Source organism: Lathyrus oleraceus, chromosome 4 (genome assembly GCF_024323335.1).
Source record: "Lathyrus oleraceus cultivar Zhongwan6 chromosome 4, CAAS_Psat_ZW6_1.0, whole genome shotgun sequence".
Classification (NCBI taxonomy): Eukaryota; Viridiplantae; Streptophyta; class Magnoliopsida; order Fabales; family Fabaceae; genus Lathyrus; species Lathyrus oleraceus.
The window spans coordinates 428,020,338-428,092,426 of record NC_066582.1 but is presented as its reverse complement, the minus strand read 5'-3'; the positions used below and the strand labels follow the sequence as shown (position 1 = coordinate 428,092,426).

The window sequence follows — 72,089 nt, the reverse complement described above, 5'->3', positions numbered from 1 at the left end:
TTTGTGTCCCAATGCATCAACACAGTGGTGTGAGCAGAGGGACGACTCAACAGAATAGTGGGAGAAAGATTGCATATCTCTATGATCCACCAATTGCCTTAATCAAGGAGTTTACCTGCTTGGCACAAAGTTAAACAATCACAGACATCGCCTCTTAAGGAGGACTTCAGACAGCTGCCTGGCCAAGTAACAGGCCAGGTCTTCCAGACTACATGGAGAATAGAAGTCCTACCTCAATTGGTTTAAAAACCAAGCAACAGCAAGCAAGTTCTCAAGGAACTGTAAGCAACTAAATGTACCTGAAATCAATCAAGTATCATCAGTACTCAGACAAATCAACAGTAAACAACAAATGTTAATCAGTTAATCTGTACAAGCAACACAAGTTAGTGCACACAAGTGCAAGCTACAAGCTAAAGCTCAAGCTTCTACCCCTACAAAACAAAATCATGTTAGTGGACAACATCAAACAAATTCAATTTGCAACTTGTATTTATCTCCTTAAGCTTTTTGCCTTTCAACCTGAAAATCCACACCAACTGTGAGAAACAAGACCACTAGGCCAAGCCTAGGGTCCAAAAGGGATAAAAAATACTAAACAGCAAGTGTAAACCAACCAAAATCACATTTAAACAAATTAAAAGCAAATGCAATTGGTCTCATGCTTATATCAATCACCATTATCATTTCATGACCAAAACACCTCAAACTAGGTTAAATACAACACCAAATGACCAAACAGAACTATCTCACTCAAAAGCATATCAAATCAATTCAATTAATTCCACAAAAATTCATACCTAAACAGGACACATTCAATGTATAGCATGTCAATTTTCAGCTCAATTGGACAAAAGGAAGTAGGTCAATGAAAATCAAGAAGTCCAGACACATTTATACAAGCCAATTCAAGGCATCCAAACAAGCATCCACTTCAATAATTCATAAAACAGTGACAACATATTAGAAATGAATGGGATTAAAACCACAATGTCCTACAATGTGTCTAGAATGCTCATGTCAAATTTCATCTTCATCCAATACCATATGAGAATTTCACAAAAGAAATACAAACATGTATCACACAATGTCACCAAATGAACACACAGAGAAGAAAATTATCAATCAATTAGAAAATGCAACCAAAAATTCCAGCAAAAATCACATGTTATCTTGACATATCAATGATCAATCACACAAAATTTCAGCTCAAACCAACATCTCTAGGCATTTTTAATAAAATCATGAAGTTGACCTAGCTTGGTGTGACACAAATTGTCACACCTTAATTCAAAAATTCATATCTCCATCACCAAGTATCCAAAATTCACAAACTCTACATGAAAATCACCATCAACATGTCCAGAATAAGCTCAAAAATTTTCATCCATTTCTTTAAAGGTATGAGCATTTCATGATAGATTTGGCAAAACATACAAAAATGTGACACAATCAACAAACCCTAGGTCAACTATTTTTCTACACATGCAAAAAATTCACAAAAATCATCATAAAATTCTTCACATCATCATGAGCATTATGCAAAAAATCTCACAAAAATTGGATGCAAAATGAAGCCTCTAGGGATTTTTGAAGTTCATGTAGCAAATGAAAATAAAATGAAAAAAAACAAAATGAAATAATAATTAATTAAACACGGAAATGGCAATGTTGTAATATTAAAGTGCCAGACAAAAACGACGTCGCTTCGAATAGATTAGATGGCGCTCGCTGATTGGTTAAAAGAAGGCGGTAAACACATTTCAAAAGCCAGGCAAGGAAACTAAAGATCTACACGCGTTTTTCATTTGTTCTTGAGCATGAACTTTCAGATTTTTCCAGAAAATGAAGAACATCGAATCTTCACCAAAATCAACAAATTTATAACCATTGGAACCGCCTCAACATGCACATGATGAATATGTAACTGGCTTAACCTAATTCTAACCATGGCAGTGGGATCGAGCGAAATAAGATTACACATCAAATGTTCAAATCACAATTTCTCATTCAATAGTTAACCAATTCACAAACTAAACACATCATGCTACTCTACAATGAATGAACTACAGAAACCACATCACAATTTAGAGAATCATCGAGTTTGATTTCTGACCTTGTTGTGATGGCAGACGCGAATTTGTACTCCTCCAGGTGCAAAAGCCAAAAACAGATGGAGTTTGAGGTTATGTGAGTTGAATAGAACACGTGCCTTAGCTCAAGGATGCTTCAATTGCAAGATTGATGAAAACTCCATTGATAAGCAAGCTTTGTACAGTTGAGATTTAGCTATGGTTTTGCCTTGATTTGTCAAAACAGTCCATCAACAATGATTAGGAAGCATGAATCCACGAAGAAGCAACCAAAATGATGAAGAAATCATGAAGAATTGTTGAAAAATGTTGATGGAGTTTTGGAGAATTTTAGAGAAAATGGAGGGAAAGTTGGTTAGGTTCTTGAGAATTGTGATTGTCTCTTTGCAATTCAGTTATGATTAATGTTAAATACCAATGCCTTAATCCTCCTCTTAATCCAAATTAGCCAAAATGAGTTAATTAGTGTAATGCCATTTTCTTAATGCAAGGGCAAAAGTGACATTTCACATTAGGCTATGTGACAGCAAGGTGACAACTCAAACATCTTCTAAATATCATTTGGAATGTGTTGGCTTTGTCCTCATGTCAATTGGCCTTGTATTTCTCATTTTCACTATGCCATGCCAAAAATGCACTTTAAGTGAAAGTTCAAAAATAGCCTAGCCAAATATTGATCGTTGACAACTCATGACGGTTCAAACCACTTCTATTTGGCATTTGTGATGTGTTGCAAAAACCCCCATTCCAAAATTCCAATTATTTTGCAAGTTGGACCATTTTGCCCTTGGATTTAATTAGTACACTTGAAAATTGACCTTTTGCATTGACCATTTTTGATGAATTTTGATTATGCACCATGAAAGTACATGTCAAATGGAGTTTGCTCATAAAAAGATCACTCATTTTGGACACTCCATGTGAAAGTTATGCCACTTTGATTATGGGTCTTTTTTGAAATTGAATGGACCATAACTTATCAACCATACATGGGAATTTCAAGTTCTTGGACTTTTTGGAAAGGTGAGACCAAGATCTACAACTTTCATGTTGAACAAATTTTCATTTGAAGCCTTTTTGGACATGTAATTTTGTGGTGAAAAACTTTCCATTTTTGGAAACTTCCATTACAAGTCACTTTCTATTTTTGGCAATTTTTGTCCTGACTTTATTTTCTTCATTCTTGAGCTTTGAAATGTCAAATAACACTTGTTCCAACATGAATGAAGTGTATCCAACTCATCCTCACCTCCAAATCCATAAAATCAAGCACAGTTGACCACAGTTGACTTTTCAACTGATAGATGAATTTGGCAATGCACTGATCAATCTGAGCCCCAATTCTCTGATGAAATGGCTCAAGGATGAAACCCTAGCCTCAATAAGCTCCATACAATCATGGAATGATCCTCATATCCCTCATAGACCCCATCTCCTAGCCATGCCCTGATTGGCCCAATGCAACTGATTAGGGTTGACCAGTGGTCAAAACCCTAATCTCAAGGAATATGCTTCAACACTTGATGATGACAAACCATGATGATAATGATGAATCATTTCAATCAAGATGAAGACCAATCTCCTTGAGAACCACAAAACCCTAATTTGGACCTCCACATCCTCAGATGGCTAATGATCAGTCAATAAAACCCTAGCTTGCATATGACCTCTCCATCTTCTGACCAAGACTTGTGAGGATGACTTTGCACAACGTAACCACATGATATGCAATATGCAATGACTAATGACCTAAAATGATATGCAAATATGTTAAGCTAGTCCCAAGAGAGGAGGGCAAATTTTGAGGTGTTATAGTATCTAGCAACACGTCACTGCTACCCAAGTCACGAAAATGTCATGTGATCTGACAAAACCTCCTGTGATAATAATTATGTGTATAATTACCCCTTTGCCCTTATGTCTATATTGAACACAAGGTATAGACCGTGTCACCCTTGTCCAGTTCAATATTGGGCCCATAGACATTTATCCTGTTATGCAGGATTGACAAATTCCATCTAGGACACTCATGTCCCTTAGCATGCTTCGTGGAGTACCCATCAACTGTCTTTATGGTTATCCAGTTACGGACAACGTTGGATCAGCAATAAAGCACTCGACTCTACATCTAGGATCCATAGTGGTTTCAGGTCGAAGAGTGGTATACACTATTATCACCATGAGAATAACTTATGACACTTTGCATAACTTTCTATATAGTATTCTCATAGCGGGTCAATCCGGTAAAAATATTACTCCTAATATTCATACTTATGTTTAAGACTTGATAACTCTTTATCCATGATCCATGAGATGTGATCATCAGTCTACAAACATAATAGTCTTAATGCTTTAATGTTATCCCACTTCACATTAAAGCTCGACTACTGATACTTTAAGAACAATGCCCTTATGTTTAATGTGTTCTCATGATTAAGTCACACTCAATACATTAAACGGACTATCTATTCTAGGGACTTTATTAATCAACCATAATAAAGAAAATGCCTTTTATTATTAATAAATAATTCGATACAAGTACCAAAAGTATTGACCTCTAGGGCTTACACCAACACTCTCTACTAACTTGTTTCCACCGTTTAGGTTTGTCATTCAAAGAATTAATGTAAAACTCAGTGGTTAAAGGTTTTTCGGAGAACACAAGCTTTTGGTTTGAAGATAGAACAAAGATGAAAAAAATTGAGTTTGTTTGGTTTATGTTTGTGTTATGATGCGTGGTTGAGAGGAATGGTTTTTATCAATAATGATGGATGATGTTGGCATGGATAATGTCACGATTTGGATGAGTTCTATGGTGAGTGATTTTGTGTGTTGTTTGAACTTTGTGGAAGTTGTTCATGGCATGGTATTTTACTGATGGTGAGATGGTGGTGGTTTAGGAAGTTGGTGGAAGGTTGTAGTAAGAAGATGTGTTTATGGTTTTGTTTGTATTGATAGAGGAAATGAATATGGAGGTTGGAGTTTTTGTGCGTAAGAATAGAGAGAGATATTTTGAGGTTTTAGTTGGTGGTGGTGAATGAAGAGGAATGAATGGTGATTTTGTTAAAGGTTGTTTACATGGTTTCATGTATGTATCACATAGCAGGGGGAGTTTTTTCCTTTTGTGAAGATGGTGGTATTAGTTTAAGCTATAAATGAGAGGGTGATGATGAAAGTGATGAATGAGTATTTGTTGTTGGTGCCCTTTTGTATTGCTTTCTACTGTAAACATGAAGAAGACCCTCTTCACTTAGCCTCTTCAAAATGGAGAGAGAGTAATTCATGCCTTTGCTTTTTTATATAAAAAAATGCTAGTGAGAGAGGGTCAAGTGGATGGTTTCGTGTGAATCGCACCCTCCTTTATATTCCATACAATGCAACATATATATGATGTAACCTAGTGTTACACCAATTGACCATAGTGTCCTTTTTACCATTTTTATGAATAAAATCAAACTAATTATATCATTAATTCTATTCTTTTATGAATGCCTTGATAATAAAAGGACTTAATATGAATAAAAATTGGGCATAACAATGCTCGAAAAAATAAAATGAATGCACCAAAATGATCAACGCGAAATAAGCCTCTAGAAAACAGACAGATTTTGATCAAATTTCAAAGTAAAAAATGCCTAGATGAAAAGAATCAGGTTGATCAAAATACGATCGTAAAAAGAGTTGAAAAAGTAAAACAAGCACGTCAGATTAAACTACACGAACCATAGATTAATAAAATTGGCGTCTGCAAGCTCGGTTTTGAAATTCTTCATATCCTCTAGTTAAATATGTTGAAATAGGGTTCATTTAACCCGACCCTCTCTCAACAAGCAACTGACTTCTGCACACGAAACCATCCGCTTGACCCTCTCTCATCAATATTTTTTTGGAGAAATATCAAATACATGGATTCCTCTCTCTCCATTTGAAGAGGCCAAGTGAAGAGGGTCTTCTTCACTTTTACATTAAAAATCAATACAAAAGGGCACTAACAACAAATACTCATTCATCACTTTCATCACTCACTCTCTCATTCATAGCTTAAACTACTACCATTATCTTCACAAAAGGAAAAAAAATCCTTATGTTATGTGATACATACATGAAACAATGTAAACAACCTTAACAAAATCACCATTCATTCCTTTTCATCCATCACCACCAACTAAAATCTCACAATATCTCTTTCTTTCCTTACATACAAAATCTCCAACCTCCATATTAATTTCCTACATAAACACAAACAAAATCATAAACATGTCTTCTTACTACAACCTTCCACCATCTTCATAAACCACCTCCATATGCTCACCATCTCACAATCAATAAAATATCATGCCACGAACAACTTCCACAAAGTTCAAACAACACACAAAATCACTCACTATAGAACTCATCATAATCGTGACCTTATGTTCTCCAGAAAAAACTTTAACCTCGAAGTTTTATGTTTTTTCTTTGAATTCTAAACACAAAAGGTGGAAACAGTTTAGTAGAGATAAGTAACAATAATAATAACAAAGAGAAAATACATGAAGGAGAAGGGTGATCCAAAACGCAGCGGAAATTAAAAATTTCTCCTTTAGTGATCCTTACGAATGTGCATGATCAGTGATAGAATAGTTACCTTTTGTGATGATTGAAACCTTTGATGCAGATCTACGGAGCGATCACGAACATTGAACAATGACAACACCTCTACTCAGTCCACACGAATGGATTCCTTCAATCTCAGTGCTAGCTGCTATGAATGAAGGCTTTGAGAGAGAGAGAGAGAGAGAGAGAGAGAGAGAGAGAGAGAGAGAAAACGAAAAATGCAACCGCAATTAATGCTTCTGCACAAGGGTTCTATTTATATAACCACTTGTGTGGGCTTCAAGCTAAAATGCCCACTTAAGTGTATGTGACCCATATCTTATAATATGCCCAAAATCACTTAAGCGCGTGGTACCTTACCTTATTTCTTATTCTACTTAAGTACACCGTACTTTACGATGTTCTATAATTCACTTAAGTGCACCGTACCTTATGGTGTTCCTTAGTTACTCTATCTCTCATCAATGTGTCCTTTGTGTGTGACCCTGTAGGTTTTCGCGGCATTGGCAATTATATTAAATCACGTATTTAACATAATAAACAGTGAGCAGTATCTAGCAACACATCACTGCTACCCAAGACACGAAAATGTCATGTGATCTGACAATTCCTTCTATGATAATACTTATGCGTATAATTACCCTTTTACCATTATGTCTATATTGAACACAAGATATAGACCGTGTCATCCTTGTCCAGTTCAATTTTGGGGCCCATAGACATTTATCCTGTTACGCGGGATGGGCAAATTACATCTAGGTCACTCATGTCCCTCAGCATGTTTCGTGGAGTACCCATCAACTGTCTTTATGGTTATCCAGTTACGGACAACGTTTGATCAGTAATAAAGCACTCGACTCTACATATAGGGTCCATAGTGTTTTCAGATCGAAGGGTGGTATACACCATTATCACCATGAGAATAACTTATGACACTTTGCATAACTTTCTATATAGTATTCTCATAGCGGGTCAATCCAGTATAAACATTACTCTTAACATTCATACCTATGTTTAAGACTTGATAACTCCTTATCCATGATCCATGAGATGCGATCATCAGTCTATATACATAATAGTCTTAATGCTTTAATGTTATCCCACTTCACAATAAAGCTCGACTATGGATACTGTAAGAATAATGTCCTTATGTTTAATGTGATCTCATGATCAAGTCACACTTGATACATTAAACGGACTAGCTATTCTAGGGACTTTATTAAACAAACATAATAAAGAAAAAGCCTTTTATTATTAATAAATAATTTGATACAAGTACCAAAAGTATTGGCCTCTAGGGCTTACACCAACAATACACATATCAAATTTTGAAGTGTTTCTTCACTCAGAACCAGCGTCGTTTTACACGAACAACGACGATGGTCAAGGATGCATCGATGAGCCACCAAGAAAGCTCTGTGAATCATCCTCACAACGTACGCCGCTGCACCACCACCTTGCAGCCTCTCGCAGAAATCTCGCTATCACATTTCCTTTTTTTAAAATGCGTTGTTGTGTATTGTACCTTTCATTCCTACTATTTTTTATTTGATCCGTATTGGTTTTGTTAGATGTAGGAATGTGATTTTTAGATTGTTGATTTTATTTTACGTAATGAGATGAGGGAGTTTTTATGAGAAATAAGAATGGGTATTAAAGAGAGAAGGACATACAAGAGAGAGATTGACGAGTGAGAGAGAGATGGCTAAGGGTGGGGGCGCCGCCGCCACCCCTACTGGACGGTCGACCGCCCCCCTGTGATGAAGTAGAACCGATGAGAGAGGAAGAGATCGAGATGGGAGAGAGTTTGAATTTTTTTAGTCTTTAGTTTCTGCAAAATCAAGTAGCAGCATGAGAGAGAGAGGTAGTAGATAATTGGTTGTTTTTTCTTTTTTCTCTCAAAGCCACATGTCATAAGCTGGTTAGGCACTTTTTGAATTTGAAAAAATTCTCTCTTTTCTCTAAGTGTGCACCGCCCCCACCTCTCAATCTTACAATTTTTTTTATTTCTTTTTGTTTTATATTTATTATTATTATTATTATTATTATTTAATAATATTTTTAATATTAGTTAGGGTTTAATTTTGGTTGGGTTTTGGACTCTAGACACTCTTGTTTTGCACACCCTCATATTAATATTTGTGTTTTTTGTTTTTTTTGTTTTTTTAATAAATTAGTAATTAATTAGTTATTTAGAGTTTAAAAGATTAGTTGATTATTAGATTTAATTAATTGTTTGCTTTTTTATAATTAAATTTATTTGATTAGTTGATTTTCTTGTGCTTAGTTGGTTAATCAGGTAATCTTTATTTGTGTTCACATTGTGCATGTTGTCACGGCTAGAAAAATAACATAGTCGCCACCATCCTTTATTCGTTCCTAAGGAACGGGGAAATAATGATAAAACCTATAGACTAAGGGTGAGACGCTAGGTTCGAGAGTTGATTAAGTAAGGGGAAAGTGTTAGACACCCCTTACCTCCATTGTATTCAATGGGATCCTCCTTTAATTCTAGGGTTAGTGTATGTTTCTAAGGTATTTGCTTGGTTACAAATTATTTATTAATTATTTACTATATTTACCAAAATATTTTATTTGAATTAATGGGAGACCCAAAAAATATTATTTATAACCGTACTCGCTAGAGTTTATAACTATATGCCTAAGTACCTTCGTATTAGGCGAAGGATCAGAGTACCGTAGTTCTTCTAGAAAAAAGTTGTTTGTTGAATGTTTTTATTCCTTAAAAATTCTCACACATCAGGGACGGAAAAGTGATTGACTTTAGGAAAATGCCTCAATACACTAGGGTAGATGACTTATAGTTTGAAGTGTGTTTAATTTGATTTTATCCATTTATTATTTGTAAAGATAATATTTAACTTATTTAAGAAAATAAATTAGTGATTATACTAGAATATTAGACATAACCCCTTTATCCCGATTTTATCCCTGATTTAACCCTTAAACCTTAGAGTTTTATCCCATGATTTTCATCCCATAATTTTTATCCCTTATTCAATTTTTAAAATTTTAATTTGATTAAGAAAAAAAAAAGATGCAATTTAATATATCCCCTATCTCGATTTTTATCTCTAATTTTTTAGAAATTTTCCTAGAATTGTATTTCATAATTATCTCTAAATTATTCCATAGTTGTCTCATAAATTAACCCCAATTTCCCAGATTAATTAATACCATAATTAACCATATTTTCCCCTTATATTTGAATAATAGAAAATAAACAAATCAAACAATAAAAAAATATTTAAACATTGAAAAGCTTAATTATTAACTTCATTACACTAAACTAATGTTAATTAATTTATTAAATCAACCTTAATAATTAATTAAATAAAATTATATATTAATTGACTAAAATAAATAAAAAATAGGAAGAGAAAAATTTACCTGAAAAACTATCCCAATACACAATGGTAGAGAAATAGATATTTGAATGAGTTTGAATTGATTTTAATTGTATTTTGAATTTGTAAAAAATGTTAATTAGTTAATTGTTAAAAAAGGTTTTTATGTACAACATTGTAATTCTATTTACAAATGAATAGTTTTTTTTATTTATTTTGATTTTAATTAAAATAATAGGATTAATCTAATTAAAAAATTTGTTTTTACTTTTATTTAAAAAAAAGGAGAAAGAGACGATTTTTGTATGAAATAACAATGAAATATAATTTTTTTATTATGTTTTTATGTTTTAATAAATTGATAGGATTATCAAAGTAAAACTAAAATTAAAAAAGTCTAAAGTAACTAAACCCTAAAATAGATTAATCTGATATAGCAAAATGAATTAATTAAAAAATACTCAACTTGAAACTTTAATAGTTGTATTTTAATTTTTTTTTATTGTTTTTGATTATCCTAAAATCTAAGACTAAATAAAAACACAATTCTTTGAATCTAATTGATAGCCAATAACACACATATAATCCATAATATAAAATGAGAGTTTATAAAAAGCAAAATAAATTTAAAAGCTACTAAATACGTTTTTTTACAAAAATAACCCATTTTTTCAAGGAAATTCCCAAAATACCCCTGGTTTCAAAAAAAATCTCAAACTATCCCACTTTTAGGAGGGGTCTCCAATTGAATTGGCGAATCCTCTTAAAACTTGAATGGAGGCGCCAATTGGATTGGCTAGGGCAGGTGCCCTAGCCAATCCAATTGGCGCCCCTGTGTAGGTTTTAAGAGGAGTCGCCAATTCAATTGAAGACTCCTCCTAAAATGCAATTTTTGTGTTATAAATAGATGCGTTGTGTGAGTAAATGTTCCACATCTCACACAATCATTTGGCAATCATGTTTGATGTTCGTCGCCGATACGATAAGGTGATTTATGCGAGAGACGAACCTCAGATGCTGATGTTGTTCTGGAACATCACTACGTTCGATCAACTGAAGCAGGAGTTGGTTCGTTGGTTGGATGGGAAAATACCAGAAGGGGAAAAAATTAGAAGTATTGAGAGACTTGACAGTATCTTTGGTTGGGTGCGAATGAAGACTGATAAGGATGTTAGGGAAATGATGTTCGGTCGAGACGACATCAATTTGATTGTTGTAATCAGTTAGAAATATTTATGTTTTCAGATAGCTTATTTTGTACTGATGTTTGTTGTGAACCTCGTTGTAACAAAAACTTAATGATATATAATGATTGAAGGTTACAGAAATACAATGTTACAAAAAGCTTAAGACCTAGATGATGCTCCTCGATTGGGACAATTGTTCTTGTTGTGTCCTGGTTGACGACAGATACTATATAATCTTATCATTTTATCTGTGGAATCCATCTCTGTTCTGATACGTGTGTTGTTTGGCCTTCCTTTCTTCTTTCTACGCATCTCGTCATTGTGCCAAACAATATCACCTTCATATAGAGGCCAGGAATCCTCCATTGGTAGTACTGAGAAGGTTTGATTATATACATTCATGATGGTGTTGGCCTTATACACATCAGATAAATGGTTGTAAGCATCTTGACGAGTATAAGCGCATGCTACAATGACGTGGGAGCAAGGTATGCGGAAGGCCTGGAATTTTCCACAATCGAACCAACTTCTGTTTAGTCTAACAACGTAGGCTAAATTTGGTCTCCCCTCGTTGTGGTCCATTGTTTCCTGGACGCTGAAATTTTGCCTATGGCGGTCAAAGACTGTTACAGCGTGTGTGCTAGCTTTGATGCTCTCCTCTTTCATGACCTTCATGCAACACTCACTGAATACTTTCCCGAACATTAACACCGCACTTCATTTTTCACCTCTGGTTGCGAACATAGAAGTCAACCTATAATAGGTTGATCTTACCAAGGCGGTTATCAGCAGATTTCGAATTCCTTTGAATACCCCGTTCATGCATTCCACAATGTTTGTTGTCATGTGGCCCTTGTCCACTGCTCTACTGGTATATTATTTAGTCATCTCCCTGTGTCTTTATTAGACAGTCTAATTTCATCACGATAATATTGAAATGACGACTGAGTTAGAGCATACCCAGCATTCACCACCTTCTTGCGAAGATTCTTATCTTTTATAGCACGCATGAAGTTTTGTGCAATGTGTCTGATACAGTAGACATGGGTAGAAGGAGGATCATGCCATCCGTTGTCATGGTTGTTGTAGGCAATCTTAATGGCAGCATGTCTATCAAAAATCAAACAGAGATTGGCTTGTGGAGCCACATGCGTTCTGAGATGTCGAAGGAAGAAACCACATCCACCAGCTGTTTCACCTTCAACAAGAGCAAAGGAAATGGGAAAGACATTGTTGTTTCCGTCTTGTGCAACCGCCATGAGCAAAGTACCCTTGTATTTTCTGTATAACCAAGTGCCATCAATTTGAATAATAGGTTTGCAGAATGTGAAACCTTTGATGCACGGGTCAAATGCCCAAAAGAGACGGTGAAAGATTCTATTACCTGTAACACAGGTTCCGTCTGGCATCATCGCTGGAAATGTCTCCATAATTACCACAGTTCTTGGGACATATGTTTTTAGCGCCCATAAAAACCGTGACAATTCCTTGTATGAATCCTCCCAATTGCCAAAAACTTGTTCAACAGCCTTTGTCCTTGCAATACATGCTTTCTTGTAAGATGGAGTATAATTATATGTTGATCTGATATGGGATGTAATTATACTCACCTTCACTGATGGGTCTTTACTAACCAACGGCAGAATGTCTTGACATATCAACGCTGCTGTCATACCCCAAAATTTGCCCATTAATATTTCAAGACATTTTTTCAGGGCACTCCGACTCATTTTTATGACACTGATCTTAAAGGAACGAAGGCCCAGCTCACGAATGACCCAAACTGGCCTGTTCGCTACACGCTCGCCTAGTGATAACATGAAATTATATCATATTTTAGGACTTAATTCAATTAAATTTTATCATTATTTATTTCAGTTCACTTTATATTGTTACGCGGTATTTTCTTCCTATTTGTCTCAGGTGGCTTATTTGGAAGCACAAGTAAAAATGGAGGAAAAGAGGTGCAAAAAGGAGAGAAAACGAACCAAATAGCAAAGCCCAGCCCAAAGTACAAGAACACAGGTGTTGCACCTGTGACGAGCGTCACAGAGGCTGTGACGAGCGTCACGCCTTGCACACCCCTGTGACGGACGTCACACATGGTGTGACGAACGTCACACCATTCCCCTACATTTTTGGCGCAAGGAACGCCTCAGAGACGTTGAGCGTTGAGGGAGTGTTGAGCCCTATATCCACGCCATGCTTTTATGCACGTTGAAGACCTTTTTGGCAGCGGAAGCGGTTACTGAAGCATATATAAATAGCTACTTGCAAAACCAAAAGGGCCCCCCGAAGCTTTTCCACATTTTTTCCTTTGCCGTTTTCGCTTTTGCATATTTTCTTTTCCAGCAGCTTAGGCATTGTTTTTCCTACGAGTTCTACACTATTTCCCTTGCAATTTCCTATTTCCTTTTTAGCATTTAGTTAATTCTTTTCGCACAATAGTTTCTACAACGGAAACTATTGTGTACCTTTTTACCGGATCTAACCTTACGTTAGGATCTAGTTTATTTCCTTCGTTTTAATTTGTTGTTTAGTTGAAGAATCCAAGAACAAATCCTACCGGCTTGTGGTGGAGTGTTCAGGACTACTGTTTAACTTATTTCGAGTAACCCTAAAGGAAACCCTGAAGGAAAAGCCGGCGGCACCGCTCAATTCGATCCGATCGGCCAATTCAAGGTTGCAATTCAATTGCAAACAGGTTTGCGTTACTATCGCCGCTTTATGTTCCGAATTCACATGTGATACCATAATTGAATTCATAAATATATTTGAGGTTTTGCATGTGGACTTAAGTATGCCTGGATACCTTGAATTGTTGTAATGGATGCCGCTGTTTTTCGCTCTGTTTTGATCTTTGCCCATCTGACCTGTTTTATTATAACCATGCTTTGTTTACCTGATACTATTACTGCTTTGGTGCAACTCTTGATTGCACCCCATTTGGTATTCTGACCTGTTTGCGGAATTTTGTAAGGGCTCACATACTCCCGAAGAAGGTGGCTTGCTAGGTATTCCACTTTATTTGAGGGATACCCTTATGGAGATGGATTCCGAACTAATTAATTTTAATGGGGAGATTCATCCTAATTGCCTAATTAATTTTAATGTGGAAATTCATCTTAAATACTTAATTGTAAAACATGGCCTTTGAATATGTGACCTTGGACCTCTCTTTGTTGCCTTACGGTATTACGGTATTACGGTCATGTCCCGCGAACGTGGGGATACACTTAGCAAAGACCCTTCGATTAAATCATCATAACATAAATCATAGTCCCTCGGATGTTTCCCTCGAATGATTTTGTCCCTCGATGACCCTTCGGTGTAGCCTACGGTTAAATGATGATCGTCCCTCTGAATGCTAAGGTATCCTTACAAATGTTGCCTTCAATGACCAAGCGATGACCCTACGATGTCCCTTTATATCCAAAGGATAAAATTACTTACTTCTCAATAGTAAGGACAGTTTTACCCTCCTCAGGATAGGAAATGCCCACAAAGACCTCGGATAGGTATAACTCTTAATTGCTGACTCACAACCTAAAACATTTTTCACACGTCACACTTGGTATACATTCACACTAGAATCATTACCAAGTTATACCTTTTCTAAACCGCTTTCAAAATCAAACGAGATAAACACTTTGTATACATTCATACGAGAATCATTACAAAGTTAAACTCTCTTTCAAACATTTTTTAAGCAATTCACCAACACTTTTCAGACAAAAATGTAAGTGATCCAGCAATTAAGAGCCCATGGATAACCATGGATACAAAGGGTGCTAACACCTTCCCTTTGTATAATGTACCTCCCGAACCTAAAATCTATTGAGGTCTTTCCTGTTCTTTTCCACCTTTCCTTATTGGATAAAAGAAAAGTCGGTGGCGACTCTTGCTATCCGCGACATTGCGATAAAAAGCAAAACACCCCAAGTCAGTTCACCGAATGACAGAACTGGCGACTCTGCTGGGGACACTAAAAAGAGAGGTTACCTTAAAAACAAGATCACTTATTCCAAATTGTCTGATTTACTTTTAAGGGATTGCTTGGGTATTTTTGAGTGAAAGATCCTACACCCGGATCTAGTGTACCTTAGGTAAGTAGCAATAGATCATCGCGACTATCCGGCGTATACTGGAATGGTTAAAATGATGGCTACGGTTAATGTGACACTTTGGATGTCCTGATGCTCCTCATGTTTACTTGGGGAGAAATTTGGCTTCCGCGTGGTGTCATCAAAGCATTAACCAAACCTTTAGAACCCTAATTGACTCATCCTGGCCATTAGAAAGTAGTGAGATAACTGACTTCGGTTCCGACTGGGGTTGGTTGAGACTCGATACTACACTCTTTGAGATTGGACTTTAGGGAAGCTTCGGTCAACCACTTGGTGTTGCACTGAAGTGGACTTGAAGGAAGGTCAATGATTGGAGATCCTTTTAGAACCCGGTTACTATTCTAGGACAGGTTGAACCAACTAAACTTCAGTGGGGAGGGTACTTACCTATGGAACTCATGCAAGCCTTAAAACCTAGGAATGATGGTTGTGTGACTTGTTTGCGCTTGTTATTTATTTAACCTCATAACATCATAACATCATGACATCATAACATTGTACTAACCATTTCAAGGACTTAGGGATTTAACTTTGCTCTGTTTTGTAAGGCTATGGCTCCCAGGAAGACCATCCGGATCAATTTTGTAGCAATCTCTCCTCAACTCAAGAACTTAGTGTCAGAACTTTCCGATCATGCCCAGTTCATCAAGAAACACGGTTCTCTCCTCAATTTGGTTACCACTGGTTTCAAAGAAGATATGATGAGAGTTTTATTCCAGTTCTTCGACCCTAAACATCATTGCTTCACATTCCCAGATTATCAGTTGGTACCTACATTGGAAGAATTCTCCAGACTGCTTGGGATACCTATCCTTGATCAACTACCGTTCAGTGGTTTAGAAAAGGTTCCGAAGTCTGAAGAAGTTGCCGCAGCTTTACACATGACGAAGTCCGACATTGAAGCTAATTGGGTAACAAGGAGTGGAGTTAAGGGTTTACTTGCCAAATTCCTGACAAATAAGGCCCGAGAATTCTTAAAAGTTATGAATGTCCATGCTTTCGAAGACATCCTGGCATTGCTAATCTATGGCTTGGTGTTATTCCCTAATCCAGACCAATTCATAGACATGAATGCTATTAAGATATTTCTCACTCATAACCCTGTACCTACCTTGCTGGGAGACATTTTGCATTCCCTCCACACTCGTACCATGAAGAAGCAAGGGACTCTCATGTGCTGCATACCTTTGTTGTCTAGGTGGTTTATTTCGCACCTTCCTCAATCAGTCTTGAAGAACGAGCAGAATTTGAAATGGTCTCAAAGGATAATGTCGCTCTCCCACCCAGACATCTGTTGGTGTCCTTAGTTCAAGGAAAATGTTACCATCATTGACCGTTGTGGCGAGTTCCCTAATGTACCACTCCTAGGAATAAGAGGAGGTATTACTTATAATCTTGCTTTAGCTCTGCGACAGTTTGGTTATGCTCGAAGAGATAGTCCACATGAAATGATCATCGAAGGCATTGTGTTCGACTATGACAACGATTCCCAAGGCCTCCGTCAAAGATTTGTACGAGCTTGGGGCATGGTGAAGAGAGGTACGTTAGGACAGAAAAATTCTATTCCTATGGAACCTTATCTCAGATGGGTACGCGCCAGAGCTCGTGAACTTGTCATGCCATATCTTGCAATCGAACCTCAGATTGTCGAACCTGAAGCTGAAGGAGGTGCTCCTCAGATCATTCCTTATCCAGATATGCCTACCAATGTTGAGGAACTAAAGAGATCCTGGATCCAGTTGAGAGAAGAAAGGGATACCTTCGAGACTCAGTTCGTCGCAGAAAGGAAGAAAGTGTTAGAACTTACCAGTCAGCTTAATGAGGAACGAAGACTCAATGCGTATCTTCGCCCAAAAAGAAGCCGCCCCTGGGAGACTTGAGCTTTCATTGTATTTTTATTATTATTCCTTTTGTAATGAACATTGATCAAAGAAATTAGCAATAAACATTTCTCTCTCGTTGGTGATTTACGCAAAGTTAAATTCCAAAAGTCCTTGAAAACATTTCATACATTGCATAGCATAACATAACACTGCATAACAGGTATTCTACAAGTTCAATGTTCTCACGGTCTTCATTGCAAACAGAAAAATGGATCTCGAACAAACTGTCAAGGATCTCCAGACTCAGAATGCTCAATTCCAGGAGATGATGCTAAGCTTATCCAAGGGGCAGGAGGAACTGAAGGCTCTTTTGCTTGAAAAGAAGAAAGACAAGAAAGCTGTGAGTTTCATTAACCCGGGAAGAAGGCGTAAAGGACAGGCCGCAACAGTCAAGTTTGGAATCCCGAATGGTCCAGAAGAGGGGGCGGAGAATGATTCAGAGGAAGAGAATGCTGATTTCTCCAACCCTGAGGATGACGATGAAGATTATGAAAATGAACAGTACTCTCCAAGAGATGATAAGTACAAGTTGCTGGAAGAACGTATGCTAGCTATGGAGGGTCAGAAGGCGCCCGGTCTGGATTTCGAAAGTTTGGGTCTGGTCTCCGATGTGACCATTCCTCGCAAATTCAAAATCCCCACTTTCACTAAGTACGATGGTGCGTCTTGTCCTCAGATGCATCTGAGAGCTTATGTGAGAAAGATTCAGCCGCATACCACTGACAGGAAGCTATGGATCCATTTCTTCCAAGAGAGCCTATCTGGCACACAGTTGGAATGGTATTATCAGCTCGAGAGCTCTGACATCCGCACCTGGACTGATTTAGCAACAACTTTCTATAAACAGTACCAGTATAACTCTGAACTAGCACCTACCCGGCTACAGTTGCAGAATATGACTATGGGATCTAAAGAAAGCTTTAAAGAATATGCTCAAAAGTGGAGAGATTTGGCTGGCAGAGTCAAACCCCCTATGACTGACAGAGAATTGGTGGACATGTTCATGGGTACACTGACTGGCCCATTCTACAGCCATCTATTGGGAAGTTCCTCATCGGGTTTCACTGAACTTATATTAACAGGTGAACGTGTTGAAAGCGGCATCCGAAGTGGAAAGATACAGGCGGCTACCTCTGCAAGCACCAAAAGGTCCTATAAGGGGAGGAACGAATCAAATGCTGTGTACGGTCAAAAGGGTCGTAACAAGAAAAACCGTGACCACGACATCGGAGCAGTTACGATTGCAGCACCACCATCTCAAAACTTCCAGCCCAAACAAGACAGGCCAAGAAGGCAGTTCACCAGGATCAATATGACCTTGGCACAGGCACTGCAGGGGATGCTAAAGGCAAATTTGATCACCCTTAGAGATCCTCCTACAAATCCCAACACTACCTCTTCTCGTTATAATCCCAATGCCAGGTGTGCATATCACTCCGATAGCCCCGGGCATGATACAAACGATTGCTGGTCATTGAAGAATAAGATTCAGGATATGATCGAAGCTGGAGAAATTGAGTTTGAGCCTCCGGAGACTCCTAATGTCATCACTGCTCCTATGCCTAACCATGACAAGACTGTTAATGCTATGGATGACGATTCTCACATTTCCAATGTGGCGGACTTAACATCTCCTCTCCCGATCATAAAGAGGAATTTATTGCAAGCTGGTTTATTTCCAGGTTGTGCTGAAGGTTGCAATCTCTGCATACTCCGGCCCGAGGACTGTTTGAAATTGAAGAATGGTATTCAACGGCTGATGGATGATCGTACAATTCTCTTCGAAAGGATTCCTAAGGCGGAAAACCCTCTTGAAGAAATATCTGTGATTGCTAGGTCCAAAGTTCCAGTGAAGATTACCGCTACCAGGGCGCCTGTGAAGATTACTGCTGAGTCCAGGGTTGCTCCCCTAATCATCACTGCACCTGGCCCGATCCCGTATTCCTCAAGCAAAGCTATTCCGTGGAATTATGGCGGTGAGGTTTACGTCCATGGCGTGACGCAAGTGGATAATGCTGCTAATACTAGTGGCATTGTTGGGACTAGTAAAATTACTCGAAGCGGAAGGATCTTCTCTCCAGAAATCTCACCTCCTGTCCTTGAAACTCGAGGAAAGGAACCAGTCAATCCTTCTCAGTCAGAGACACCGGTCGAAGTTACTCCCGAAGATGTTGCCAAACAAGAAATGGAAGAAGTGCTGAAAATCATTCGCAAGAGTGATTTTGATGTGGTAGAACAGTTGGGGCATACCCTGTCTAAGATCTCGATGTTATCCTTGCTGTTATCTTCTGAATCTCATGCCAATGCATTGATAAAATTCTTGAAGACTGCTCATGTGCCTCAGGAGACATCTGTCGATCAATTCGAACATTATGTTGCTCACTTGGCTGTTGACAATGGCCTAGGCTTTTCCGACGCTGATCTGACACCAGCAGGAAAGAATCACAATAAAGCCCTACATATCTCCATTGAGTGTAGGGGAATCACTTTGTCTCATGTGTTGATCGATAATGGCTCTTCCTTGAATGTGCTGCCGACAGCTGTGCTGGATAAGCTGGATTGTAAAAGCATTGAACTGAAACCTAGTGACATTGTGGTACGTGCTTACGATGGTGCGAAGAGTGTTGTCCATGGCGAAGTAGTCCTTCCTATCAAGATAGGACCTCAAGTCTTCAACACTACCTTCCATGTAATGAACATTCTACCTGCCTATTCCTGCTTACTGGGACGCCCTTGGATTCATGGGGCAGGCGCTGTAGCCTCATCTCTCCATCAAAAGTTGAGGTATCCCACAAAGGGCAAAATTGTCACCGTGTGTGGAGAAGAAGAGTACATTGTCAGTAGTGTGCATACCTTCAGATACGTCGAGATGGATGGTGAATTCATTGAGACTCCTTGTCAGTCATTTGAAGTAGTTCCTCCGACCAATCCTGTCCTTAAGCCAACTTCCTGTGTACCCAAGGTTATTCGTGCTCCTCCTGCTATGATTTCTCTGAAGGACGCTCAAGCCGTGGTTGAAGATGGTGGTCGTACTGGCTGGGGTCAATTGATCGACGTACCGTACAAGTCTGACAAATTTGGCCTGGGGTTCAGCTCTGACAAGAGTCAAATTAATGCTGTAGAAGATGCTGACAGCGATTGCGACCTGGATAGCTGGATTTTCCCAACAATTGGTGACAGACTCAATAATTGGAAGGCTGAAGACACTATCCCGATTTCCTTTAGTCAGGAGTAATTGTTATTGTCTATTTTAGTGTTGCAAATTTTTGTTTTTTACAATTGAACTTCTCCAAGCGTTGTGTCTATGCCCGGGGCACAATAGCTAATTTGTTAAGGGTTTTGTCATCTTCATAAGCATATTCATATTCAATAAATCAATGGACTTTTTGCATTCAAATATTGCGCTCTTTATCTTTTCTGTCATCTTCCAAACAAGCTATGGTTTCTTACACACACTCACGTAACAAATTGCAGATCCATACCCACTCTGGATCCTGTTGACAATAGTTCTACTACTGTTCATTATGACTTTGAAAATCCGATCTACCAAGCCGAGGATGGAAGTGTGGAAGATTGTGAAGTACCTGGAGAACTTGCCAGACTGTTACTGCAGGAAGAGAGGACTATACAGCCGCACGAGGAGTCAGTTGAGATTGTAAATCTGGGTACCGAAGTAGACAAGAAAGAAGTCAAAATAGGAGCAGGCTTGGAAAACAGTGTCAAAAGAAGGTTGATTCAGATGTTACATGACTATGTAGAGATTTTTGCTTGGTCTTATGACGACATGCCAGGACTGGATACTGATATAGTAGTACATCGGCTGCCAACGAGGGAAGATTGTCGTCCTGTTAAGCAAAAGGTTCGTCGCATGCGTCCTGAAATGTCTGAGAAAATCAAAGCCGAGGTTATGAAACAATTTGATGCAGGTTTTCTGGCTGTTACTTCTTATCCTCAATGGGTTGCTAATGTGGTACCAGTGCCGAAGAAGGATGGCAAGGTGCGAATGTGTGTAGACTACAGAGATTTGAATAAAGCGAGTCCCAAAGACGACTTTCCACTTCCGCACATTGATGTTCTGGTAGACAATACCGCTCAACACAAAGTATTCTCCTTCATGGATGGATTCTCGGGTTACAACCAGATTAAGATGGCACCTGAAGACATGGAGAAAACTACGTTTGTGACGCAATGGGGCACTTTCTGTTACAAAGTAATGCCATTCGGTTTAAAGAACGCCGGGGCAACGTACCAGCGTGCTATGGTGGTTCTGTTCCATGACATGATTCATCATGAAATAGAAGTATATGTGGATGACATGATAGCCCGATCTAATACTGAAGAAGAACATCTCGATCATTTGTACAAATTGTTTGAGAGGTTGAAGAAATACAAGCTGAGATTGAACCCGAACAAATGCACCTTTGGAGTAAGATCCGGTAAACTCTTGGGATTTATTGTCAGTGATAAAGGAATTGAGGTTGACCCAACCAAGGTGAGAGCTATTCAAGAAATGCCAGTTCCCAGTACAGATAAAGAAGTCAGAGGTTTCTTGGGACGCTTGAATTACATTGCCCGATTTATCTCCCATTTGACCGCCACCTGCAAACCCCTCTTCAAGCTACTGAGGAAAAATCAAAAGATGATATGGAATGAGGAATGTCAAGAAGCTTTTGACAAAATCAAGAAGTATCTCCAGGAACCTCCGATCCTGATGCCACCGGTTGAAGGAAGACCTCTAATCATGTATTTGACCGTGTTAGAAAATTCAATGGGGTGTGTGTTGGGGCAACATGACGAGTCTGGTCGAAAAGAGCATGCAGTATACTACCTTAGCAAAAAGTTTACCGACTGTGAAACAAGATACTCACCGCTCGAGAGAACTTGCTGTGCTTTGGCCTGGGCTGCTCGCCGACTAAGACAATACATGTTGAATCATACCACTTTATTGATTTCTAAGATGGATCCTATCAAATACATATTTGAGAAACCCGCTCTCTCCGGAAGAATAGCAAGATGGCAGATGATTCTAACAGAGTACGACATCCAGTATACTACCCAGAAAGCAATCAAAGGAAGCGTGCTAGCCGATCATTTGGCTCATCAAGCAGTGGATGATTACCAATCTATGAATTTTGAGTTCCCAGATGAGGATGTCATGCTTGTTACTGATTATGAAGAACCTGGACCGGATGAAGGACCCGAACTAGGATCCCGATGGACTATGGTTTTCGATGGGTCTTCTAATGCATTGGGCAATGGTGTTGGTGTGGTAATCATTTCTCCCGAGGGTTACCATACGCCTTTCACTGCTAGACTATGTTTTCATTGTACCAATAATATGGCTGAGTATGAAGCATGTATTTTGGGACTCAAGGCTGCTATAGACCGGCGGGTCAAGTTTTTGAGTGTGTACGGAGACTCAGCATTAGTAATCAGTCAGATCAAAGGAGAATGGGACACTAAGCATCCGAATCTCATCCCTTACCGAGAACGGGTGATGACATTAATCCCATACTTTGAAGAGATTACATTCGAACATATCCCACGAGAAGAGAATCAGTTGGCAGACGCATTAGCTACCATGTCATCTATGCTCAGAGTCAGATGGGACAATGAAGCTCCCAGGATCACCATTGAGCGGCTAGATGAACCGGCATACTGTTATGAACTTAACACCGAGGGAGTACGGGAAAAACCTTGGTTCCACGAAGTAAAAAGATATTTAGAAACTCAGGAGTACCCTGAGGGGGCATCTATCAATGATAGAAAATTCCTGAGGAAGTTCTCTGCTAAATTCTTTTTGAGTAATGGAGTATTATACAAACGTAATCATGACTCAACTTTGCTTCGCTGTGTGGATAAAAAGGAAGCAGAAGAGATTATGGGAGATATGCACGACGGTATTTTCGGGACTCATTCTAGTGGACATACGATGGCCAAGAAGATTCTGAGATCAGGGTATTATTGGTCTACCATGGAAGCTGATTGCCATCATCACTCCAGAACCTGTCACAAGTGCCAGATCTATGCGGACAAAGTACATGTGCCTCCTGCTCCACTAAACGTGTTGACAGCCCCTTGGCCTTTTGCGATGTGGGGCATTGACATGATTGGAGAGATTAAACCTACTGCTTCTAATGGACATCGCTTCATCCTTGTCGCTATTGATTACTTTACAACGTGGGTAGAGGCCGCCTCATTTGCTTCTGTCACCAAGAATGTGGTGGCACGATTCGTCAAGAATAATCTCATTTGCCGATACGGCATTCCTGAAAGAATTATTACTGACAATGGTACTAATTTGAACAACAAGATGATTACTGAACTCTGCACGCAGTTCAAGATACGACACCATAACTCTTCTCCGTACCGGCCAAAGATGAATGGCGCTGTAGAAGCTGCTAATAAGAATATCAAGAAGATCATACAAAAGATGACGGTGACGTACAAAGACTGGCATGAGATGTTATCGTTTGCTCTTCACGGTTATCGCACTTCAGTACGCACTTCGACAGGAGCAACTCCTTTCTCTTTAGTCTACGGAATGGAAGCCGTTTTACCAGTGGAAGTTCAGATTCCCTCTCTACGAATCATGAAAGAGGCGGGCTTAGATGAAGATGAATGGATTCAGACTCGACTCGACCAGATAAACTTGATCGATGAGAAGAGACTTGCGGCTGTGTGTCATGGACAGATATATCAGAAGCGCATGACCCAGGCATTTAACAAAAGAGTCAAGAGACAGGTATATCGAATTGGCGATTTGGTAATAAAGCGTATCATTCTACCACAGGGTGATCCCAGAGGCAAATGGATTCCCACGTACGAAGGGCCGTTTGTAGTTAAGAAGGTATTCTCTGGTGGAGCCATGATACTAGCTACAATGGACGGCGAAGACTTCCCGCATCCCGTGAACGCAGACATAGTTAAAAAATACTACGCATAAAAGAGACCCGCTAGGTCGACGTACCTAGGCAAAAGTAAGGGCATCCCGGCGAACCAAAAAGGTTCAGGCAAAAATTAGGGATAAACATAAAAAAATGTGCACCCGGCAAGTCGAAAACCTGAAAAGGCGGCTTGGGCAAAAAGGGGTATCCTGGTGGATTGAAAACCTGAAAAGGCGGTCCAGGCAAAAATTAGGGATTAAAGCGTATGACTACGTCCCGTTCTCAGACAGCTTCATCCAAGTTCAAAGGACTGAACAAGCTAATCACTTCTATCCGACAGCAGGAGATGAGAGGCTTGAAGACATAATGGCAGTAGTGGAATTAAAGTCAATAGGACTTTGTCTGCATAGCTTTCTCTTTATTTTCTTGACAATTTCCTCTTACTAGGATTGCTGTCTCCTTGTACACAAATTGCCTGTTTATGGGCCCTCTTTCGAAATCAATATAATTTTAGTTTCAAAAAAAATGCTTTTGTTTTACTTTCTCTGTTTTATTTGCATAAGCGTCCATTGATTTAATTCGAATTAATATATGCATTTGGATATGATCGATGTTTACCAAAAATGCGTGCATAAAATAGAAATAGCGATTACTACTAGACTTCAGGATCGAGGAGAAGGTCTAATCATGCTTTCCAATGAATCCATTGCTAATCCTATCCCCCAGCAAAGCCAGTCATTCCCAGAAGAGAGTGGCATTACTAGACAAATGGGTCATCTCTTCCACCCCCAGCCAGGCTTCTGTTGAACATTTTTACCATCAGACAAAAATCAAGCATCCCCGGCTAAGAAAGGGTCATCGATACCAGTATCTCCCAACCAGAAGATTAAGATTTATTTTCCCCAGTAGAGTCCTCTGGAAGAACTTTTCAGATGCATAATTCATTCATTACATCATTTCACAGCATACGCATGCATACATCGTTCGCAGTTATTTTCGAAAGCATAAAACATCTCATGCATCATGACATGGCATGAAGCTAACTTTATTTTTCAGGTTAATTATCTTCCTGATACAGTCAAAATAGAGAGCCATTCAGACGGACATCTTCATCGATTACGTTCAGGGTTCAATTGCATCTTTCAGATATACTCCATGTCAACATTCATTCTGACATCCTCCTAACGATGGCATCTATAAGTCCATCCCAGACATTTATTGCAAATACAACAAATACTATCAGATATAGCCTAGCATACGGTTCATTCTGATTCAGCTCAACATATGACTCTTTCAACTTAGATGCGATCTAACGTACGATCCATTCCGACCTTCAACAACTCCAATACGGTCTAGCATACGACCCATTTGGACCTTCAAGGCCTTAGATGCTACCTAGCGTACGGTACATTCTGAAGTGTAGTTTGGCGTATGACTACCCCTTTATTATCAGATGCAGCCTAACGGACGGCTCGTCCTGCTACTCAGAGACGGTCTAGCTTACGACCCGCTTGGATGTTCATCCCCTCAAATGCTACCTAGCGTACGGTACATTCTGAAGTGTAGTCTGGCGTATGACTACCCGCCCCCCCTTCATCATCAGGTACAGCCTAACGGACGGCTCAGTCTACAACTCAGATACGATCTAGCATACGATCCATTCTGATCCTTCACCCCCAGTAACGATACAGCCTAACGGACGGCTCGTTCCGCAACTCAGATACGATCTAGCGTACGATCCATTCTGATCCTTTATCCCCAGCGGCGTATGACCCATTCTAAATCCCCAGGGAAGTCGACGGCCTAATGAATGACCCACTATACGGTCTAGCGTATGACCCAGTGACACCAGTGACTTCAGATATCTTCTAACGTACGACGCACTCTGAAGCTCTCATCATCAAACTTCCTAGATGGCATCTTTAAGCCCATCTCCATCAAGACTAACTAATTGACAAGTGCAAATTTTTGGGGCGTTCTAAGTGTTCAATAATCTTCCACCTCCAGACCACGAATGGCGTATATACCATTCTGACTCTCTCGGTTCAAGAATATTGAACAGGGGCAGCTGTCATACCCCAAAATTTGCCCATTAATATTTCAAGACATTTTTTCAGGGCACTCAGACTCATTTTTATGACACTGATCTTAAAGGAACGAAGGCCCAGCTCACGAATGACCCAAACTGGCCTGTTCGCTACACGCTCGCCTAGTGATAACATGAAATTATATCATATTTTAGGACTTAATTCAATTAAATTTTATCATTATTTATTTCAGTTCACTTTATATTGTTACGCGGTATTTTCTTCCTATTTGTCTCAGGTGGCTTATTTGGAAGCACAAGTAAAAATGGAGGAAAAGAGGTGCAAAAAGGAGAGAAAACGAACCAAATAGCAAAGCCCAGCCCAAAGTACAAGAACACAGGTGTTGCACCTGCGACGAGCGTCACAGAGGCTGTGACGAGCGTCACGCCTTGCACACCCCTGTGACGGACGTCACACATGGTGTGACGAACGTCACACCATTCCCCTACATTTTTGGCGCAAGGAACGCCTCAGAGATGTTGAGCGTTGAGGGAGTGTTGAGCCCTATATCCACGCCATGCTTTTATGCACGTTGAAGACCTTTTTGGCAGCGGAAGCGGTTACTGAAGCATATATAAATAGCTACTTGCAAAACCAAAAGGGGCCCCCGAAGCTTTTCCACATTTTTTCCTTTGCCGTTTTCGCTTTTGCATATTTTCTTTTCCAGCAGCTTAGGCATTGTTTTTCCTACGAGTTCTACACTATTTCCCTTGCAATTTCCTATTTCCTTTTTAGCATTTAGTTAATTCTTTTCGCACAATAGTTTCTACAACGGAAACTATTGTGTACCTTTTTACCGGATCTAACCTTACGTTAGGATCTAGTTTATTTCCTTCGTTTTAATTTGTTGTTTAGTTGAAGAATCCAAGAACAAATCCTACCGGCTTGTGGTGGAGTGTTCAGGACTACTGTTTAACTTATTCCGAGTAACCCTAAAGGAAAACCTGAAGGAAAAGCCGGCGGCACCGCTCAATTCGATCCGATCGGCCAATTCAAGGTTGCAATTCAATTGCAAACAGGTTTGCGTTACTATCGCCGCTTTATGTTCCGAATTCACATGTGATACCATAATTGAATTCATAAATATATTTGAGGTTTTGCATGTGGACTTAAGTATGCCTGGATACCTTGAATTGTTGTAATGGATGCCGCTGTTTTTCGCTCTGTTTTGATCTTTGCCCATCTGACCTGTTTTATTATAACCATGCTTTGTTTACCTGATACTATTACTGCTTTGGTGCAACTCTTGATTGCACCCCATTTGGTATTCTGACCTGTTTGCGGAATTTTGTAAGGGCTCACATACTCCCGAAGAAGGTGGCTTGCTAGGTATTCCACTTTATTTGAGGGATACCCTTATGGAGATGGATTCCGAACTAATTAATTTTAATGGGGAGATTCATCCTAATTGCCTAATTAATTTTAATGTGGAAATTCATCTTAAATACTTAATTGTAAAACATGGCCTTTGAATATGTGACCTTGGACCTCTCTTTGTTGCCTTACGGTATTACGGTATTACGGTCATGTCCCGCGAACGTGGGGATACACTTAGCAAAGACCCTTCGATTAAATCATCATAACATAAATCATAGTCCCTCGGATGTTGCCCTCGAATGATTTTGTCCCTCGATGACCCTTCGGTGTAGCCTACGGTTAAATGATGATCGTCCCTCTGAATGCTAAGGTATCCTTACAAATGTTGCCTTCAATGACCAAGCGATGACCCTACGATGTCCCTTTATATCCAAAGGATAAAATTACTTACTTCTCAATAGTAAGGACAGTTTTACCCTCCTCAGGATAGGAAATGCCCACAAAGACCTCGGATAGGTATAACTCTTAATTGCTGACTCACAACCTAAAACATTTTTCACACGTCACACTTGGTATACATTCACACTAGAATCATTACCAAGTTATACCTTTTCTAAACCGCTTTCAAAATCAAACGAGATAAACACTTTGTATACATTCATACGAGAATCATTACAAAGTTAAACTCTCTTTCAAACATTTTTTAAGCAATTCACCAACACTTTTCAGACAAAAATGTAAGTGATCCAGCAATTAAGAGCCCATGGATAACCATGGATACAAAGGGTGCTAACACCTTCCCTTTGTATAATGTACCTCCCGAACCTAAAATCTATTGAGGTCTTTCCTGTTCTTTTCCACCTTTCCTTATTGGATAAAAGAAAAGTCGGTGGCGACTCTTGCTATCCGCGACATTGCGATAAAAAGCAAAACACCCCAAGTCAGTTCACCGAATAACAGCTGCGCTTAGTTTACGGTGATCTTGTTCAACGTTAGTTGCAATGCAACTGTGAGGTGGGTCTATTGAACCGATCTCCCAAGAGTCGTTTTTCTTCTTGTAAGATGCAACCAAACGAAACTTACAAAGCATGTTACGATATTCGATAACATACCTTCTAGAATCAGTGCGTTTCACTGTAAAGTCAGCAGAGTTGTTCATGTGGAATTTTTTGATAGCCAGAACACATTCTTCTTTGGTACGAAACATGTCTCCCACCTTTAATTCGCCTTCCGATCTCGGATACGGATTATAGAAAACACTGTTGGATGTTTTATCGTCTTGAAGATCCATATTTTTCATATGTTGAGGCGGATTGTAGACATGAGTAGGAGGTATTGGTAGTGGTTAATCATCATCTTCATCGTCGTTGTTCAGCATGTGATCAACCTGTATCTCGGTCTCCTCTTCTTCTTCATCAACGACGTCCACTTCTGTTTCTGCTTCTGGGTTGACGTCGTCTGACCATTGTGGATCATCTTCACCAGATTCATCCTGACCGGTTAGTTGAGGCTGTTGAGATGGTATACATGGTTCAAGAGTAATGTATAACTCAATACAGTTGCAGCCTGAATGTTCATGACTAGCAAACATGTATTCAACATCTTCATCGTCTTGTACCTTAAGGGGGAAATACTTGCATTGACTATTCTAAAAAAATATTGGATTTTGATATGTGATATTTGACACAATACCCGATCCTATACAAGATTGTATTCTTTTTTTCAAATGCAAGAAGGTTGTGTTTCTCTTGATCGTGAGTCTAATGGTATCGGTGTTTCGAAAACAAAATCCATATAGCTCAGACTCGTATGTTTCACTGTTGCAGTGAACGTTCACATTGTATAATGATGAAGATGACATTGTGCAGATGAAAAATATTTTCTTACTATAGATGAATGTGAGTGAAGTATCTTGGATGTTGATAGTAAGACACTTAAATAGAGGAGTGAAGTGTCTCACATGCTAGCTAGTTCGAAGTGACGTGTCGCACATGCAAGCTACTCCGAAATGATGTGTCAACCATGCAAGCTACTAAGAAGTGACATGTTCAGCATGCAAGAGACAAGACAGCCACGTGTCAGACATGCAGACACACACTCCAAATGAATTGGCGCCCCCATTCATTCCTTGCACATGGGCGCCAATTCAAGTGGAGACACCATGCATTCAGACCTCGAAACCAAGCAATCAGACCTAGATCTTGCATGCATGTCCCTATGGAGGCGTCAATTTGAATGGCGACCCCTCTTAAAGGTTGTACATGGTCGCCAATTCAAGTGGAGACACCATGCAAGCACAAATTTTCATGCTCTCATCCATTTGCCTATAAATACATCCACTCCATCAACACTTCTTCCACACCATCACTCTCACTACTTCCTCTATAAAACTTCTTCTACAATTTCATCTTCAACAACTTCTTGTAGTTTTATCTACACCAACCCCCCGACAAAATGTCTATCCTCACAATGGGCGAAGCACATAGAGGAACGGTTGCAAACATCGCAACATATGTAAGTTTTTTCTTTTGTTAACTTTTTATCTTTCATCTTCACCAACCCCCTTTTATTTTAGCATACCAACTTAGTCAAGTTTTTTATTCTTTCTTTTATAAGATATATCAAGGTTCCGAACTCGGATCCACGAATATGTCCATATGGACCCGATGATTCAACCTTATCTTGAACTCGCCGGTTTTGGTCATATAAGCAAGATTTTGTCTTGGTCCATAGATAACAAATTCATTCTAGCTTTATGCGAAAGATGAAGACCAGAGACACACACATTTTGGTTCTCAACCAGTGAGTGTATCGTGACGTTAGAAGACGTTTACATGCTTTTGGGACTACCCATTGAAGGTAAGGTTGTTGATGGTAAAACCAACTATGCCAATTCAATTTGCATGGAGCTCTTAGAGACTGATTTATTAGATGATAATGCAAGAGGTCAAGGTATACTACTCTCACACCTTAAGTCGTACTATAATAGTTTATACTTAGATGAGCATTCTACCAAAGATGCTCGAATAATAAAAACTAGGTGTTACATTATGCTGTTAATTGGCTCGTTTTTATTTCCCGAAGGTAGTGGTTCTAACATGCATATTATGTACTTACCTCTACTTAGACATGTAGATAGAATAGGAAGTTACAATTGGGGATCTGCTTGTCTAGCCTATCTCTATAGCTCCTTGTGCAAAAACTCACACAAAGACACATCTACATTTTCTGGATGTGTTGTTTTGCTACAAGCATGGGGTTGGTCAAGACTACCGTCTCTAGCACCCGTCAATAACAACCCTTTCACATTTCCGTATGCATAAAAGTAAGTTGTTTAAATTGCTATATCTTTACTTACTTCTTTAAAGATTATTACCTCTAACTAATATTTTTTGAATTTTTGGTGTAGATGGTCTGCACGTGGTATGAGTTACAACAGATGTCCAAGACATTGTATTACTCAGTATCGCAACCTGTTGGATCACCTTCGACCGACAAACGTAAGGAAAATAACTTAATTATTTCGTTATATTTTGTTAACTTTTTCTACATTGATTATAATCCTATCTTCTTTCACATTTCAGTTCATTTGGCGTCCATACCTTAATTTGGATCATGACCATGAGGTCAACGCTGAAGACGCAGCCGTATGGACTGCATGCACACCGATAATACAGTTCACAACTATGGAGATGCACAACAGTGATCGTGTGAAGCTGCAGTTCGTTATGCTCCAAAATATCCCAGACCCCCCAGCTAGCCTAGGAGAATGGCATCTGCGTAAAGTTAACGACCAATGGAACTTCAATCCATAGCAAAGCTTCGCAAGATCGGAGTGTCGCAAATGGAAGCACCGTCATGACCATGTGTTAACTGACGCAGTCATGCCAACTGAAGAAAAACAAAGTCGTACTTATATGGCTTGGTACAGATCGGTTGGTTTTCAGTTCATCGCCAATGATATGTACTTGTACGACCCACGTCAGATGACTTACACACCTGACACCTCAACATCAAACCCCCAACAACAGTGTCAGACCGGATACACACAACCCTCTGCCCGTCAAACGTTCCGTTCAACCAACACACAAACATACAACCAAAACATGTCATACACCCAACCCCAATACCAAGAGCATACCCCATACCACCACCAACAAATTGACCATCAACCTGAGACCCAACATCATTTCGCACCCACCCCATCACCCTACCAAAGTCGCCTTAGCCAGAACACCCAACGATCATTCAACACCAACCGCCCCTTCTCCTACCGTAGCCAAGAAGGCCAAACATCACAAAACCAAAACATCCAACAACCCTATCTCTACTAAACACCGGTGCAGAATCGTCAACGTGGGTTAGGGCCAAGGGTTAGGGTAGCTAGAGGATGTGGGACCGGATGTCGGTTAGGTGATCCCGGTCATCACCATTAGGTTTCTTTGTGTAAACGCCAAATTTTATTAATATCAAGCGGTCTTATATCAAATTTATCTATCACGTATACCATATAACAAATAAATTGCATTTTAGGAGGAGTCTCCAATTGAATTGGCGACTCCTCTTAAAACCTACATAGGGACGCCAATTGGATTGGCTAGGGCACCTGCCCTAGCCAATCCAATTGGCGCCTCCATTCAAGTTTTAAGAGAATTCAATTGGCGACTTATCCTAAAAGTGGGGTACTTTGGGGATTTTTTTGAAACCGGGGATATTTTGAGATTTTCCTTGAAAAAGTGGATTATTTTTGTAAAAAAACCACTAAATACATAATAAAATAAAATAATAAAAATACAAAAAAAAACTTAGAAGGTTTCAACGCCTCTCCCTGATATTTATCTCCTCATACTGTTATTTCTCTTCTTTTTTTTAATTAAAAAAAAACATGGCCAATTATAAGGAGACACATGGCAAATAAGGGGAAAAAAAGCAAGATAACGTAAATGTTTGTAGCAGTAAAATATGACTTCTCCCTGATATTTATCTCCTCATACTGTTATTTCTCTTTTTTTTTAATTTAAAAAAAACATGACCAATTATAAAGAGACACATGGCAAATAAGGAAAAAAAAAGCAAGATAACGTAAATGTTTGTAGCAGTAAAATATGACTTCTCCCTCTCTCATTTATACTCACAAGGAAAGAGAAGTAAAAAACATTAGAATTTGAAGCACTACTACATCAGTAAGTGAGTCTCTCTCTTAAAATCTCAATTCTTCTCAAACTCCTTTTTAAAAACAACAAAGAAAAATAATCCCATTTTCTTCCTCAGGAACAACCCACATCAATTTCAGCATCATACAAATCCAATATCATGATCACAATCACCAAGAAACAACAAAATTAAAGGTCATAAAAGATATGATATCAAAACAGCAACCAATAAGAATCGAAAAACAAAAGGAGAAGATACCGAAATCAAGAAGCGGTGCAACACAGTGGTGATGTCGTCGGCGTGGTCTTGGTCGACGCGACTTCAAATCTTCGTTTGCAGCTCCACAACGATGATGCAGGGTGCTTGCGAATCTGAATGAGGATTTTGTGGTGGTTGACGGCGAGTCTGCGACGGAGCGATGTGGTTCATGGTCGACGGTCTATCTTGCTTCGATTTTGAATGGTAGCGGTTGTTGTGCGTCAGAACTGTTGACACGATGTTGCGGATTTCGTGGTACGCGTAGTCAGATTCACGTGGTTGTGAGAGGTAGTCAGTTTCTGGATTTCACGGCGGCGGTGGTTTCCGCGATTTGATTTTCCGGTGGCTTCCAAATTGTTCTTCCCGACTATTTTATTTGTTTCAGTTTTGAATTTAGGTGTTCTTAATGTTGCAGTCTATGGTTGAGATTTATGAAGCTATTTTTCTTGTAGTGTTGTGACTGTACGTGTGATGGATTGAAGTGTAGTCTCCGAGTGAGAGTTAGGATTAGTTGGATTAATTGGATTTAACATGTTATAGTTTTTTTCCAAATTAATTTAGGAAATGATTTAAAAATATTTGATTTGGAAAAATTTATTTTTGAATGAGATTGACGATGATGAATAATGTTTCCTTGTTTCACTTTGATTCGTTATTTGATTTTTTTGAGATATTTTGGATCCTAATAATTTATTTAACAATAAAACAATCATAATATCTATTTTCTCTACTAACTATAATTTAATAAAATAATTAATACAAGAAGATTGTTTTTTTTAATGATATTAATAATAGTAAAAACTAAAATTAAACTAATCCAAAAGAAAATCAAAAGGGAGAGAGAAAAAAACCAAAATAAGGGAGATAGGATTTGAACTCATGCACTATCACTTTTAAGTTTTAGATTTGCTCCGCTATCAAATGTGCCATAATGTCCATAAAATTGAACCCAAATAGTAATATGCTAATTAAACTTTATTTTCAATTTTGATCCTTCTTAATTTTTTAGATTAAAAATATATTATATTCGAATATTAAAATAAAAAATGCAAATTTGATTTAAAAATATATTTAAAATTAAATTAAAATTTAAAAATACAGATTTGATTGCAATTGAAGTTAAAACATAAAAAAAAAGAAAATTCTAAAAGTGGGGGAGAGTGAGATTTGAACTCAAGACCTCTTTTCTCTTGTAACTCCTTACATATACTCTTCTACCAATTATACAATTTCATTTATTCAAAATAAAGTGACGATAGAAAACATATGAAGGATGAGCAAAATTTGAGGTACGACACATGTAATTTTACCGTTTTCATTTCAGTTGCTTTGTTATCCTAGTTACTTGCTAACTCAAGATTAAAATCAACCATTTTCAAAAAAAGAACAAAAATAACACTTGATCCAACGTTGAGCAATTTTCATAAATCAAAGACTTTTTACCACGTGAGTGCTTGATCCAACGTAAAGTACCTCTCCCGCTTCATCCAACCTCTTTTCATAACCAACTTCATACACTTGATCCAACGTTAAGTCGTTCATTTTCAAAATGATTTTCATGATAAACTGAAAAGAAAAAGAAGGTGATTGAGTTTAGACCTTTCCCCTTCCTGAATACTCGAATACTGCTGTAGAACTCACTATTTGGGTATCTGTCTTCTTAATAAAACACAATAAGATAAACGAATCTTGATTCGTCACACATTTTCTTAATAACCTTTTTGGATGAAAAATAATGTGATTCAGTTTTAAACCTCTTCCTTTCTGGATATTTGAATACTGTTGTAGAGCTCTCTGTTCAAATGGCTGTCTCCACTTAAAAGAAACTTAACCAATCAAACTTGTTTTCTGCCCTTGCACGACTTCGAAAATATTGAACAAACCTGCTAAAGCTAAGGGAAATGGTCATCGCAACAACAAGTAATTAAATAAATACAACAACAAGTAAGCCTTATCTTAATAAGTGAGGCCGACTACATGGATCAAATTTTGTCAAAATGTTATATTCATAACCATGTTTCTATCTAAATCGTTAATCTTGAGGTTTATCTTAATAACATCTCTTATATTGTTCTAGGAGTTACTTTATCTCTATCTTTTCGACTCATCTTCATTTGATTTACTCTACTTACCACAAAATCTACAAGTCTTCTCTTTATATGCTCAAACCACAAACTGCTTTAAGCCAACACGGGTCTTTTCAGCATGTTTTGACCTCACTCACATGCTTTCTATGAAGTTCTTATCTGTTAGGCTACCGAAAAGAAGATGCACTTTGTTGGTATATGTAGTACCAATTAATCCTTATAAGCCTTCATTCAACCATGCAGTCTCATACCTGCATAGCCTCAGGATCCCTCTCATTCCGGTGTGAATTCGTTTTTTTCCCTAGAAACTGCTAGGAGTGTCTCATTGTCATGCCTCATGCATCGACAACCACTCCTATCGCATTCGGATGTTACATGTAACCACTCTTCGGCCTCTCCGACCTCGGATGTTACATATTCCGATAAATTTTTCCTTTAATCTTAAAGGCACCTTTGTGTCACATAAAATCCCTGAATTCTTTCTCTATTTCATCCATCCAGTTTGAATTTTATTATTTACATCTCCTTCTATTTCACCACCGTTTTGTATTATGAACCAGTGTAGTTGTTAACAACTATGTATAAAGTACCGAGTGTGTGCATTATGTACAGTGAGTGTGCATAACCATTTGCTTAACCGTTTTGTAAGAGTAACGACAGTTTGTTATTCTCTTTCTTCTCTCTCTTCTTCCATCTTCATCTTCTTCACCTTGTACACCAACAAAACTCTCCTCCATTTGAGTCACCCAACTTAAATTCCATACTTTACATCCCTTCTATTTCTTTTAAAAAATTATTCCATTAGTCTCACAATAAGGGCTTGTTTGATTGCCTTTTTAAAAACGGTTTTCTCTTCTCTAAAACTTAAAAATGAGAAAACTGGTTTGGTTTATATTTTTTAAAAATTATTTTCCAAAACTGTTTTAAATTTCCCTGTTTTCAAAACAGAAAAACTAAAACAGCTCAATAGTGTTTTGCTTTCCAATTCTAATATTTGATCTATTACTATGATTCAAAAAATATGAAAAACATCAACAATTTTCATTAATGGCATTATTGTAACGAGTTAAGTTGAATTATTACATGTATAATTAAATTCTATAATAATATTAAATTAACTACAATAACATCACTTAAAATTTTCATTTAATTTTCAAACATTTATCAATTACAACGTTACAACATTTTTTTTGGCTTTAATAATAATTACTCTATTTTTAACTAAATATAAAGCACCATTTAAAAAACTAAATATAAATACTATTTTAACTTATTATATTGAAATATTAAAATATACTCTTCCTAAACCTAATATTGACTACATAATTGGATTTCAGTACATATTATTCATTTATAAATATTCAATTCATTCTAACGAGCATTTTTTTAATTAATTCATTAATAACTCTATATTATACATTAATAATTTTATGTTATTACAATTTTATATTTTACTATTAAAAAAAGGATGGATTATGTAGTAAAAGTGTGTCAACAATCACTTCCCTTAATAAGTAATTTTTTAAACCATTTCAAAAGTATTGATACCAAGTCTTATAATACTAATTTATGATTAATGTAATATTATATAAATGATTATTTTTAAATATAAATTCCATAAATTTAATCTTAATTAACTAATCAATGAATGAAATTAAATCTAATTATTGTAATTTGACTATTAATTGGCTAATCAAAGTATTTAATTAAGAAAAAATGTACTCTAGGTTCTTGTCATTTTTTTAAAACTTTTTATCTATACTAAAAAAAACTAATCATTATTGTTACTTTTCAAATAATAATTCTTCTTTTACCTATAATATCCTTAATTATTTATTATATCCATTTTACTTTTTCTCTCTATATATAATAATTATCTAGAGTTAATTTTGACAAAAATGCGGTTAAAACTTCCTTAAACTTTACAAGTGACAATTAAAAAGGAACAATTTTTTTTTAATAGAAATGAAATTTTTGATAAGAATATAAAGATAATTAATATAAAATAGAGTAAATTTGATATTAATATGATTATTTGAATATCCACTCCACATATATTAAAAAAACATTCTAAAAATATATCATAAATTTTACATTTAAATTTAATATGATAAATATTATACTATAAATATTTCGAACTATATCTAGATTAAAATAAAATATATTGAAAAATCATTATAAAATTAAAATACAAATAATATAAATTTCATTTTTAAAATATATTTTAAAAATACATCTATCAAACAAGTTTTTTCATTTTCTCATCTCTAAAACAGTTTTTAAAAATAAGATTGTCAAATAGATTTTATTTTATTTTATTCTTTAAAACAATTTTTTAAAATTGATTTCAAAAATAATTTTTAAAAACTAAAAACAAAAAGCCATTCAAACAAGCCTTAGGGCCTGTTTCCTATTTTAAAAATTAATTATCTCTTTAGAATACCAATGTCCTCTTTCCTATTTTTATCTCTCTCAAATTAATTATCTCTTTAAAATACCAATGTGATATTTATTATTTCTTTTTATTTATTTATCCTATTTTATTATATTTTAAATCATGTAATTACTCAACTAGTTATTATTAATAAAATTATTTGAATAAATAATATTCGTTTTATCATTGAAATTAACATAACTAAGTATTATCTTAAAAAATATAAAAATCTAAAAAAATATATATTTTATTGAGAGAGAAGGGGGGAGTAATAAATATTTTTTATATTCTATAGATCTATTAATTATGAAATTTTGTAATGGTTAGAACTCACTGTTAAAAGGTCCAATTAAATGAAAACTCTACACATTTACACATAGGTAATTTAACACCTTTAATTTAGATTAAACATCTCAAATCACTCCTTCCCAAAATTAATTTAGATCAAATAATCAAAATCCACAATGAAATCACACAATTACTACATGAATCTCTTTTCCTATGCATAAGTTGATTTTTTCTTAGTTCAAAAAAAAAAGTTCATATTTTCTTAATTGCACAGTCTCAAAAGCCATCACCGAATCATAACCGTCCATTCTTTAAGATATCAATCACCTCTCATCGAAACGGTGCATGAGCTATAGAACCTTGCACAGATCAACGGTTAGAAACAGATCCTCGTTAGGTTTCATTCTGTCGGTTCCGTGTTTTTCTGATTGAAACCCATCTTCAATTCACGCATCTTGTTCAACTGGATCGATTCCAGAACCTTCCGAGTTTGAATTCGAGAGTGATTTTGTTTCTTAGTCTATGATTTTGTTGTTTTTGTAGTTTTTGAAGCTATGGAGGCTTATAAGAGATGGGTGAGACAGAACAAAGAGTACGTGCACTCTTTAGAATCTTTGGCCAATGTAAGTTTGTGTTTTGGATTAACAGTTTTACGGTATTGTAGTCAATTGTTTAGAATGGTCATGATTTTGTGCTGTTATCCATTACAATGACATGTAGATAGATACATGTAGTAATTTGAGAAAATAGAAGTGATTGAATGTATCCACATGTTTCGGCGTCGAATCGGTATCCGATGCAGCTTTAATATGAAGTGTTGGTGCTATATAGGTAGTTTATACTTGTTGCAATATCTATGACTGGTGAAGGGTAACCCGAATATTAGAGGAGAATGGTGATTCTGATATGGATTTTGTTGTTTGTTAGTTTTGGCTATGCTATGATTCTTTTGATGATAATTGTAATATTGCGATTTCCTTCATAAAATCGTACAAATTGGTGTTTTGCAGTAAACATATATTCATAAGATAGCACTGAAAAATGCAATCTTAAAACAAATTTAACAACCATTTTTGTGATTGTGATTGTCATCTCTGTAACACGGCAGTTTTATTCGAAGTCATCTCAGGTGTCTCTTAGACTGACTTGACATCTACATATATGATTACCTACATTATGTATTATTTGGGGTGGTTAAGAATCAACACGAGAATAAACTAAGTGTAATAAAGATGAGGATATTGCGTTGGATGTGTGGTAAGATTAGACAAAATATGATTAGAAATGAAAATATTAGAGTGTCAGGGTAGCATTTATAGTAGAGAAGATCGTGGAAAATAGACTTAGGTGATTTGGACATGTAGAGAGAAGACCTGTAGATTTTCTGATAAGGAAAGTAGATAAGATGGAGAGAAGTCAAACAATTAGAGGAAGAGGAAGACTTAGAAAGACTATAGGAGAAATTATTAAGAAAGATCTTGAGATTAACAATTTGGATAGAAGCATGGTCCTTGATAGAACATTATGGTAGAAGTTGATCCATGTAGCCGACTCCAATTAATGCGATAAGGCTTGGGTGTTGTTGTTGTCTCAAATTATTATCGTGTCGGTATGTCAGAATCTGTGTAGTGACCGCGCTAGATTGTTATTGTCTTGCTCAAACAAATATATGAAGGACATTGTTGAATCATTGTTGTATATGAGCATTTTTACACCACTTGTTATCTTATTTGTTGATTGAATATGTGGACAGGGGTTGACATGGCTTCTTCCTGAACGGTTTTCTGAATCAGAGATTGGACCAGAAGCAGGTTTTGTGAATTTTTGGTAACTTTTGGCTACTTCTTTTGATTTATAAAGTAGAATAACTTGTAAGACTCTTTCTGTTGGTGACACAATGGGAAGGAAAAAATTCTCAGACTGAGCTGACAAGAAATTGAAGCTTCTGTCAACAATTAAATTTTAATGTTAATCTTCAGAACACCAACTAGGAAAAACAAATGACTTATTGAGCGGGCCTTGTGCTTTCATAGATTCTTGTTGTGAATTTCCAAATCATATTACATTTTCCTTATTAGTAGTTTAACGACACTTTCTTTAAAAATAATGGAGTTGTGGCTGTCTTATAGTATATTTTAAAATTATTTTTCTGTTATTATAGACACATATACCTTACTGAAAAGATATGATTTCATGTAGTGACAACCGGTCTGGGAATCATCACAGCTATCAATGAACATATAATTGATAGTGCTCCTAACCAAAATATTACAGGCTCTGTTGAGCCTAATTCATTCCCTTATCCATTATGCTTATCTGCATTAAAGGATTTGGAAACATTAGTTGAAGTCGTGGCACAACATTACTATGGTGATGATAAGAAATGGAATTTCCTTGCTGTTACCGAAGCAACCAAGTAAGCAGCAAAACGCAATTAATTTGGCATATTGATCTGAGAATGTCATTTTATATATGTAATTATCCATCTCTTTTTTCTTATTATCTTGAGTCACTCTTACTCAGGGTGCTGGTTCGGTTATCTTTGTTCCGAAAGAGTGGATATAAAATGGTGTTACATGGAGGGGAGACATCTAATGATGATTCTACTTCACAACATCAAATGGCCGAAAACCCAAAAGGGCGTTACAATCCTGGAACAAACCCGTGGAATCTGGAAGGAAGAGCACTGTCTGCTTTAAGTCAATTTGGAGAAAAAGCGAGGATGGTGTCAGATCCAGTGTTTCGTAGGGTTCAACATCAACAAGCAATTGTGGAACCCGCTGGTAGTCCATTCTAAAGATATTTTTATGCACTGTTAGTGTTAATTTTTTTTACACGGGCATTTAAATAAATTACACCAATATTTGTAGAGATATTTTAAGAAAAAATATAACAAAGAGACATCATGGTGTAATTTTATTGGATACATGTGTAAAATTCTTTTACATTGAGTGCATTGAAATTAATCTCTTATTATAATACATCGGAAATTCCACTAATACGTGTTTTCCACTGTATTGTTACAGCTTCAAGGGTAGTGAAACCTACACTTTCCACCATATTATCGAAAAAAGGGTTTCGTGGAGCTTTGTTTTTGATTGGAGAAGTCCTATTTATTATTAGACCACTTATCTATGTTTTATTTATTCGAAAATACGGCACTCGGTCATGGACCCCTTGGTTCCTTTCACTGGCTATTGATAGCATATCAAACAGTATTCTCTCACTTGTTACAACGACAGTGGCGGGTGAAAATCAGAAAATGATTCATGTTTCTGCCCCAGAAAAGGATGAGGTTTGTGTTTCATTTAACTTATGTTTTATTTTGATCGACTTATTTGAACTTATTAACTAACACAAGCAATTTGTAAGACTGTTTGAGAGAGCTTTTGAAAACAACTTATCACTTGTCTATAAATTGTTTTTAGCTTATTTTCATAATCTTTTCAAAATAACTTGCAGCTTATTCTATGAAAACAGTTTAACTGTATTTTATCTGTTGTTATAGAAATAACTTGTGTATAAACACATAACTACGATAAATGTTTATGCTATAAGCATTTAAGTAAGCGTTTTAGCCAAACAGTGCCTAGAAAGATACGACATAAGATGCTCTTGGTGTAGGACTAACCTTATCTTCCCAATAAAGAGCTACTGCTGAAATAGTTTTGCCGCAGGTTAAACGACGGAAGCTGTTATTTGTACTCTACCTAATGAGAGATCCATTTTTCAGCAAATATACTAGGTACCAATGATGTCAAATTCTACTCATTGTTTTTTTCTTTTTTAACTTCCTTTCACTTTTTTACTCACCACATTTTGCAATATGATCCCTGCCTAATTTTTTTAGACGAAAACTTGAAAGCACCGAGAAAGTTTTGGAACCTGTACCCATCATAGGATTTCTTACAGGTGCGCTTGATATTTATCTATATATCTGCCTGAGTTTCTTGTCATCATCATTTTATCTTGAACATCTGATATGTTTTTTCTTAATAAATGTGTTGCAGCAAAAATTGTCGAGCTTATGATTGGAGCTCAAACACGATACACTTACATGTCAGGATCATGATATACAAAATCCAAAAGAAAGACCTCATTGCTTTCCAAATTGAGGGAAGATATTCTCACCATCCTGCCACACTTAGTTTTGTTTCTGTTTTTTCAAATGATGAAGAGATATCACATTTGATACTATTATATGATAGAAAAGCAAGAAACAAACAAGTGTGGGACAATTTTTTTGCAAGGGTAGTTCAACTATCAACCACTGGACATAAATTTGGAGATTTTGTTTCACTCCTAAACATTAGAGTTTGGTGGGATTACACTTATGGTTCTGAACACCAATTGGAAAGTTACACTGTTTATTAAACTTAGAAAATTAAGCTTATCATCCTTTGAATTCTTGTGTGCAAAAATGTTTGTTAAATATTGCTATTTGCACCAAAAGAAGGTGAATGAATAAAAAACCATCTAAAGCCTAGATGTCTTTATGTTTCAAGTGATGTTGCAAAGATTTCAAACATTTCTGTCAATATCTGTGTACCAAAATTATGTTAGCTTTTAGTTTATATAAAGTATTCACCGTCTTTGTCCGTTTTACAGTTGTTTGGTGAAAGACATTTTTTGATTTATCCATTAACTGATTAATACTTGCATATATTCCTTGGATGCTTGAACAATATGTCTATGTTTTGTACACAGTGAAATGTTATCTATCACTTGTCTGTTATTGCCATTTGCCAGTTAAGAGATATGATAATTTTTTACAGCCCGTCGCAGCCTCTATCAAAAGAAACCTTCAAAAGCAATGACACCATGCGAAAGACCAATCACCTGAACAAGCTGCTGAACTGAAAAAAGAACAGACAGAAAACTCCAGACTCAACAAACTCACGCCTCTGTCCAACAAGCTTTCGACCTGCTTTATGTATTGCTACCTATCGTTTTGCAGAGTTGTGGCTACACCGAGCCATTGACATTGACATATGGAACTCCACATATCTGTAAAAGTTAAACAATAACGGTTAGAAAGGCTTTGCATATCCACCAGTAAATCTCTCTCACAAAATACTCATTGTATGTGTCCCATTACTCAAGTCTAAATGACAAATTTCCTTCCACCAAGTTGAACTTTTGCTACTTCTCAAATTTAAAACCTCGTTGATCATCCCATATTGCTACCAACACCCTATACAAAATACTCATCCTTTCTATTTTAGCTTTCAAATCCCATTTTCCTAACAATGCAACGTTGAACGACCTCAAATTTCTAATCCATAACACCCTTCTTCGATCTACTTGCATACCTTCTCTCATTTAACCCAACTAACTTTTTTCTCTTCCTCACACCCCTTCTATAAATTATTTTTTGAGAATAGATTCTAATTTAGAAATGATATATGTTAGAGCCTTGAACACTAGTGGATGGCAGTTTGGACATTTTAGCCGCACCTTATAAATATAAGTTTGGAGAGAAATATGTATTTTTCACTCTTCTCTCTCTTTAGCAAAACTCAACCCTTCTCCTCTCTCTCATTCTTAATAAGGAACCTATCAATTGCAGAAAACCTTATTCTTGAGTAGAAAAAGAGGCACAAGAAATTGGAACAGAAGGAGAAGTTGATGGTGAAGAAATGAAGACCAAGAAGCAAGGTGGAATTCTTGCATAGGCTTCAATTTTGAGTAATGTAGATTAGAGTCTTGCATGTGTTAGTGAATGTAGGAGATGCATGTGTAAATCAACATGATGGATAAGTTATGACCATGTCCTCTGTGTATTTTGCATCAATATCCATGTCTTGAATGTTAGAAAATACAAAGTTTAAGTGAGGTGTGAGAGTTGTGAACTGGCTGCGTAGAAAATGAAATGAAGGATTTTGGGGGTGCCCTCGGCCTGCTACGCCTGTAGTACCCTTGTATCTGACCCTTTAAAGGGATTGTGATTACGATTTTACTTTTACTATATATTATCGATTTTTTTAAAAAGTTTTGATAAATTTTGGATTTTTCATTTAATTATCGGATATTTAGTAAAGTTTTCTGTTTAGATGTAGAATTATTAGATTTATTTCGTAAAATCATCGGATATTTTATAGAAGAATGTAGAAATGCGAGACATTTCTAAAATTGTCGATAAAATTTAAATTTATTTGAAAAAAAAATCGAAGAATTACTGAATTTTTTTGAAAATCCAGACCAAATATTTGGAAAAAATCTGGAAACAAATTAAACCTACCATATTTTTTGAAAATTTTGATATGCACCAAAGTTTTTGAAAATTTGAAAAGCCCCGTTGTATTAAGATATTTTAAAAACATTTTTATTTTATTTTTATAACAAAGTTAAGTAGATAAAACATATTAATATAATACAAAAATGTTATAATATATTACAAAATAAATTATATCGACTTTCTAACTACTTCTTTTCAGTGTTTAATACGTTCCGCATATGCTGATTCCCGTGCTCTTAAGACTTCACTACAGTTTGGAGGCAAATGACAATTGTGTTTCAACTTATGGAGCTATCACTAATGAGAATAATGTGATGTTAAGATTCATGGGCAACGAGACCAATATAAAACTGTATCTATAAGCAATAGGGTAACCCATATCAGGAATCGTCATTCACTTTTTACTACCTTGCACACCAAAGTCATCAACCCGTAATTCACTTCTAACTTTCGGCACCGTGTCATAGAATAAATTGGAATACAGTTAATGGTGTTGATAAACTTCAGTATCTAACCACGTCTGAATCAAAAGTCAAGACTCCTCGCCCCATCCAAGTAAAGCTGCAATAGTTCAAAAACTACAGTTTTAATTGTCAACATCATTAGTAATGTCATCAATGTACTGATGTAAGAAAACGAGAAATTGAGACAAATATTTTAGTTCTGAATACACGTTACACGATTGAATTTCAGTTGATTTTGTAGATGATCTCTTTGTACTCTGATTCCCTGTGAGCCCTCAGCATACTCCCAATATGAAGGATCACGATGCACCACTCTCTTCATCCTTTTACTCTTATTAGTTCCCTTCTTTGACTTGTACTTCACTGGTGGTGGACACATGAAAGTTGTGGATGGAAGTGTTAGTTCCAAAACTTTTTTCTTCATCATCCTCTGGCCTACAATATCTAGTGTACCAAAATACTTTTTCAGCTATTCACACTCTTCTTTTAAATCTAATTGTGTTCCACTATCTTCTTTAGTGACTCATGCTCTTCAATAAACATTTTTTTCTCCAAAATATATGTATCGAGTCTAATAGAATATGCTCTCCTTGTATTTGATACCCTGCAAGTTCACACGCACAAGGTAACCCGTGAGTTGTTTTAATGAAGTAACCACATGTTGTTTTGTCATAACAAATAAATTTTATCCTTTCTAGCTTCTTTCTAATGTGTTGTATACATTATCTTGAAACAAAGCCATGCAATCTAAAGTAAAATGGAGTGTTATACCGATGCTCAATATTGAATACACTTTTCTGAAATGGCACTCTAATTGAATCTAATTGCAGCTTCAACATGGTGTTAACAACATCTCAACTTCTACATAAATCTCCCATGCACTTGCCAACATATTTTTTTAGTCTCCAATAAGCAGACTCAACCCTAAAAAGCATAAACCTAACAAAATGTCATTATTTGATAATTTCTAATGTAACTATATTCATATTAACATCAATGTACATCTTGGTTGTTATGTTCCTTATATGAGTGACTATATTAGTCCAAACAGTAACAAATCTTTTTTTATAGGATGTCAACCAAGTTTCATGCACATACTAGTAAATTTTGGAATATCATCACATACAACTCCAAAATGCTTTAGGTGTACCACAAAATCAGTCTCTGTATTCGAATATATGATGTTGTTCCACATATCCATAACATACTCATGCCTATGTGATTTGACATACTCCTTGCACTTCATACTAACATTTTATGAAATATGGAACAGACGCAAAAAATGAGTTGAGTTTGGAAACATAACTTCCACAACATTCACCAACGCCGGTTCACGGTCAGTAACTAAAACATTTGCTAGAAACTTCTCAAAAGCGAACAACTCTTTTGGCTTTTCAAGTGTCCACGTGAAGTTTTCCTCCCTTTCATGTTCCATATATGCAAAACCAACCGAAAATGTCAACTTCGTGAGTGTAACACCAACAATCTCAATTAGTGGTAGTTGATACCTGTTTTTTTTATAGGTACATTAAATCATCAATAGCCCCTAACAACTTCTGAAACAAATATATTAAAATAGAAGCATTTGACATAAGAAGTATTTGTTGTTTTGTATGTGCAATAAAAAATCAACACAAGATGAAACATGTTCAACAACTTCACTGAATCAGGGTGCGTCCCAAATATATCAGCAATAATATTGGAAGAGTCCTTGTTTCTTGTCCAATACATACTTATATTTATTTATCTTCATGAATAAGACTCACCAGATGTTGCATTTCAATCAACGAACCTCTCTTGCTCGCATTGTATGTAGACCTAGCCTTGTATATCTGGGTAGCACTCGTTAGATTTTCTAGATCTCTATCTTTCAAAGCAGCAACTATATATATGGGAGTCATATTGTATTTGGTCATGTCATTCACAAACTTTCTTTCATGATCTTTTAAACAACCTAATATGTCATTTCCATTTAAGTCCTCAGCTAGCATATGATTATGAAACCCGCACTTGACCGTAATCTTCCAGCTACTTCCACTTGGCACATATCTCAGCAAAATGGAAATTTCACTCTCATAGTATAATTATCGACAAACCCAACCTTCTTCTTGTAATCTCTTCCTCTCTCACAACCCATAATCAATTTAGCTTTCCTCCCTCTCATCCCATTTTTCGTATCGGAACGAATAGTAACAACAACAATACCATATTATTTACCAAGGACTGCGCCCATGCCAAAACGTCAGTCCGAGAGGGGAATATCTGACATTTACAACATATATAAAATAAATTATCAATGTATGAGATATCATAAAAAAGGACTGCACAATTATGTAAATAAGTAAACATTTATGTAAAACATATCGTGTTAGTGGTGAAAAACTGAGTAAAATCCACTTGGAAATCATCCAAAACAGAACTGCACAATTAGAGCATACTGAACTACCATATTTTTTTGTCTATGCAAAAACTCTGGTATTCAACACATTTTTCGCATTTTTCAAAATCTACGGTAATAACAACGTCAAAAACTTTGTAGATTCTGGACTTTTTGAAAAAAACACGATAAAACTACAAAAGATTCCAAATGTTTTCCGAAAATTTGGTATATATTCTAGGGATTTTCGAATTTTTCCAAAAAAATTAGGTAAAAATTCAAGGAATTTCTGATTTTTTTTTCGAAAAATTCGGGTAAAGTTGCATAATAATTTTGAGTATTTGCCAAAAATCCGGTAAAATTTCAACGAATTTCCGGATATTTGGAAAAAATCCGATAAAATATCATACTGGACATTTTATTTTTAAATGTCCAGTAAAAATGTTTGAAAAGCCAACTTCGTCGAATTTTTTGTACTAGATATTCTAAAACAATTTTCAGATATTTTGTTTGCATTAGGTTTTTACAGAGAGAATTTGTTATTGCAATGTAAAAATTTGAAAGGCAAAATAATATAAAGGGTAAAATTGTCATTATGAAAAATTATAGGGATGCCAGGTACAATTTGGGGGGTGGCAGGAAGATTTCACATGTAGTATAGACTGTAGTCATCCCGTAATTGTCCCTAGTTTTGATCAAATAGTCAAACTAAACCTTGAGTTCCCACTTTATAGACACTAAGGGACCCAAGTTTAACGACCACAATTCATTAGAAGATCAAATAGCATATCCAACAACCCAAATGAAATCTCGAATCTATAATTGCATTTGAGTGCACTCAAGTGGGTCTAGATGCATCACCCACTACTCAATGTGCGTGAATGCACGTGTAGGGCTCCCCTACTGCAAAGCTATTTCTGAATGAAGTGAATTAAATGTACATGTTCCTTATACCAACTATCCCATCTAACATCACATTTTAGCTATCTCTTCCTGAAACATGTTCTCAACAGTGAATCTCCTTAAAAGTCTGTATTTTAGGGCTTACATCTTTAGTTATTACATCTACAACAGTTGCTTCAAGATTGATAACAACGACTTGGAGACAACTGTTTTGGGTTAGCTAAAAAGGTCGATAAAATTCTCCAAGTACATAAGCCCAATCCAACAAAAACACGTCAATCTCTAACGTACAGGTGAACTCTCCTTCTTGGACACCGCATATGAGCACAATCTCTTTTCTATATCAACAATTGATCTTCATTCAACGATCCTCCACACTTTATGTCAAACAAATTGTGAACAATTATAATTATCTCTTCTATATAAATATGATACTGAATCACACCTAATTATTCTTTCACTAACACTCACAATAATTTCACATCTCTCAAATATTTTGAGGTTGAATGTTAATCTTTTACAAAAAAACAAAAAAACTCCATCTAATCATTGGAAAATCTAACTACCATTCTAAAAGTCTTTTATGATGCTCATCATTAATCTCATCTTCCGCATAATAAAAAGCAAAATTTCAAAAGTAAAATTAAAGTTATTAGTTTTTTAATTATCATAAATTGAAAAATACAAAATGTTGAAAAAGAAAGTGACCCCTAATTTTTAAAGTTCTTGAACTCAATGTCTTTTTATTAGAATGTAAAGGCTTATAAATTAAATAATGTATCAATCACCCACTTGAGAATAGTTAAATAAACACATACAAAACAAAATCCAACTTGCCAAAGTAACATAAAAAGGTAAGTATGAAGCATCCATACTCATGCATCATCATCATGCCCCATTCATATCTCTCAAAACACACATTGACACAGATACACAAAGACACTCTCCCTGACCAATCACCATTCACCATTCACCGACAATCATGTTAATCATGAAAAGAAAAAGAGGGCCCCACCTTAGCAAATTCCATTCTCAATCTCATCCAATGTAATAGTTCCTCCCACCATTAACAACTAAAAAAATTCTAAAACATACTATCAATTTATTCATATGTCTTAAATTATAAAACATTTTGTAAAAAAAAATATAAATTATTTTATAATTTTAATATAACATTAATAATATTTTTTCTAATATACCTTTCATTATTTATTATTATTTATTTTTATTTCTTTAACTCTTTTCTTTCATACATAATAAATAAATAACTCTTTTTATATTAATTGTTTTTTTCTTCACTAAAGTATAAAAATAAAATGATTAATATGCTACTAAAATAACAATTATTTTGTGATATTTTACTTAACTTATATAATATTTTTTTAGTGAATTAAATTATAGAACAATTGTTCCAAGTTATTGAAGTCTATTTCAAGAATTGACATTTTCTTTTCATATATATACTGATTAAAATTTTAAAAAGAAATTATGATTAAATATCTAAGAGACTCAATTATATATACCTAAAGGTGTAAGAGAATCTTTTGATTCGACTTTTAAGAAAAAGTAAATCTAAAATAATAAAAAATAACTAATTCAAATTTTTTATTCTTTTTTCACAAAAACCCGTGGAAAACAAGATGATGATTTTTTATAATCATATTGATATTTTTAAATATATACAAAACTTTTTGTAAAAATTAATTTTTAAAAATAATACAAATTTTATATACTATTAAAATGTACAAGTTACTACAAAAAAAAGATAATACATATTGACTAAAAAAATTAATAAAATATATTGTAAAGATAAAAAATACCTAACTAAAAAAAAATGGACATAGTAAATGTGAGTACCAAATACCTAACTAAAAACACATAGAGACAAATAAAAAAATAAAACAAAATTTTCAATATTTGTCATGAAACTATTACACATTATCACTCGACAAGAGTGGGTAAGATAATAACTAATTAACAAACAATTAATCATTTTAGAATAAAAAAGAGTTTGTAGGATATAGTAGAGGAGGGCACCCTACAAACCATAAGTTGCAGGTAAGAGGGCCCACATGCAAAGGTCCCCTCATCTAGAAGCAAGTATTAAAAAAGGTAAATAAAAAAATAAATAAAAAACAAGTAGGGACCAATTTGAAAAAAATGTGTGAAGGTCAATAGTCAATACCCATTTTGCCATTGAATTGGAGGGTCCCAACCATTATCCAATCCAACCCAAAAACCAATAGGTGGACGGATGGAGGAGAGTGTGTAAATATAATGGTGGGTCCCACATGACCTAGCTAAGGGTCCACCATGCCACTATTTTTTCTTTGTGGTCCACTTATGAGAAAAGAGAGGTACCCCAACCAAAAAAACCAGCACGGTAGTAATGACAATTCTTGATCGACCTAAACAAATAAATAAAATGTCTTCTCTTTGAATTCGTATTTCTGCAATCAAATATCTTTGGGATTATTGACCGAATTAGATTAACTTGATCAAATTTAAAAAATATTAATTTAAAATTTTATTTAACAAAGGCAAAAAAATTGATCGGGTTTGCCGAATCAATTTTACTTGATTTTTTCCATATATAATCAAAGTTTTAGATCCACATTCAATTCCATTTATATTCTTTTTTTGAGTTTTTGTGACCGAAATTAATGATTTTTTTCAATTTTATGTTTTAGAGGTCTCAAATTTGTCACGGTCTCAATTTTTTTCAGGACAAATCTCTACCCACAATTATATCCGTCTTGTGTTTTCGGGAACATTTGTGAAACAAATATTAATAAGAAATTTTTACAATTTTTAATTTTTAGATGCGCAAAGTTCCGCATATTTCTTTGTCTTTACTCTCTCCGTCCAACAATGAGTGACTCATTTAGAATAAAAGAGTGTCTTAAAATGAATCACATATTTCAATTTCCAACGCATTTTTTCAATTTTACCCACTAATTAATACTCTATTATTTTTATTATTCTCAATATATAATAAGGATATTTTAATAAAAATATCATTATTTCTTTTTTATTTATTTTTAATACTTATAAAATGATCAATTAGATTACTCATTCTACTACGGAGGGAAGTGTTTTTTTAGACAAACAAAAGTTTTAAGTTTCAACTATATTTATTTGTATTTTTTGAGATTTTTGTAGAGCAGGATTAAACGGGACACATATACCTATTTCTAATCTTGATTTCATCCCATTCATATTTTAGAATGGGCCCCACAAAAGTGAAACTGACCGTTAGATTGAGATATGAAAAGTGGGACCCACATTGAAAGTCGTACGGACCATGGAGCAGGCAGAGGCACACACATGACAAAGTGGACCTAATGACTTACCTTTATATATATATATATTAGTGTGGCCCTATAATTCAGCATCCCTAGCGTGCGCACCACACACACAAAGGGTCCCAATCCTAACCTTCTTTGAAACCCTGGATGGCCCCTCAAAAGGGTGGGTGCACAAGTGGAGCCACCCATCACTTTCTGCATCATGTATACGCATGTAATCAGACAAGCCAAGAATAAAAAGTTATGCTCACATTTACTTATTTTAATTCTCCTATGGACCAAATGTTTATCACACTTTTAAGCCTAGTCCCATCCAAATTTCTTCCTATAATTATCACAAATAAAATCGGATTCTAAGTTGAGTTTATCCTATACTACTGTGTTAGTAGATGTTACATATATAATAATGTATTTTAAAAAATATTAAATCTTACATCACTTCATAATAGAGCTTTTGGAAACTTTTCTACTTTATAACTCCTCAATTAGTACAGTTCGATTAAGAAAAGAAGAATATATCACCATTAAAGCTTACAGCTTAGGTTTGGTTCAATATATAATAAGGTATGATACACATTTTTAAATGAAACATATTCAAAGTTTATGATATTATTTTTAGATAAAGTCTTTTTTTTTTTTAATTCAGAAACCTGATAATACAAATCATTTATTAGGTTAGTATAAGCAGTTTAATTTTTAAAAAATTATTAATAATAAAGTCATTTTTAAAAATTAACTTTTCAAAGAAACCATATATATAAATAAATAGGGGTGTTTGAAATAATTTGGAACAGTGTTCTGATTTAAAAATTGGGCCGTTGATAATAAAAAGCATATAAAAAATATTTAAAAAGGGTCATGATTTATTTAGATTGAAAATAACATAAAAAAATTATAAATAACATCAATAACATAAAAAAAATGCTAGCGAAAAGAGCAATCTTTAAAAGTTTAAAAAATATAATTTTTTTAAATATTTGTGTTTAATGTATTAGAAATTAAAATAATTAATTTTTTATAAATTATATTCAATATATTAAAAATTAAAATAATTATTTTTTAAAAGATATTTTTTATTTAAAATCTTTCTTGTTATTCGTGACCTTTAAAAAATATATCACATTAAATAGTATAAAAAAACACAAATAAAACTTTAAACTATAAAAAATTAACAAATAAGAAAAAAAATAGTAATTAGAAAAAGAAGAAAAAAAGAAAAATTAGTAAATAAAAGAAAAGTACTATTTAATTATAACTACCAATAGTTTTTTATTTAAAATAATCAAGTTTTTCAAAAATAATACAAAAATAATCACTATTTTAAAATATTTACCAATATATCTATTTTTTAATTATCCCTCTAAAGCATGTGTTAGTTGGAATGCCATGTGCATGTTGTATTTGAACCAAAGTGCCAATGCACATGGAGTTAAGATGCAGATCAAGTCGACGCAATTGACGCATGCAACATGACATGAAGAGAATGCGTCATTGCATGTGGCGTGTGTTTTGATTATTATTATTTTTTTATGTTATAATTATATAAAATTAAAATAAAAAAATAAATATTAATAATATTATGATATAAAGCTAAAATACACAATAATTGACAAGAAAACTAATAACTCACAACACTGCATGAAAAGGAATAAAATTATTTTTCTATTTTTACTATAGTTGGGTATTGAACGTAAGTCCTAATCCACAGCATTCATGAATATTACTGCTGAACCTCTTATTTAAACATGTATTTTGATTCTGTTCATATCCATATGATTTCATTTTTACTGATTATTATGCCTTATTATTTAATCTTTGAATTAAATTTGTGCAAAAATTAAAATTGATTTATAATATTATTTTGTTAAGCAATTGTATAAGAGATCTTATTTATTTATTTTTGTTCTCTCATATAATTGAGTTACTATATCTAGTGATTGTTATAATTTTGATTAATTTGGATTAGCCACAACATCCTTAAATTAATTGAGATTATTTTTTTTAAAGTTTTGAGATCACATAAATTATTAGACATAAAATTGTAATTAATTATACGTGGTATAATGAATTTTATCCTACAACAATTTTTATTATATTTGTATGATTAATTGGAATAAAATGTCAAAATATTTTCATAACTTGCCCACAGGAATTATGAATTGGTACATAATTTGATAGTTTTATCATAAAGTATTAATTTTGAATAGAAAAACAAAATTATATCATGCACGTAAAGTGTGAGGTTTGAAAAATCTATCGCAATTTTTTTTATATAAATCTTATTACATTAAAATTTAGCCCACAGGTAATTTTTATGTTGCAAGATTTATTTTATGGTATGTTTATATTGATAATACATACAATTTGGATAATATTTATGCCTCAAATTTTGACATCAATTTTGTTTATCTTTTTAGCTTCTCAACCTGCTAATTTTTCTGATATCCGATGTGATATTCCCGAGTTCAGAGGAGATAACTATAAGGTGCGGAAGAAAAACATTCTCCTCCATCTAGGATGGATGGACATAGATTATGCTATTAGGAAAGATGAACCACCTGCAATTACAGATGAAAGTACTCCAACTACAATCGCACTATATGAGCGGTGGGAGAGATCCAACCGGCTCAGTGCGATGTTCATTAAGACTAAGGTCACAGGTGGAATACGTGGTTTTATCGATCAACATGAGAATGTCTGTGATTTGCTAAAAGCCATTGACGATCAGTTCGTCACTTCTGAAAAGGTTTTGGCCAGCACATTAATTATGAAATTTTCCTCCTACCGACTCACCAGTGTGAAAGGTGTGCGTGAGCACATAATGAAAATGCGTGACATTTCAGCTCAACTTAAGAAACTTGAGGTTGATATGTCTGACTCCTTCCTAGTGCACTATATTTTGAACTCTCTTCCGTCTGAGTATGGGCCTTTCAAGATCTCCTACAATACACATAAAGACAAATGGTCAATCAATGAATTAATGACCATGTGTGTTCAGGAAGAAGAAAGGCTTGTAATGGAACAGAATGAGAGTGCATTACTGACAAGCACTCGCGGGAAGAACAAAGCTTTCAAAACTGACAAGTCACAAGCAAATCAGAAAGGGAAATTCAAAATACCACCGTTGTTACCACGAAAAAATCTCTAAGGCATGCTGAAAAGCGTAGTTAGTGATAGAGTCCTATGAATTTGGGGGTTATACCCCATCAAAGGATGAAGATGTGCTTGAGACAAACAAGAATGGAAAAAACACAAGTCAAGGGATGAAGCCGATAGGAGAAGCATGCTTGGTCGACAGACCATTCTGTCGACTAAAATGAAGTTTGGGACTTAATGGATTTTCTTTCATGCCAAATGCGTAAAAGACAGTGTCGCCCTAAAACGTCTGGGCGGGAGAAATTTGAAATTGGAAAATGACTAGCAGCTACAAGAAGAATAAGAGCGCCAGAATCTGGAGCAGTTTGCAAGACGTGGGTATAACGGTTTGCAGGTCGTGTGACACGACATGCTAGTTTTTAGGAGTTTGTAGCCTGCGTGCAATTTCTTTAGTTTAGTATAAATAGAAGATCCCACAAAGGGCTCGATGTGTTCACCTTGTACTAAAAAACCACTTGTAAGAAACTTCCCATTCCCAGCGCGAGGAAGCAAGAGTTTTTGAGAGTGCTATGTACGTGAATCACCACATTTATTTCAATGCAACTTCCTTACTTTTCAATTGTTCCCGTTGAACATTTTATCTTAATTTCATTTACTTTTGAGTTATCACTTTACGCTGTCGTTTACGCTGTCGACACTGATTCTATTACGATAATAGAGTTCACCAAAAGCGTGTTCGTCGTGTACATCTTTTGAATGATGTAGCGCTGTCAGTCACGAGTCACCTATAGGCTATAGCATAGTTGAAATCGTTCGTGTGGAAAAACCTGCGCTTGTTCAATACTTTGTTAGGAGTCGTTCCTCACAAAGTTATTCTGTCGAATTGGATAAGCCTCACTTGCACTAGCACATGTCCTAGGATCAACTGGTCGATCCTGCAAATAACCCTTAGTCTTAAGGCCTAGGGAGGACCAGCGGTTGTTTACCAATTTCCACAGTAAACAAAATGGCACGCTCAGTGGGACGGTGCTAGCGCAGTTGCGAAATTGCATGATACTTAGAAGTGGCAAACTGTATAGTAAGCCATGAGAAACTTTGAAAATGTCAGATTCTAACACAGATGAAGTGCCACGAGGAACTTTATCCATTACGGAAACAGTAATCTCACAGGTTGCCACTTTGCCACCGATGACAAGTGCAGCCTCAACAATGTCGACCACGAGTGCGGTTGGAACATCAATTTCTCTACCTCCACCGAGGGGTTCAAGATCAACGATAACGATGTTTAGACCTTATGTGCCTCACTTTGGCACCACAGATCCTCTTTATGGAATGACGTATTCCTTAATGCCAGGATATCAGTCGACATCAAGTGCAACACTGTTTTCAGATAACGTCCAAAACACAAATCCACCCTTGCAAGGATCAGCGCAAGGGGGCAACATTAGGAATAATACTCAGAACAGAACCATGCCGCTGTCGAACACTTCAATAGCGGTGTTGAGACAACAAATGGATGATAGTAACCATGAATTGGTTAACATGTTAACCAACCAAATGGGAACAGTCTTTAATCTAGTTATACAAGAATCTGCTGAAACAAATAGGCAGGTGGCAAATCAATTGACACGCTTGTGCAATTTTCTGGGGGCACCGGCTCGATAGATGGCACAAGTGGTTAGGCAAACTGTTCCTATTCAGATGAAGATAGGGGCGGCAGAAGATGAGACAGTCCACGAAGGACAAATCGTTAGACCCCTTCAAAATCAAAGCGTCGAATCAGGAGTCATAGGACGTAACCAGATGGTACTGGTTAACCGACACCAGGATGTTGATCAAATTGTCGATCAACATCGACAAGAAGACTTAGCAGTGGAAAATAATTTGACAACTATTGTCGAAAGGATTATGGCTAGAAATGGTATGGGTGCCACATTGCATAGGCCATTGTAAGCCTCCCCGTTAGCTGAGTTTATTCTCCAAGCCGAGGCGCCTAGGGGAATGAAAGTGCCCAAGTACACTAAATTTGGGGGAGAATTTGGTGAATCGACAATAGAGCATGTCGCCAGATATTTAACAGAGTCAGGGGATCTAGCTCATAACGAATGTTTGAGAGTAAAAAACTTTCCCTCCTCTCTGACTAAGGCTGCCTTCACATGGTTTACTTCTTTGGCCCCAAGTTCAATCGATTCGTGAGCCAAATTAGAAAAGAAGTTCCATGAACAATTTTACGAAGGACATTCCAAAATTAGTTTGGCAGAATTGTCTAGTATCAAGAGAAGGTTTGCTGAGAGCATCGACGATTATCTGAATCGGTTTAGATCATTAAAGGATAGATGTTTTACGCAAGTGCCAGAACATGAACTTGTTCAAATGGCGGCAGGGGGTTTAGATTATTCCATTAGGAAGAAAATAGACCCAACTTTTGTAAAAAGTATGTCACAATTGGCCGATAGAGTTCGACACCTCAAACGGCTAAGGTTAGAAAAAGTTAGACACAATAATTCTAAGAAAGAAAAAGTAGCGTTTGTCGAATACGACGCAACAGACCCAATATATGAGGCTGATTATGCTTCATCGACCGAATTAGAAATTGACGTGGCTGAATTAAAGCCAGGATCCGCCTACGAGTGTCGATCATTACTTCCTGCGCAAGGAAAAAATCCTGTCGAACACAACCCAAAGTTCCCTTCCAAAACTTATACTTTTGATGTGACAAAATGTGAGGAAATTTTTGACTTGTTGGTCAAAGATGGTTAAATGGTGGTACCACCTGGTACTAAAATACCACCGTTAGAACAAAGACAGAAAAGAGGTTTTTGTAAGTATCATAACTATCTTGGTCATAATACCTCTAATTTTTACCTTTTCAGGTATTTGGTTCAGAAAGCGATTCAAGAAGGCAGGCTGAAATTTGTTGGCCGCAGAATAAAGATCGACGTTGATCCTCTTCACCAGGAGGAATCCCTATTCGTGGAGCCAGTCGAGATCAACATGGTTGAGATCACTGAATACGATGAGGCCGACATGCTGGAGCAAACTGGTGAAAGCCCAGATGTCGATATAGCTGAAGTTTACCCAAGGGCTGATGAAGACTTGGTGGATTTCTTGTATCGCTGCAAGAACAAGGGTTCACAAGTTTGCCTGTGCCCGAGATGTGGTGCTGCCACCGACAAAATAGTCGCGGAAAATTTCCAGAAGCTGCAGTTAGGAAAAAGCAAGAGAAACGGGTCGACCAGAGAGTACCATAATGAAAGAGGCTCAAAAAAGGCTATGGAAAATACCCAAGCAAGGCCAAAGAGCTTTGTACCGTCGGCAAGTGTCCCTAGAGGCACTTGGATCAGGCCTCAGGAAAAACAAGACACCCCACAAGGTGTTGTTGTTGCTGCTAGAGGAGGTCTAACAATTAATTACAAGTGTGAGTTCAAGTCTGAAAAAAGGACTCATGTCTCTGAAAATTATTTGGGGAAGAACCCCATGTCAAGGACTCAATGGAAACACTTTCAGAGGCATAAACAAGCCGAAAGAGAGACTGCAAGAGGCATGGCCAATGGGGCGAATACTGGGAAGAAGGTTGTTGTGAAGGTCGACACAGCGGCGAAAGAACAGATCAGAGAGTATGTCCGTCGACCAACTGAGAAATGTTCTGATGAAGTTACTGATGACTTCAATTCAGAGTCTGAAGCGAGTCTGGATATCTTGGTCAACATGGTGTCAATCCTACCACAAGAATATAATTGTGTGACTGAAGTGGAGGAGTCGGCAGATGATGCTGACGCTCAAGAAATGGCTTTGCACCAGCCAAGATGCTATTTTGTGATAAACGATGGCTTTGCTGAAAGCCAAGAAGCAGTTTTTGAAAGACCCACAATGACCATGAAAAATCATTTGAAACCATTGCTGATAAGGGCCAAAGTGGAAGGCGTAACGATCAGCAAAGTCTTGGTCGATTGTGGCGCCACTATCAACATCATGCCGCACCATATTCTAAGGAAGATTGGCAAGTAAGACACCGACATCAGATCCAACAACGTGGTTTTGTCTGACTACGGAGGAAAAACGAAAAGCACCATGGGAGTGATTATGGTGAACATCACGGTGGGTTCAATAACTAGACCGACATTGTTTATGGTGATAGATGCTAAACCAAGTTACAACTTATTATTTGGCAGAGAATGGCTCCATGGTGTCAGAGTCGTACCATCTTCAGCGCACCAGAGGTTGGTGATTTGGAGAGAAGATGGAGTGGTCGAAAATATCAAAGCCGACCAAGGGTACTTCATGGTTGACGTAAATAATGTCGGCAAGAAGGAATTCGAGAGAAAGCTGGCCCATATTTCTCCTTGTTTTCCAGCTGAGGATGTATATGCTAATATGAGTGAGGCTTTCGTTTCTCTAACTCTGCACGAGACTCATGGCTTCATTTGGGATGTGGAACGTCTGAATGATCCACCCTATACAGGTATCCGGCTGACAGGCTATGGAGATGTCAATGATGATGACTGAGCTAGAAGCTCTAAGAAAGATTTCGGCATACGTTGTCGAAAACAAAATAAAGTCGGCTCTAGAGGCTGAAGAAAACATGGCTGTCGAAGCCTATACGTTAAATAAGGAGGGGTGTATGGCTATTGGGCCAGAGCCCACAGATAAGCCGGTTTTGGCTAAAGGAAACGTCAACATGCAGCGTTTGGACTGCATTTATGACAATGAACCTTTAGGGTTTGAAAAAGACCCAAAAGCATCAGAGAGAATCCGACCAAAAGACCCCTTGGAAGAAGTCGACCTTGGCGAAAATGGCGAAAAAAGGCCAACATACATCCGCGCCAACATCGACGAAGAACTAAAGTCTGAGGTAATATCCATAATTAAAGAATTTAGGGACTGTTTTGCTTGGGATTATAACGAAATGCCTGGTTTATGTAGGGATTCGGTCGAGCTAAAGCTGCCAATAAAAACTTGAAGAAAGCCAGTAAAGCAAACGCCCAGGCGTTTCGCCCCAGAGATCATGGCAAAGATAAAAGCAGAAGTAGAAAGACTCCTGAAAAGCAAGTTTATACAAACTGCAAGGTATGTCGAATGGTTGGCCAATATTGTGCCAGTCATCAAGAAAAATGGGTCTTTAAGGGTATTCATTGATTTTAGAGATCTAAATGCTGCCACCCCCAAAGATGAGTATGCCATGCCCGTGGCGGAAATGCTGGTCGATTCGGCCGCTGGTTTCGAATGTTTAAGTATGTTAGATGGTTATGCTGGGTATAACCAGATTTTTATTGCAGGAGCAGACGTGCCGAAGACGGCGTTTCGATGCCCAGGAGCCTTGGGGACATATGAGTGGGTTGTCATGCCATTCGGCTTGAAAAATGCCGGAGCAACATATTAGAGGGTAATGAACTCAATGTTCCATGATTTTATTGAAGATTTCATGCAAGTATACATTGATGATATTGTGATAAAATCAAATGGTCGACATACTCACGCCGAACATCTTAGAAAAGCCTTTCTAAGGATGAGGAAATGTGGATTAAAGATGAATCCATTAAAGTGTGCTTTTTGTGTACAGGCAAGCGACTTCCTTGGCTTTGTGGTGCATAAAAAGGGTATTGAAGTAAACCAAAGCAAAACAAAAGCCATTATGGACGTCAAGCCTCCGTCGACCAAAAAGGAGCTACAATCTTTGTTGGGCAAAATAAATTTTCTTAGAAGATTTATATCAAATTTAAGTGGCAAAACAAAAGCTTTCTCCCCACTACTTCGACTGAAGAACGAGGATTTCAAGTGGCAGGATGAGCACCAAGAGGCTTTTGACAAAATCAAAGAGTATTTGACTAGGCCTCCAGTACTGGCCCCTCATGTTAGGAATAGGCCAATGAGACTGTATATTGTAGACTCAGAATCGACTATAGGAAGTATGTTAGTCCAAGAAGATGAAAAATGTGTCGAAAGACCTGTGTATTACCTTAGTCGAATGCTTAATGACCCTGAAACTAGGTATAGCGATATAGAAAAACCATGTCTATGTCTGTATTTCTCTTGTATGAAACTAAAGCAATATATTAAGCTTGTTGATGTGTACGTGTCTTCCCACTTTGATATTATTAAACACATGTTGTCTAAACCAATTTTGCGTAGTCGAATTGGGAAATGGGCTTTGGAGTTAACAAAATACTCTCTGACGTACGTACCCTTGAAAGCAATGAAAGCTCAAGTAGTAGCGGATTTCCTTGTCGACCATTCAATGGTCGAAATGACGCAAAATTACATAGAGTTAGCGCCATGGAGGTTGTACTTCGACGGTTCAAAACATAAGCATGGATCTGGGATAGGAGAAGTCATAATTTCTCCAGACGGAATTCCAGCAGAGTTCAAATACATAATCGAAGGGGTATGCACAAATAATGAAGCAGAATATGAGTCACTGATCACAGGACTTGAACTACTGCTAGAATTGGGGGCAAGGAATGTCGAAATTATGGGAGACTCGGAGTTAGTGATTAAGCAAGCATCAAAAGAATACAGGTGTGTTAAAGAAAATTTAATCATGTATTTTGTGGTTACCATCAGATTACTCAAGAAGTTTGAGCAAGTCAACCTCCAGCACATACCACGAAAAGAGAACCAAAGAGCAAATGATTTGGCGCAGGAGGCTTCAGGGTACAAAGCGGCGAAAGACCAGGATGAAGAGGTCCAAGTAAGAGAGAAAGTACGAGCGACATTGTTATCACCATCAAATTTGTCGATTGTAAAGTTGGGAGCCATAGATAAAAATCATTTTGAAATTCTGACCGTCGACGACGAGGGGGAAAGTGATTGGCGTAAACCGCTAGTCGAGTATTTACGTAATCCTGTAGGGTCGACAGATCGAAAGGTGAAATATAGGGCCCTTAGCTACGTCCTGGTGAATGATGAACTATTCAAAAAGACAGTTGAAGAAGTGATACTAAAATGCCTGGGAGAAAGCGAGGCATATGTGGCTGTGTCTAGCGTACATAGTGGAGCGTGTGGGGCGCATCAAGCAGGGTTGAAAATGAAATGGCTCTTGATGCGCTCAGGAGTTTATTGGCCTTCAATGTTGAAAGATTGCATTGAATTTGATAAAAGCTATCAAGAATTCCAATTACATGGGGGAATACAGCATGTGCCTGCAAGCGAGTTGCATACAATTGTGAAGCCTTGGCCTTTTCGAGGGTGGGCACTGGATGTTATAGGAGAAATAAAACCAGCCTCGTCGAAACAACAGAGGTATGTTCTAGTCGGTATCGACTATTTCACAAAATGGGTCAAAGCAGTGGCATTAACAAATGTAGACCAAGAGGCTGTGATAGACTTTGTCCAAAGTTATATCATCTACAGATTTGGCATCCCAGAAACAATCACAACCGACCAAGGGTCAGTTTTCACTGGTCGAAAAGTGCAAGATTTTGCAAAAGAAATGGGAATCAAATTACTGACTTCTACCCCCTATTACGCACAGGCGAATGGCCAAGTCGAAGCTGCTAATAAGGTGATCATCAGCCTAATAAAGAAACACATAGGCAAGAAGCCAAGAAATTGGCATAAGACGTTAGACCAAGCTTTGTGGGCATGTCGAACGTCACCAAAAGAAGCAACTGGAACAACTCCATTTTGACTGGTATATGGGCACGACGCAGTGTTGCCAGTAGAGATTCAGGTCCAGGCGGTCAGAACCCAAAGGCAATATGAAATACCTTCTGAAGATTATTGGAGCATGATGACAGACGAACTGGTCGACGTAGATGAGGAGAGAATGTTAGCCTTGGATTCCCTACAAAGGCAGAAAGAAAGAGTCGCCAGAGCCTACAATAAAAAGGTGAAAGGTAAAGTGTTTGCTGTCGACGATCTGGTTTGGAGAGTGATCTTGCCTATGGACAGAAATGATAGAGTTTTGGGTAAATGGTCCCCTAATTGGGAAAGACCGTTTAAGGTTTTGCAGGCCTTTTCTAATAACACCTACGAGGTCGAGGAGTTGGCACCAGATAGGCGAATCCTAAGGGTGAATGGAAAGTACTTGAAAAAATATAGGCCTCTCCTTCAAGAGGTCAAGATTTTGACAGACTAACTAACTGTCGAAAAGAACTATGTTGGAGAAAATTATGTTGGAAACCAGCTACAGAAAGCACAGAAAATAAATACACAGTGCTAAAAGTAAGAAAGATAGCATTAAATTGGCAAGAAGCCATTGTTTATATATTACATAAAAATAGAAGCGGTCAAAGTTGGCCGAACTTGGATTGAAAAGATTTAAGCTCAAAATTATAATGTAACGACGTAGGCTCCAAGGTGTCGACATGGGCTTTAAGCTGCTTAAGCTTCTCCTCAATAGTCGAAAGCTCTTCAGCGACCGCTAAGGCATCACCGATGGTTTGCTCCACAGTGGCCTGGGCAGGTTTTAGAACTTCGTCGATAAAGCACAACTCCTCCTTGGTAATTAACTCCAACTCAGTGTCCAGAGTGGCAATTTGACGCCGGAGGACATCAATTTGTTGGCATATCTCAGTGACCCTTGTTTGTTTGGAGATCAACTCTTTCTTCTACTCCTCCATAGCCCTCAACATTTTGGTGACCTCCGCGTCGGCGTGCATCACCAACTCCCACTTTTCCTTCACAGAAACATCAGTGGCAGCAATCTGGCGTTCAGTTTCCCTAATGCTATCGACATGGTGCAGCATGGGAACCAGAAGTTGTTCTAAAACGGTCGTTGCACGCTTGGCATATTCTGAGAGCTGAAGATCTTTAAGTTGGGCAAGCGCGCGCAAGATCTCTGGACCGACAGCGGGTTCATGCATGAGCACAAAAGGGAGGTCAGGATTCAAGGCGTGAACGCGGATTTTATCCATTAAAGCTTTGGTCTTCGTCGCCTCAGAGCCCATTTTTCCAGATTGAAGCTGCTCAGAGTCGGATGAGGCATCACGCGATTTCACCAGATTACGGAGTCTAGCAATTGCTCCTAAAGTAGAGGGTTTGATCGCCAGCCCCGAGAAAGACAAAGGAGAAGCGGCCGACAGAGGAGTAGTCTGAGAAGAAGGAGAGGCAGTTGACAGAGGAGTAGTCTAAGAAGATGGTTGCTTGTTGGTGTCGACACCCACTAGTCCCTTTGGATCCTGCAAAGGCAAGGAAGCTGAAGAAAGACTGGAGTCAGAACTAGTCGAACTGGAGTCCGTATGCGTTGTAGGACTAGTGACTGAGTCAAAGTCACTATCACTAATCTGGATAGGGAAGTCAATGAACTCACTAGCGGTGTCGGCAGACTGTAGCAGGTGAGCTGGAGAAGAAACCGACGACGAAGGAGTGTAGTCGGCGACGGGTTGAGTCGGCTTAGCAGAAGCGTATGCCTGCTGTAAGGAAAAGATGTGTGTAAGAGAAGTACAATAATCCAAGGGAGTAGACAGGAAAATAAGTAATTACCTATGTCGACGCAGGGGAGACGACATCTTGATTTTCTTTCCCCGAGGCAGCAGCAGAGGAGGTTCTAGTCGACTGTGAAACCCCCACAGCTGGATCAGGGACCTTCTCGAGAATAGAAGTGTCGACCACAATGGTGTCGACATCTACAGCGGGAGCCTCTGGAGTGAGCGCTTTATGGTGCTTCTTTCTCTTGGCTTCGCCACTCCTAGAGGGAGAGTCATGCTTCTTCCTTTTGTGGCCATGGTGGCTCTTTGATTTGTGCAAAGAAGATGGATGTGAAGTTGGCTGAAGATACAAAGGGAGGTTATAAGAAGATATTCTAGCCAGAAGATCAGACAAACCGACAAGAAATACCTTAGAGCCTGTGCCGGTAGAGCGTTTGTGTTTTTTGGATTTTTTGGAGTGAGAGGAGATAATGGGGTCTGTCAAACGTGGTTGACCCTACACATAAGTGAGAAATTAGAGACCACGCAGTGTTTCCCTTAAAAAATCACAAGAGTAAATGAGACTGTTTCATATAGGTGCATACCGAAGAACTTGGTTTTTTCAAGACTTGACCAATAGGGCGCTCATCATCGTCAGAGGATTTCTCAGGATCAGCCTGCAAAAAGGGAGATGACGACTAAGAATAAACAAAAACAAAAAGCTAAAAGAAACGACAATGCAACCAGAGTCGTACTTGAGCCTCTTGTGTCGAAGGAGTAGGTTTTCTAGTAGGAGTAGGACCCACAGGGTCTAAAGGGATCGCTGCAAATAAATAGAAGAAACACAAGTGAGCGACGAAATCCAACTAAGAAGAAGTTTAACTTTCCAGAAAAGGGTTACCAAGTTGTGTGGATTCGAACAAGCTAACATATTGAGGATCAATATGAAGTGTCCCTGAGTAATCAGGAAGATAATGCTTCGTCGGGACCACTCTGCCGGCCTTCTTTTTATAGGCATTTTGTACGTGCGAAATAGGACAATAAAACCACTCTGGGACCAAATGGCCAAAGGCCAGAGCCAAGGGGCTAGATGGCAAAGGAGGGAACTTGAGGTTTCCAAAATGAAGGGCGTAAATATACTTGTCTTTCGCGTAACCAGGGAACTTAAGTTTTGGGAGCCTGTTAGTTACTTTCTCCTTTAGTTCGACCGCGACCTCCCAGATGGTCCGACGAAGATTATCTGGTCGATACACAACTTGGAAATAATTCTGGAAAGCGCAAATTTGATTGACATGAAGAGCCTTACACTTGGTCGACTTCGCCTGCAAGTAAACAAAAGCTTGAGTTAATTCAGATGGTTTGGCCCCAGGAGCGCCAACATAAATAGCAAAATACGACTGCCACCAATCATGAAATTCTTTGGTACATAAGTAGGCTGGTCGAAAAGGAATAGAGGGGAGTCGTGGTCGGTTTTCCCAAATGGTTTCAAGTTCCTCTTGGATCTCACTCCAAGGTTGACCACAAAGGATATTGGTGAGTAAGTCTTGAGAAGAGAACAGAGACTTGGGAATGAATTGGCAAAGGCCAAATTGCCTGGCCACCAAGTTAGGCTGATAAGTCACTAAGCCAGGATTGCTGCTAGAGGTTTCAGCCGACAGGAATCGAGGGACCAGAAGACGCATCCAAATGAGGAAGGTTTCATCTCTATGCTCCTCTTCAGTCGGAGGAAATGGCCTAGTGAGCCATGCAAGGCCCTCAGTTCGAAGGCTGAAAGGGGCCATAGAAGGTAGAAAATTGGTACGGGTCATCATAATGTTGAATAAAAGACGAAACACTTGGAGATCAGGGAAGTTTTTGTCAATGGGCGTCAGAGGGATCAACCGTTTCCAAATAAGGTGTCGTTCCTCTGAGGGACACGTAACCCTCTTCATCCCGTAGGGGGCTATATCTTTAGAGAAAGTGGCATTGAGCCACAGCTGGAAGAACCAAAAAGGTCCATGGACCAATACATTTTTCTTTCTGGAATTCTCAGGGTCAAAGAGTCTAATTTGGCAAACGACCTCAGACAGAGACTCATAGAGAGAAGCTAAAATCAGTTGGCCCAGGGCGATGTCACGCTCTTGGTGTAGTTGAGTTGCCAGGAGAGCAAAGTGCTTGGCTACCTGCATAGATCTGGAGCAGAAAACAAAGCGAGATAGCCAGAGGGTCAGAAAAGCCACATGTTCCTCGTCGGTCACAGGGCCTACAGAGGTGGCATGGTGATCAATGAAATTGTTATACGTTGGATTGCGAGAGTCGCCATTGTCGAACCGCAGGGAGATTGGCACTACAGCTTCACAGTCGAAGACTTCGCCAGTCGGTTTTAAGCCAGTGATGGCAGCGATGTCTAGGAGTGTCGGTGTGATCATGCCACACTTGGTATGGAAAGAGTTGGTCGAACTCTCCCAAAATTGGAGGGCAGCTAATAACATGCCATAAGACTGGGGAGGGCCACAATGGGAAATCTGTAGAAGGGTATAGATGCCTGTCCTTTTCCAATGGCCGATTTTCTCTGATTCTAACCGATCCATCCAGGCACAAAACTTAGGACAGTTTTTAGGAGGAGCAGTCCTGAAGTTCCTGTCGACATAGCGAAGGGAAAAGGGTTTTTGAGCAGAAATCACGGGTTTAGAGATATGACTGGAGGGGAAAAGGGAAGAATATATTCTGGTAATCTGTGGGTGTCGGTTTTCTGGAAGAGGACCTAAGAACGCTAAAGGTTCGTCAGCCAAAGAAAAAGGGATCAATACCTGAGAACGCCAGATTTTTGCCTTCTCTTCTGCAAACGGAGGCTCAGGAACATATTCCCTACCATAAATGGAGAGAGGATGTGTAAGTTTAACAGCGAAGGGTTTGTTGGAGCTAGCCATGGAGAAGATGGAAGTTTTTGTTTTGGAGAAGAAGAGTTTTCGCAGAGTGCAGGAGATGAGTGTATGCTGAAGCAAAAGGGCGAAAAAGGGAAGAAGAAGAAAGAATGAGGGTTTTATAGGGGTTAAACCCTGAGCAGAGAAGAGAGAGCGTTTAATCTTCCACCTTCGACACGTATGCCCACGTTCCCACGTTTGCAGACACGTGGAAGAGAGAAGGCAAACGTGATAACAAACACGTTTCAGTCATAAAGACGTGAAGTGATGGGGACATGATTTTGTGCGTCTCGAGGGAAAAAGGAAACGTTCGTCATGATTATATAACGTCATCAGCGTGGGTTAAACAGAGGTCCCACTAAGTAGAAGTGGAAGCAGTAAGGGGCAAGTCGACATCTCAAAGATGCCATCATCTCACCAACTTCGACAGTCGAAAATGGCATCTTTGGGGGGTATTTTGTTACCACGAAAAATCTCTAAGGCATGCTGAAAAGCATAGTTAGTGATAGAGTCCTGTGAATTTGGGGGTTATACCCCATAAAAGGATGAAGATGTGCTTGAGACAAGCAAGAATGGAAAAAACACAAGTCAAGGGATGAAGCCGACAAGAGAAGCATGCTTGGTCGACATGCCATTCTGTCGACTAAAATGAAGTTTGGGACTTAATGGATTTTCTTTCATGCCAAATGCATAAAAGACAGTGTCGCCCTAAAACGTCTGGGCAGGAGAAATTTGAAATTGGAAAATGACCAGCAGTTACAAGAAGAATAAGAGCGCCAGAATCTGGAGCAGTTTGCAAGACATGAGTATAACAGTTTGCAGGTCGTGTGACACGACATGCTAGTTTTTAGGAGTTTGTAGCCTGCGTGCAGTTTCTTTAGTTTAGTATAAATAGAAGATCCCACAAAGGGCTCGAGGTGTTCACCTTGTACTAAAAAACCACTTGTAAGAAACTTCCCATTCCCAGCGCGAGGAAGCAAGAGTTTTTGAGAGTGCTATGTACGTGAATCACCACATTTATTTCAATGCAACTTCCTTACTTTTCAATTGTTCCCGTTGAACATTTTATCTTAATTTCATTTACTTTTGAGTTATCACTTTACGTTGCTGTTTATGTTGTCGACACTGATTCTATTACGATAATAGAGTTCACCAAAAGCGTTTTTGTCGTGTACATCTTTTGAATGTTGTAGCGCTGTCGGTCACGAGTCACCTATAGGCTATAGCATCGTTGAAACCGTTCGTGTGGAAAAACCTGCGCTTGTTCAATACTTTGTTAGGAGCCGTTCCTCACAAAGTTATTCCGTCGAATTGGATAAGCCTCACTTGCACTAGCACGTGTCCTAGGATCAACTGGTCGATCCTGCAAGTAACCCTTAGTCTTAAGGCCTCGGGAGGACCAGCGGTTGTTTACCAATTTCCACAGTAAACAACTGCAAGGTGATATCAAGAAAGAAGCAAAGTGTTACTTCTGTAAAAAGGGAGGACACATGAAGAAGGAATGCTCTGGATTCAAAGAATGGCTTGAGAAGAAAGGTAATTTATTCTCATTTGTTTGTTATGAATCTAATGTGACCGATGTTAATATTAACACCTGGTGGATTGATTCTGGATCAACAATCCATTTAACAAATTCCTTACAGGGTATGCAAAACCTAAGGAAGCCAGTGGGAAGTGAGCGGACTGTCCTATCAGGAAGCAGGATGGGCTCACATGTGGAAGCTATTGGAACTTGCAATTTAATTTTGAATAATGGTTTTGTTTTGAAATTAGAAAGGACCTTTTATGTACCAAGTTTCTCACGAAACTTAATTTCAGTTTCTAGACTTGCACCTTTTGGATATTCCTTTAATTTTAAAGACACCTTATTTGAATTATTTTATAATTCGGAATATGTTGGGAATGGTATATTGTCTGATGGTCTTTATCGTATTAATTTACAAATCGAATCCATTTATAGTTCAATGCATGTTCAAACTGGCACTAAGCGGTGTAATATTAATGAGAATTCTTCTATGTTATGGCATCGAAGGTTAGGACATATCTCCATAGAGAGAATTAAAAGGTTAGTAAAAGATGGGGTACTTAATAGTCTAGATTTTACTGACTTTGAAACTTGTGTTGACTGCATTAAGGGAAAGCAGACCAACATGTCTAAGAAAGGTGCCAATAGAAGTTCAAGTATATTAGAAATAATTCGTACAAACATATGCTGTCCTGATATGGATGCACATGGTCAGAAATATTTCATCACTTTCATAGATGATTACTCACGATATATGAATATTTATTTGCTTAACAATAAATATGAACCATTGGATGCCTTCAAAGTCTTTAAGGCTGAAGTTGAGAACCAGTGTGGAAAACAAATAAAGATAGTGAGATCAGATCGGGGTGGTGAATACTATGGTAGATACACTGAGAGTGGACAAGCACCTGGTCCATTTGCTAAGTTTCTTCAAGAACATGGGATTGTTGCCCAATACACCATGCCCGGTTCTCCGAACCAAAATGGTGTTGCAGAAAGAAGAAACCGAACATTATTGAACATAGTGCGGAGTATGCTTAGCAACTCTAATCTTTCTAAATCATTGTGGAATGAAGCACTAAAGACGGCTGTGTATATTCTAAACCGGGTTCCATCCAAGGCTGTCCCAAAGACACCATTTGAGTTATTTAAAGGAAGGAAGTCGAGTTTACGACATATGCGCGTTTGGGGATGTCCGTTTGAGGTGAGGATTTATAACCCACAAGAAAAGAAACTAGATCCAAGGACCATTAGTGGGTATTTCATTGGATATGCCGAAAGGTCTAAAGGTTATAGATTTTATTGTCCATCTCATACAACTAGGATTGTGGAGTCAAGAAATGCAAAGTTTCTTGAAAATCATTTGACTAGTGGGAGCGATCAAATCAAAAATTCAATTTCTGTGCATGATCATATAGAGTATGAACCTTCCACTTCAAGTAATATATTGGTTACTATTTACAACATCCCTCAAGTTCAAATGGATGTTGATCAACCAATCATCGAGACTCCACAAGCTACTGATGATCCAGTAAATCAAGTTGGTCATCAAGATGATGAACAATTAGTTGAACAACAAGATCCACAAGAAAATGTTGATCAAACATTAAGAAGATCTACTAGGACAAGAAAATCAGCTATTCCTAATGATTACATTGTGTATATACAAGAATCTGACTATAATGTTGGAGCTGAGAATGATCCTGAGAGCTTTGGACAAGCCATGAGTTGCAAAGAGTCAAATTTGTGGTATGATGCCATGAATGATGAAATGAATTCCATGAAAAACAACGACGTATGGGATCTTGTAGAGTTACCTAATAGGGAAAAGGCCATTGGTTGTAAATGGGTCTTTAAAACCAAGAAAGATTCATTAGGCAACATTGAGAGATACAAGGCCAGACTCGTTGCCAAGGGATTTACTCAAAAGGAGGAAATCGATTATACTGATAATTTTTCTCCTGTATCTAAGAAAGATTCTCTTCATGTCATCTTGGAATTAGTTGCATATTTTGACCTAGAGTTGCATCAAATGGATGTGAAAACAACCTTTCTTAATGGTGATTTAGAGGAGGAGGTTTATATGAAACAACCTAAAGGTTTCTCTTCTAATAACGGTGAGCATTTGGTTTGCAAGCTTAAGAGATCCATATATGGGTTAAAACAAGCCTCTCGTCAATGGTATCTTAAATTCCATGAAACGATATCCTTATTTGGGTTTATTGAAAACCCCATGGATCAATGTATATACCAGAAGGTCAGTGGGAGTAAAATTTGTTTTCTCATTTTGTATGTGGATGACATACTACTTGCAACCAATGATAAAGGTTTTCTATATGAGGTGAAACAATTTCTCTCTAAAAACTTTGATATGAAGGATATGGGTGAGGCATCTTATGTCATTGGCATTAAGATCCACAGAGATAGACTTTGAGGGATTTTGGGTCTATCACAAGAAACCTACATCAATAAAGTTTTAGAGAGATTTAGAATGAAAGATTGTTCACCAAGTGTTGCACCCATTGTCAAGGGCGATAGATTTAATTTGAATCAATGCCCTAAGAATGATTTTGAGCAAGAACAAATGAATAACATTCCATATGCTTCTGTTGTTGGAAGTCTTATGTATGCTCAAGTATGTACAAGGCCCGACATTGCATTTGCTGTTGGAATCTTAGGAAGATATCAGAGTAATCCAGGTATGGATCACTGGAAAGCTGCAAAGAAGGTGTTGAGATATCTTAAAGGAACAAAAGATTACATGCTAATGTATAGGCAGACATACAATCTTGATGTGATCGGCTATTCAGACTCCGAATTTGCTAGTTGTGTTGATTCTCGCAAATCAACATCAGAATATATTTTTATGATGGCTGATGGAGCTATTTCATGGAGAAGTACTAAGCAAACCTTGGTTGCTACTTCTATTATGGAAGCCGAGTTTGTCTCCTGTTTTGAGGCTACTTCTCATGGTGTATGGCTTAAGAGTTTTATTTCTGGGCTTAGAATCATGGATTCTATTTCTAAACCTCTGAAGATTTTTTGCGATAATTCAACAGTTCTCTTTATGGCTAAGAACAATAAAAGTGGAAGTCGAAGCAAGCACATCGACATAAAGTATTTAGCCATTAGAGAAAGAGTTAAAGATAAAATAGTAGTTATTAATCACATTAGTACTGTTTAATGATCACTGATCCTTTGACTAAGGGCATGCCACCAATAAAATTTAAGGATCATGTAGAGAACATGGGACTTGGGTCCTCCTTATGATTGTATACATACAGTTTATTAATAAAACTCTTATATTGTGATGTTTTCTCATTTTCATGCGCACATCAGTTTGAGAAAATATGTTACATCTGGACCAAGAGTAAACATTGGTTTATTCATCAAGTTAGTTACCACATTACAGATATATACTTGAAAATAGACATGTTGTAATACATAGATGAGACTACTCGCTTTAAGAGGGACTATCTCTATGATTCACATATTTATTTCTTGAGTAATTTTTCCATGACTCATTTATGCCAATAATGAGTTCTATGGACCAAGTGGGAGAATGTAACGGTTTCTTATTTTTATTATAATAATTATTAATAATAAAAAACAAATTTTAATATGGTCCATAGTTTTGGGATTTTGGTTCTGAAAAGGGTACGATTTATTTTGGTTTTAATGTAAATTGATATGACCATTTAATTGGGTGGTAATGAGTTTTAATGGCTTTAAATTTTTGATGGTAGAATCAAGCCTATAAATAGTATTTGGTCCCCAAAGCTTTCTCTCATCACAAAAGAAATACACCATCTATATTGAGAGAGCAAGAGCTTGGAAGAATCAAAGGCAGTGCACTCACAACACTGCAACAATGGCTGGAGGTAAAACCTCTAATTCTATTTCCGCATTTTGTTTTATTGATCTTGTTGTTCTTTTGTTATCAAGAACATATGATCAATATATATATTAATCTAACTAAATTAGCATTAGTAAGTAAAAGAAAAGTACTATTTAATTATATCTACCAATAGTTTTTTATTTAAAATAATCAAGTTTTTTAAAAATAATACAAAAATAACCACTATTTTAAAATATTTACCAATATAGCAACTTTTTAATTATCCCTCTAAAGCATGCGTTAGTTGGAATGACACATGCA

At 37.1% G+C, this 72,089-nt stretch overlaps 2 protein-coding genes across 2 annotated transcripts; both read left to right on the top strand.

Annotated features, from left to right (window-relative positions):
* The first annotated feature begins 37,979 nt into the window (after nucleotides 1–37,979).
* On the top strand, nucleotides 37,980–42,373 carry LOC127075854 (peroxisome biogenesis protein 16). The gene is made up of 8 exons (XM_051017348.1): nucleotides 37,980–38,389; nucleotides 39,520–39,577; nucleotides 39,966–40,182; nucleotides 40,290–40,549; nucleotides 40,793–41,061; nucleotides 41,444–41,511; nucleotides 41,617–41,678; nucleotides 41,777–42,373. Exons 1-8 carry the CDS (start codon nucleotides 38,321–38,323, stop codon nucleotides 41,836–41,838), a joined length of 1,065 nt encoding a protein of 354 aa, XP_050873305.1. The 5' UTR covers nucleotides 37,980–38,320; the 3' UTR covers nucleotides 41,839–42,373.
* A 5,472-nt stretch (nucleotides 42,374–47,845) lies between these two features.
* LOC127137813 (uncharacterized) lies at nucleotides 47,846–54,204 on the top strand. Its single transcript, XM_051064236.1, has 2 exons — nucleotides 47,846–47,963; nucleotides 53,474–54,204. Exons 1-2 carry the CDS (start codon nucleotides 47,846–47,848, stop codon nucleotides 54,202–54,204), a joined length of 849 nt encoding a protein of 282 aa, XP_050920193.1.
* The last annotated feature ends 17,885 nt before the right edge of the window (nucleotides 54,205–72,089 follow it).

Excerpts from the sequence above, each read along its gene's own strand:
- LOC127137813 (XM_051064236.1), top strand. The coding sequence starts at position 47,846 with ATGTTCTCAACAGTGAATCTCCTTAAAAGTCTGTATTTTAGGGCTTAC. Across the intron at positions 47,964-53,473 it reads CTTGGAGACAACTGTTTTGG|CTTCTCAACCTGCTAATTTT; the intron begins GTTAGCTAAAAA and ends TTATCTTTTTAG.
- LOC127075854 (XM_051017348.1), top strand. The coding sequence starts at position 38,321 with ATGGAGGCTTATAAGAGATGGGTGAGACAGAACAAAGAGTACGTGCAC. Across the intron at positions 38,390-39,519 it reads CTTTAGAATCTTTGGCCAAT|GGGTTGACATGGCTTCTTCC; the intron begins GTAAGTTTGTGT and ends ATATGTGGACAG. Across the intron at positions 41,512-41,616 it reads TTTTTCAGCAAATATACTAG|ACGAAAACTTGAAAGCACCG; the intron begins GTACCAATGATG and ends TAATTTTTTTAG.